At 37.2% G+C, this 72,089-nt stretch overlaps 1 protein-coding gene across 1 annotated transcript; it reads right to left on the reverse strand.

Annotated features, from left to right (window-relative positions):
• Positions 1-12,372: 12,372 nt before the first annotated feature.
• SLC5A7 (solute carrier family 5 member 7) lies at positions 12,373-40,167 on the reverse strand. Its single transcript, XM_059134307.1, has 9 exons — positions 39,661-40,167; positions 38,122-38,350; positions 32,563-32,676; positions 31,624-31,779; positions 26,477-26,625; positions 23,155-23,298; positions 19,228-19,381; positions 15,298-15,515; positions 12,373-14,248 (listed from the first exon to the last, which is right to left on the reverse strand). The coding sequence occupies exons 2-9, from the start codon at positions 38,297-38,299 to the stop codon at positions 13,622-13,624; spliced, it is 1,740 nt and encodes a 579-aa protein (XP_058990290.1). The 5' UTR covers positions 38,300-38,350; positions 39,661-40,167; the 3' UTR covers positions 12,373-13,621.
• Between the last annotated feature and the right edge of the window lie 31,922 nt (positions 40,168-72,089).

The following is a 72,089-nucleotide window of genomic DNA, read 5'->3' on the forward strand; positions in this document are numbered from 1 at the left end:
CTTGTTTCTCTTCCTGTGAGTGCCATAGACTTTCTTTATTCCTTTTCATCCTTTTTTTCTGTTTGCTTCTCAGACAGAATAGCTGAAAATGATTTATTTTCAAGCTCACTGATTCTTTCTTCCCCTTGCTTCAGGTGGTTATTGAAGCTCTATTGTATTTTTCAGTCCCATCATTGTATTCTTTGTATTCTTAAGATCGAAAATTCTATTTGATTCTTCTTTATTTTTTATATTTTTACTGAACTTCTCATTTTGTTATATTGTTTTTCTGATTTTGTCAAATTCTTTATCTGTGTTCCTTTATAGCTCTCTGAGCATCTTCAGAAGTGTTTTAAATTGTTTGTCAGGTAATTCATGTATCTCTATTTCTTTGGTGTCTATAAGTGGAAATTTACATGTCCCTTTGATGATGTCATGTTTTCCTGATTCTTCATGATCCCTATAGCCTTGTGCAAGTGTTACAAGTGTCTGCAGATTTGGAGAAGCCATCACTGCTTCCAGACTTGATCGACTGACTCTAGTAAAGAAAGCTCTTCACCTCCTGGTGGGAGAACCATGAAGTGTACTGTAGCACTAGGTCTAGTCAAGCAGGACCATATGGTAGCTCCAAGTCTGGGGTGGCATGATGTCTCATTGGTCCAGGCCCTGAAGTCCCCTATCAACAACTGCATGGTCCTTGGTGAGTGCTATGGAGCCTGAAGTGGCTGTAAGGCCTATACATCTCCAGTCCAATGGCTAGGAGCAATGGCAGGCAGCATTGTGGCTAATGCCGGTGTTCTGTACATGTTTGGTTAAGAGGGCCAGCTGCAGATGCCTGTGTAATAGTTGGGGTTAATTGGAAACACAAGATCTTGGGTCAGCTGTGGGTGTGCTGGCAGCTGTGGGGACCCTTCCTGTCAGTATGTACTCTCTGGGCTGCAGAGTCTCTTCATGGGTGCATGCATGGCAATTGAGGGTGGTGAAGGGATTTGGCTGCTGGTGTGAAAGTGCATAACTGGAGGGGCTTGCTGGAGGCAAGTCCAGTGGTATGGGCCAGTGATAGGAGCCAGGGCTAGAGTTAGGCCTACAACTGTGTGGGCTAGCTGCAGATGAGCCAATGGTACAGGCCAGGTATGAGACAGGGCCAGATCTGGGCCCACAAGCATCTGTTAGGACCTAGGTTTTTTGAGTGTACTTCTGTGTCTTCAGGACCTTGCCATGGGCACATACATGGTGGCAGAGTCTGGTGAAGTGTAGTGCACAGCTGGAGGGATTGCCCCTAAGCAAATACACGAAGACAGGGGTTACCTAACAAAGTCTAGGCTAGTGTTTTGTGCTCACACAGCTGCAGAGGCTTGGGCTTGTTATTGGTACAGTTCCTGGGCTCTGGTATGGTGGTAGTGGATAGGGGGCAGGAGGGACTCAAATGACTGGCATCTGAGAATGCAAATACTTATGGGGAGAACACCTGGCAAAATCTGCAGTGGGTTCATGACTGCTGGGCTGCTATACATTTCTTCAGAGAGGAAAGCTACTGGGGTCTTCTGCAGAAGTCATGGGGACCTCAGTCATTCAGCATGGCTGGTACCAGTAGCCCTTGATTTTATTCCTTGATCTCTGTTTATCTTAGCTTTACCAGATTCTGAGTGGGGTAAATTTGAAGCAGGCCTTCATGTGGTTCCCCAAAGGCTGGGAAGCTGGTTGTTCCTCCTGCTCTCCAGTGATGAATATTCTTTTTAGCTGGGGAGCTCCCATATGGTGCTCAGCAGTGCTGGCCTGGAGAATGGGATGATGCAAGCAAAATGAAATTGTTCTTCCTTACCTTTTTTGCAGTTATTCTAGGGTTTTCCCACTGTGTTCCTGAAGTTTCTTAAGTGGACTCCTGAGCTCTCCCCAGGATGTTTTTATTCTTAGATAGATGTCTAATTATTGATCTTTGTGGGGAAATGGAGCCTGGGGTCTCCTACTTTGCCACCCTGGTGATGTCCTAGAGTCTTTTTGTAATATGGTTTATTAAATGAAATAGGAATGTGTTTCTCAAAAATACAAACCCTCTGCTTCGTAATAATTATAGTTAGAAGTATTGCTGTAGCTGGTGCAACCACTCTGGAAAACAGCATGGAGATTCCTCAAAATGTTGAAAACAGAGCTACTTTATGATCTAGCAATTGCACTATTGGGTATTTACCCTAAAGATACAAATGTACTGAGCCGAAGAGGCACATGCACCCAAAGGTTTATAGCAAGAATGTCCACAATAGCCAAACTATGGAAAGAACCTAGATGTCCATCAACTGATGAATGGATAAAGAAGAGGTGGTATATATACACAATGGAATGCTATGTAGCCATCAAAAGAAATGAAATCTTGCCATTTGCGATGACATGGATGGAACTAGAGGGGATTATGCTTAGCGAAATAAGTCAATCAGAGAAAGACAACTATCATATGATCTCCCTGATATGAGGAAGTGGAGATGCAACACGGGGGGTTTGGGGGGCAGGAAAAGAATAATGAAACAAGATGGGATCAAGAGGGAGACAAACCATAAAAGACTCTTAATCTCACAAAACAAACTGAGGGTTGCAGCGGGGAGGGGGTTAAGGAGAGGGTGGCTGGGTTATGGACATTGGGGAGGGTATGTGCTATGGTGAGTCCTTGAAATATGTAAACCTGGCGATTCACAGACCTGTACCCCTGGAACTAATAATACATTATATGTTTATAAAAAAATAAAAAATTAAAATTAAAAAAGAAAAAAGAAGTATTATTATAGCCTGATCTTTGATTTCTACTAGTACCCAATAAAATTGTTGCCTGCTCTCTTAAAATTGACTAAATGATTCTATTTCCACCCCAGAAATAGCCTTAAGAGCCTCAGAGCTTTTTTGTTGACTAACCAAGCATACTATTTTTGTACTAAGCAATATCTGGAATGATACTTCTGATCTTTGGTCTTATTAATTTTCTCAGAGAAAAGAAATCTGAGTTCCACAATTCCCTAAGCATCAGTAAGTTTTCTTTGCATAACAACTGGGTTAATATGGACAAAATAATGTTTTTAGGGAATTGGGTTGGCTTCTATTCACATCTGTTCTCCTATAATAAAAACCAGAATGGACTATGTGTACAGTTCTGTTTCTTCTGAACCCTTAATTAGCTCCCTTAATATCTCTAGTAGGGAACTGCAAAGAGCAAAGGCAAGGAATCTCATGGTTTGCTTCCTCTCTATTCAATGCAATTTTTGATGTATCTATAAGGAACATAAATTAGGACACTTCCCCTGAATTATCTGAAGTCCTTTGTAAGATATGTCTGAAATCAATAATATTGTTCTATAGGCAAGAGGCCAGATAAGATGAATAGCTTCCACATAAATGATAGATGAGTTCGTGCTCTCATGGAAGTTATTCCTTCAGTGAAGAGGTAGAAATTAATTCACAGAATATGGTATCTTATAACCATGTGCATTATGACCATGGTTTTGATAAGCAATGGCTTTTGCCTGTAAAATTAAAAGCATTCTTTTATTTTCTGTTGTTTGAGTTTATGTTAGCTCTAGATTTTGTAGACATGCCTAAATATGGTTTTAGAGACCATGAGAATGTTGTGCTCTTAGAATATTAGCAGAGTTGACATGCCCAAATATTGGGAAAATACATTTTTAAAAATGGAAGCTATGTAGATAGCTTCCCCCTTTCTCCTGGCCTAAATAGGGCTTTGTAGTTTTGCCACCTTTATTCCGCTCATCCAAGTATAAAGAGAAGATACAGGCTTCAGGAAGAAAAAAAAAAAAAATCCATGAGGACAAAAGGTGGCAGGAATTTACTATATTAATCAGATCATTTGTTACTTCCCATATGGCATCATCTGTACCTATTTGAGTGGCAAGAGTGTGACATTTCTGTTACATTTTTCCATCAAAGTTGTGACTAGGGAGGCTATACCACTTTGTGGCATAGAAAAATATTTGTTTCAAGTTTAAGGGAAATGCATATTTTGTTCAATAAAGCAAATACATGTTAAATAGTAAGAACTTTGTAATATTTGAGTAGGCTGACTCAGCAGTTGGTGAATATCCTTCACCAGTATGTTCCAAGATGGATTGAAGGAACACCTGGAAGGAAGGAATAGGTAAACATTTAGAGATCCAGAAATTTTAACCCACTTTTTCAAGAATTCAGTGGATCTCTTTTCCTGGGAAAGCTTGGAAAAGGAAAGAAAAGGAAACCAACTATAGCCCTACCAGTGCACGTGCTTTCAGGACCATGACTAACACTCATTGTCTCCCTTCTCTCCTAGACATCTTAAATGCCCTCACTAGCAAGTCTGCTGGTGGTGACACATACTTCATTCCTGAGGGGTCTAAGGATGGGACTCCATGTCCATTTTCAGGTATATTTGTTGAACTTGCTCATTTTTATCCTCTCAAGTGAGCAAGAGAATATCAAAAAGCACAGAGCAGTTGCTTGGGTGCTAAACGTATTCCTCCCTGCTCTCACTGGGTAAAAGCAGTTCTAGCTCCATCTCACAATCAGAACCAATATCCCCATTAAAATGATAACTTTTCTTCTTGCCTGCTAGAGCCTTGGTAAATGAGCTCAAGTGCCCAGGTGACAGCAGTAGCTTTTAATGCAATGAGATTCCTGCTGGTTTCATTGGCAAAAGTGATTTATCATTGGGGTCAGGATTTCCAACTATGCAGAGTTCAGAGCTATAGGGTCATATAGGGTCATATAGGGTTATATAGGTCCATTGGGTCAATAGGAGTATTGGTTAGTAGGATCAGTTCTGCTTCTCCATTCCTTGGTTTCCAGACACATCTATTTTTCCAACTGGGCACACAGCACCAGGTAAAGTTCTCTAATCCAAGGTATACACTGCATTTTAGAAGATGGCACTGTATTTTCATAAAGTCTTTCCTCTGAAGCAGTGTTTCACTTGTACTTTCAGAAGGTTGTTATATTCTGACAGGCAGGCAGCTTCTGGGTTATATGTTGTAGAATGTGACCGAAGAATCGCATGTACTTGCATACCCCCTTTGTTGTAAAGTAGGTCCCTTGGTTTGATGTGGGATTATGAGGGACCCTGTGTCAGAGGAGCAACCACTCTATAATCTCTTAGATGGAGATGATATATATCATATATGATATATATCTATATATATCTATATATCTATATATACATATAGATTTTTCTGGGTATGGGTTGACTTTCTTGACAGCATCTCCATCTAAGATATCCATATATCTATATATCTATATATCATTCTTGTCAGAATTAATTATTTACTCTTCAAGAGTTGAAGAAACCCAATGACATCAACTTGCCATAGTGTGGCCTGTTGGTTGCCTCAAGGAATGATGCCATATCACACCTCTGTTAGTCTCTGTTCCTGGTAGGCTAGATATGTGGGCGGTAGTATCTAGATCAGCTTGGCAAAAAGGAGCCTGTGTCACCAGTCTCATCTATAGCCTCTACTCTTGCCACAATAGCCAGTTAATTCATGTGGTCACCATGTCAGCACTTAAGTGGCCAATGACAAGAAATGTTTTGTATACTCAGTTATTGGTGTCTCTTCCAGACAAGAAGCTAATTGATGGGGGCAGTTGCCTAAGGTACAGGATCTCTGGCAGGGACCGCTAGAGATGGTGTGAACTCATTACTAGGATAGCTCTAGAAACATGAAAATGTTTGGGTCTGGCTCAGTGAAGTTGAAATGCCAGAATTGCCATATTAGATAGTAGAGGAAGGGATTAAAACATTCTAGGAAATGGGCTTACTGAGGTGGAATACACAGTAGTGCTGGAAATTCAGTGGTGCTTTCCTTTGTATGCCAAAGCAGATGGTAGCGGGGGCTCACTGAGAACGGTTAGTGTAAGGGGTAGGACCACAAAACCGTAGAGACCTTGGGGCTGCTGGGTGACTCAGTCAGTTAAGCCTCTGCTTTCAGCTAAGTCATGATCTTAGTGTCCTGAGATCAAGTCCCGCATCTCGCTCCCTGCTGAGCAGTGAGGCTGCTTCTTGTCTCTGCCCTTCTTCTGTGATCTTTCTTATTCTCACTTTCTCTCAAATATATAAATAAATATCTTAAAAACAAAGGAATACAGACAAACAAAAAAGTAGTAGAGTCCAAATTATCAGGAGGCAGGAGACACAATTATTGGAATAGGCAACAAGATTCAGGGGCCATTAAGGGTACCTCATTCATAAAAAGTATAGTAACGGTGTATGGCATACAATGTGAATACTCCACAGGTGAGAGATGAGGAAAATTACTTCTTTTTTACAGAGGTGAAGAACATAGCTGTCTCCTTGGAAGGAATTAACAGGCATTCCAAACCTTTTTTTTTCTTTTTTTTTAAGATTTCATTTATTTATTTGACAGACAGAGATCACAAGTAGGCAGAGAGGCAGGCAGGGGCGGAGGGAAGCAGGCTCTCTGTTGAGCGGAAAGCCCAATGCAGGGCTCAATCCCAGGACTCTGAGACAGTGAGTTCACTGAGCCAAAGGCAGAGGCTTAACCCAATGAGTCACCTAGGCACTCCTAATATTTGATATTTATTTATTTATTTATTTATTTAAAGATTTTGTTTATTTGACAGAGTTTGAGAGAGATCACAAGTAGGCAGAGAGGCAGGGGTTGACGGGGTGGGAAGAAGACTCCCTGCTGAGCAGAGCCCAATGCGTAGTTCGATCCCAGGACCCTGAGATCATGACCTGAGCTGAGGGCAGAGGCTTACCCCACTGAGCCACCTAGGCACCCCACAACACTTTTGACATTTAATGAAAATCTCTCCAAAACTCAGAAAAACTCAAAATTTGGCTTTTATGACTTAGAGACTCTTCCACGTTCTGAACCTCATTTCTTTTGAAATGTAAATATGTAGTAAGAGAACTCTCCAGGGCTCCTGACATCCTTGGAGGTTATCCAGAAACCTAATGTGAGTATTCATTCGATATAGGAGATGTTTTGGTCAATTGGTATAAGAGAAATTTTCTTACACTTTGGGTCAGATCCATTATCTAGAAAAATGGCCTCAGAGCTAATGTTCATGGTATTTAGAGTTTCAGAAGCTTGTACTCTCACAGGAACACTGAAAGAAGGCAAGTCTTGTTTCCGCTGCTGTATGCAGCTGTGTCAGACGTATGCATTTTCCTAACCAGTGCCATAATCAAGTGAGAGGACAGGTCCATCACCACAATTTTCTCTTACCATTCCCTTCATCCTTTGGTTCACAGGAAATGGGGAATTTGAGATCCAGAAAATTTGATAATTTGAATAGTTCCAGGATGAGTAATGAAGTATGTTTGAACTGATTTGGAGGAGAGATGTATACTCATGTAGTTGTTAAATTCCAGGTCAGAGAGATGCTCTAAAATCATCGTTTACAGAAAATTACTCTGCACCAAGAAAGGTCAATTAGCTTATCTAAGATTAAACAATGAATGAAGGGTAATATCTCCTAACTTCTTGTTCAATTAGGGATGAAGTTAAGAAAGTAGAATTCCTAATAGGTCAGCAAAATGAATTTTGAAAACTTGTTTCACTTCAGCCTTTATTGTTTAAAATTCTCTATTTTTTTCTTAAATTAGAAGGTAGAATGAGCTAAAATTAATTTTAAGGTTTTTTTTCTAGCCACCTTTCTAAAAATAGTGATCTTAGAATTCTTTTGTAGGTAATAGGTATAAAAAATAGAAGACTGAATCAAACATGCAGAAGGCTACATAGTCAGAGAGGTGGTTTTATTTTATATTATGTTTCAAAATCTCTAGTAGGAACTGGTTTGCTGGAGCTTTATAGCTTTCTCTGAAAACTGAAATGTGGAAAATACTAAACATAGTGTTACTTAATAGAAATTTTATTCAAAAACTAAAAAGAAGTGAAAAACAAGTTGTTAACAAAATGGAAGCCTATGTGGGTTAGATTTTTTCTTAAGGCTAAATGTCAACTCAACTTTGAGTACCAGAAAATAGTTCATGTGGCATCCATTGTATCTAATCACGCTCTGTGAACACAGACAAATGTGGTTGGGGCTGCAATTGTTTTGCCTGCATTCAACCCAAAGTGCTTCCTACACTTAAATCATAGCTTATATTTTATGCCCATGGCCATCTGTGGTCAGGACATCTTAACCTACATAGAATAATATGTTTTGCAATGCTTTCTTGATCCCAATATTTTTAAATTTCATGTTAATTTCTATTGGTGTCTATCAGCACATTTCCACTCCCACCCCCAACAAACATTTATGAGCTTTGAAGGCCAGCTTCAAGTGGTTTTCAAAAAACAAAATTTCCTTTTTCAATCTCCTACCATTTTTTTCTTCCTTTAAAAAATTTTATTGAGTCATGTGATGCTTTTAAATGGGATGATCATAAATATACACAACAGACAAATTAATGAAACTTTTGATTGACTTTTCCAAACTTCCCACAGACTTTCCATTTATTACTCTGATCACAAAGTACTCTTGGGAGTGGTATTGCCTGAGAATTCCCACACGAATAATGAGATAAATTTTCCCACAGACTTCGTCACTCCTTTTTAAGTTCATATTCATACATTGACCACAACTGTGGTGCATGCTGAGCTGCACTAAAATTCTGCTACATTGGGTTCTTGGAAAGACAAATAAAAGCAAATATAACCTATGTGTCAATGTACTTTAAAACATGACTCTTCTCTCTTCATCGCTAATTTAGAATCCAAACTTAAAAGTAGTTGAATATGACAACTTGACATATTGACAGGCAAAATAACTTCCCAAATAATCAGATGTGTTTTGTCCAATTATCCCAGTTGGAGATCTAGTTTTATAGTTCCATATTTTTACACTTATTAAGTGTGTTTTATATACCATATAGCCTTTAAGGTATCCTATAATTTCATCCTAGTAACAGATAAATGTAATTCTCATTTGGAAAACTGAGGCTTTAGAGGTTAAGTGCTTTGACTAAGACTATGACTGTTGTGATCCTCAGTCGGAGGCAGAGCTGCTGTTTGAAGCCATACGTTCTTCTTCTGCATTTCTACTCTTACCTACTGTCTTCCAAGTGATGCTGCAATCAGGCCAGAGGCTAGTGAGTCCAAGCCATTCACTCACTCCAGCTGCACTTTGCAGCACCACTGGGAGGCTATTTTCAGTTATTCCTTTCATTAATATCCACTATTCTATCATGGTTAGCCTTTCGGTCCTATCTGGTTTGTGTTTTTAACTACTTTTAGTTCAAAAATTCATAAATCAACACTTCAAAATACATAAGGTGTTACTTTTTTAAATAGGTAACCATAGCTTTCTAACCAAAAACCAAAACAAAATTACCATATACTTCTTGATTATAAAGAATTTAAATACTAAAAGTTGGATGTTTTTACTGATTTGGGGTTCTTCTTCGGGTGATTGTATAAAACATGAAGATATAATCATTTATCATGATCTTGTAATTCTTTGGACCTCTCTCAGAATATCTGCCTTAGAGGAGAATGCTACCAATCAAATTAAACTCTCTTAACTCCAGGGTTAAAATGAAGAAAGCATACACAGGCTCCAATACACATTGTCTTTTCTAGCTCCGAATACTTTCCTCCATAGTATAGCTTTGTGATAAAGCAAAATATAGGATCTCTGAAATGTGTCCATAATGACAGACAAACTGGTATATTTCTTCCTGTAACCACTTATTCTTTTCTTCATTCATCCTTAAGCTCATTCTAGGTCCCTCCTCTCTATATATATCCAAAGGCAGAATTGCTTATGATTAAGGTGTAAGGGGCAGTTCTTCTGAGGATACATATAATTATACTTTTCAAGACTCTTAGAGTTAGTAAGATATATAAAGTATATATAGAACATAATGAAGACAGTTCTTTACTTAGTGATTGCCTGTGTATCCTAGATCAATAATTATCAGACAGCTCTTTGGTTTTTAAGATGCAGATATTTTGATATATGGAATAGATATTCTGTCTACTGATATGCTTGACTCAAAGAAAGTCCTGTGTGCAGTGACAGAACTTCTTTTCCAGGAATAGCAATTCATATTTTTTGAGATATAATATCATATATTTCCTTAAGATTTATGCAAGGTGAAACTTTTCTATTTCATATTTTTATATGTTCCAGCAGTGAGATGGTTTATTTTAATTCCATTGCATAGTTGTCTCCAAGCACCACTTATATTTCTTTTAAGAGAGGGCCGCAAAAAGCCACGCCTGGACAATGATCTCCTGAATTGCACCAGCACAATTTAATACAATACCATTACATTGAAAACATTTACATGTATAGCTTCAAATCTACTTATTTTAAGCACAGTTTATGTAATATTTTGACAGACAAAAATATATATTTAGAACCATTATTTGTATCTGTCTGTTCAGTAGCAAATTTACAATAAATTATACAGTATGCAGGAATAAATTTTCTCAGAGACTAAAAAAAAGTCACACTTTATGTTTAAAATACAATGCAAATTCATTATTTCCAAATAAAACAGCTAATAGCCATTAGCGTAGATTCACTTATTTCAAGCTTACATTCATTTGACATTCACATAACATTCATTACTTTTAACAGTAGCAACAAAGTAGAATTTTGACATTGAGTGTTTGAAAGCTTGTTGATTTATCAGTCCAGCTATAAGCTTGATGTTTTGGAAAACATGTGTGTGGAGAAGAACACATTAAAATTACCCAAAAAAACCATGTTACAATTATTGTAGAAGTATGAAAATAAAATATATGTTTTATCCTAATGCTTTATCTAGAGGTATTGCCTCCAGAGGTTAATATAGCCAGTGTCTAAAATGTTTCTGTTGTTTTATTTTCATTGAGAATGGGTTTTTGAAAATTAGACTCACTGAGTGAAGCTGGAAGAATACAAAGCCACCAGCATTACCCGTGAAGTCAAAACAGCAGAAATGAGCATAAGGCATTGTCTTTTGAGAGTCACAACTTTGTTCCTTCCTTGGAAATGGGAAAATGTGCATGTGAATGTGCCTAACAACTCTGTGATCATTGTTTCATTCCTTCTGATCAACATTTTTTGTCCTTTTAAAAAAATCACCTTACTAATATTTATCATATTTATTAGTGGATTTTATACTAAACTAGCTTTTTTTGTAAATTTAGTTTGAGAGTAGGTATGAAATAACACATGAAGTAAAAATAGGGCATTATTTATTAGTTTATATTATTTGTGACAATATATTATTTAAGCGATTTAGTTTTTAATATTTTGGACAAGGTAAACCCTTTTCCCCACTTTATCTTTCTATTGTCACAAAAATGAATGGAATGGAAGAAATTTTCACTGTTAATATTTATTCTATTTCCCCAGATTTAAATATGGTTATTGCACATATCTGAACATATTTGGACAACTGTTGCCCAGTAAAGTTGCAAACTATAACATCTTCAGAGAGACTAAATCCCTGTTGTATTTTCTTATGGGCGATGTTTTCCATGGAAGTTGCCACCTTAATAGGTTGAAACAAAAACTCAGGGTGATGGAGTGCATCGAAACAATTATTCAGGCAGTGTGTTGGAGAGCATGGCACATGTGAAGGATCAGAGGTACCAGGAACAGCAGTCCCCAGCAAGTCGTCACTTCTGTGCCGAATGTTTCCATCAATGTACTTTGTCCTTTGTGAGCTTCCTGTCCTGGGTTCTTCTCTCCATCCATGTCGTAGAATCTTGGGATTCCCACACTTACCATTTCCAAAAATGTGCTCCTTCCAAGTACTCCATTGGGCACTAGGCGTAAAGAAAATTCTGAGCAAACAGAAAATTGAAAGGAATTTTCTTTTCACTTAAACATAGATGATGTTCTATAAAGATTCTGAATGCAACATCATATTCTCCATCAAGCTTTTATAAAGCATTAAAGTATGGGACATTATAACATGTAAAATTATTTAATTCCATTTTAAAAAATTACCCTGTGAATTTAACTCATGTTTAATAACAAAGAGATACATTATTTGATGCTTTTAGACAATTATAATTTTTTAATAGGAATTCTAGCTTCCTGGACACAACTTTTATACTTAATGCTGAACACGGAATTCTAGCTTCCTGGACACAACTTTTATACTCAATGCTGAACACGGAATTAACTTTATTTTGTCTATGAATTGCAAAACAAATGTTTTTGGACAATGTGCTTTAGTTTAAATAAGTCATGTTGCCTTTCCTTATTGGATCAAATGCTAAGATCATATTTTAGCTCATCAATTCACTCTGTTTTTATAGACACAGCTCTGGTTATTTCTATAATGTGGCCTCTGAGAAAGAATTTAAAATTCTAAAATGGATACAAACCATTGCATATATATATATATATATATATATATATATATATATATATATATTTTTTTTTAACTCCAGAAAAGGAGAAAAGTAATATTTAATGACCAACCTCATGAAAGTTATGTGGACACCAAATGTTAAAATTGATGGCTTTTCCCCCTTAGGACTTATTTTTACTTTCTGCTTTCTTCTGCATTTTAAAATTCACTACTCTCCGTAGTGGTGATTTGTCTAGTACCTAAGACCGGCTTTTGCAAGAATTGCCGCAGAGTCACTCTCTTGACACTAAACCATCCTCATGAATGAATGTCCAAAATTAAGTGAGTTTTGTTTTTTTAGTGTTATCAGGAGGTGCTGTTTATCTCTCATTAACTTTAACTGGTGCTATGCTGCTACCTCACTTTCTATATGGCTCAATTTTACTGCCAGTACCAGGTTAGATAGGAAGCCAAGACATTACTTCTTTTGTCATGAAGCAAAACTACAAAAGCTTCAGATGAAGGTAAAAACCCACTCTTCTTCCTGTCACTTTCTGCTTAATGGCCTTCTTGATTTACTGCTTTCAGGTTGCCGAATTATCATGACTTCCATCCTCCAGGTACATGTCTCAATGCATATGGTAGTTGTTAGACACACTCCAAGGAGATAGTGCTCTTCTACAAAGATGGATTCTACTTTTCTATTACCTTGTACCTAAAGAAATGACACAACACAATATTTTTTATGTGTTTGCTTTGTCTGTGCTCAGAATAATACATGCCACTACAAAAAGAGAAACGAATTGCATATTCAGCAAATGTTCTAGTTAAGAACGTGAAAGAAGGAATTAATTATCACATCAGGACAATCAGTGGTTAATTTGTTGCACCATTCATTGGAGTGATGGCAAGTTCCTCTCCTGACTTCACTGTGACAATAAACTAGACCCACTAGTGCATTAGCAGACAGGGTCTTGATCAAGTCCACCTAGATTCCTTGGTTCTTTCTTATATACTTTTTTTTTTTTTCAGAATAAAGATAAATACTCTGTTTGGCCCTGTGTTCTTTGAGGGGGGCTTAATTCAATTTTGAATACTTAAGAAAACTAACTAGAGTCAGAATCAAGTGAGGATGAGAAATATTGATGAGAAAGCAAGCTGTTGCTTTTACAGATGCTTCCTTCTCGCTTGGCTTGCATTTGTGCAATTGCACTTCTATATGGATTTTTGTCCTCTTGAATGCTGTTCACTTTTAAAGTATATTTTTTATATGCTGCAACCCATCCCTCCCGGACTAGCCTTCCGTGGTACTCAGTTTGTGAAAGCAGTATTTAATTTGGATGGGGGTTGTTACGCGTTATCTTCAGTCCCAGACCCCTCTGGGCTGGAGTCGATGTCAACGAAGGCCTCCTTATTGGTAAACGTGGAGCTGAGAGTTAGGCTTTGTCGGGGCTTCACAGGGGCAAGTTCATCCAATTTAATATTTTCATTTTTGACCAGAATTGTCTTATCCATGTTTTCTTCACTGTGCCTTGCGACAACAGCATCAAACACATCTAATTTGGGAGGCAAGCTTCCACTTTCAAATAGGTATTTGGCTAGATAGGAAATGCAAATGTTGGATAAGAACGAGGTAATCATGGCGAGGGTTTTAAATGGGAATCTCTGATTGTATATGCCATTCTTATCAGAGTAGTAGCCAGGGTAAAAGATCAAGGGCTGAAGGTACAGATATGGCTCCCCTCCGGTGATTCTCAAGAAAAGGCCAGACATGTAACCCGCCACAGCCCCGTACGTGTTGGTTCCCTTAACGAAGAGCACACAGAGCAGCTGGGGGAAGATGATGATGTAAACGAGGTCTGAGCTGAGGTACCAGAGCCCGTACACGGTCTTCGTGAGTAAGGCCATGGCTGTGGCGGACGCTCCAAATACAAACACCGTGATTCGCATGACCCAGATGATTTCCTTGTCTGATGCCTGCAAGAAATTGCCACAGTGACAGCTTTTCACACAGTGCATTGGTTCATTTAGGTGAAGAGTGAGATGCCTCTCTGTGCTTTAAAACTGGTCTAAACAGTTGCCCTGGTTCATATAGTTCAATGTGGGCAAAATCAGCCTAAACCACAGCAGAGGAAGTAAGCCATCTAGGTGGCCTCCCTGGTAGGCCTTTGGGAGGGGTTTCTGTGTGCCATGTGCAGAAGCACGGGCAGCTACATGTTTCCCTGAATGTGCGTGGAAGAGGGGTGTGAGCTACTGTGCCATCATAGGGAAATAATAATGCAAGAAAGGTCTTCACATAACGGAGTTTACATATTAAGGAATAATTCCTAGGTGGCTGTGAGGAGGCACAGCTCACTCTTGCTTGCTGTGTCCTGGGAGTCCCACCATCTTTAAGTCTAGCCACCTTAAAAACAAGTGGGACCATTTTGTTCACTATGACCTAGAAAAACTAAAAAACTAGAGAAAGAAAAAGCCTTAGTGAAGGAGGAAGTTGAATAGGTTTATTGGCTCCTCAGTGACACAACAGTGCTGTTCTGTACCGACTTGATTCAGTCAGGCCAATCACAGCGAGGGCAGTTTTCTTATCAATGTAGACTTGGGAGTTCAACTGCACAAATGCCCACCAAATAACTTGCTCACTATGTTCTGCTTCAAGTTCTTTTTTTTTTTTTTTATCATACTTGATTAAACTCAAAGTTTTTTGATACTTTAGGTTTCATGACTCTTTCATTAGAAAGACAAGCAATGTAAATTACAGCAATATGAATGTACCTCTCAAAAAATACTCGTGTTGATATGTTCCTTTCCATATGAACATGAATGATAACATGCATTAAAAATGTTTATGTACAGCTTAAATAAAATTCAGCATTATTTAACCTTGTGTGCTTAATCAAACTAGGGTCTGATTTTAATATAGGATATTACTATATATACAATACTACAGACACAATAAATATAAAGGTGACAACAACAACAACAGCAACAACAACAATAATGTTATGTCTGAAAAAAAACATTCTTACATTTTGTCTGAATGAAAGCTGGTAGATGTTCCGGGCAAACATGGAACTTGCTGACAAGATGGAAGAATCTGCTGAGGACATAACAGCAGCAGAAACTGCACCAAGACCAAAGAAAGAAATGTACACAGGGCAGAGGTACTTCAGAACAATTGGTAAAATCATGTCCGCTTCATTGTTGTCTTTGGGATCTAGAGGCCCATATGAAGTCTGGTTCCAGTCTGTTGAACAGAAAAAAACAAATATAAAAACAACCAAAGAAATGTATATTCTTTATCCATCTGGGGGTCATCCTATCTACTAAGAGCTTTTGAAATTTAGAATGTATTAATAAGTCTAATTAGAGGAGAAGTCTATAATTAGGTCTAGAAATCTAACTAGGTATGTTGGTCTAAGTGGGTGGGAAGTCCATTGTCTTATATATAATCCTGGCTTCTAATGGGTTTGGGTACACTTAGCCTTATTCATAAGACCTGTTATCTATCTATCTGTTTATCTATCTGTCATCTATCTAATCATCTATCAATCATCATCTATCATCTACCTGCCTATCTATCTTTCAATCATCAGTTTTATATCTATTTATCTACCTAGTTATTACCTATTTCTCTTCTGTAATTATGACATAAAATTGTACAGAATCACAGAACACAAATGTTATAAGACAAAAGCATGGAGTATTTCTTCAACCAGTTGGAGATGTGAGAGGACACTCAGTGATCCAGTCCTCGGTCACACATGCATTAATGCTTAGGCAATAGTGGAGATATTCTCACCCATCCTCTTCCTGTCTATAAACTTGGTTTTGGAGCACCCTCAGCATTATTTTTCCCTCAACTAAATTCCTTCTTGCATTGGATTCCACAACAGGGTGCATGGTAGATAAAGGAAAGTCCTTGTTTATTGAGTAGAAAGTGCAAGTATGAGACTGCACTTCAGAAGGATTTTGGAATCTGTGTAAAGGGACACAAAACATAAAAGATAGAAAAAGTCTCAAGGAAACAGGAGGGCATGGGCACCAGAGATGCCCAGACAACAGTTTGCAGCGCATCTCTAAGTCTGTGGGCCCGGCTGTTAAAAACAATGTTAAAAGCAAGTTTGACATTGGGAGGATGAGAGAGAAATGGGCAGAAAATGGAAAGTGCTTTATTTTATTTTATTTTTTATTTTTTTTAAAGATTTTATTTATTTATTCGACAGAGAGAGATCACAAGTAGGCAAAGAGGCAGGCAAAGAGAGGGCAGGAGGGAGGCAGGCTCCCCGCTGAGCAGAGAGCCCGATGCGGAACTCGATCCCAGGACCCTGAGATCATGACCTGAGCCGAAGGCAGCAGCTTAACCTACTGAGCCACCCAGGCGTCCCTAGTGCTTGATTTTAATAAAGAAAGAAGAAGAAAGAAGAATCATCACTGGATTCATTCAGTGGTTCACAAGCCTTAATGAACATTGGGATCTCTCAGGCATGCCTTTACAATGCAGAATATCCTGAAAGATTCTGATAGCATAGGTCTGAATGATTATATGATTTGCCAAGTCTGGGAAGTCACCAATTATAGTTAGTGCAATATATTAACCTTTGGAGTAAAATTTTATTACAGAGTGTTACCAGTTTATTTTATCTCACAAAATAACAATGTGAAGCTGATTTAGAAATTACATACATAAACTGTGCAACCACTACATTTTTATAAAATAAATAATATATATGTGCCTGATAATGTTTTTTAAAACCACAAAGCCAAAGTAAACAACATGTAGTTTCTTCAAATATATGAAAGGTTTTTTGAAAAAAAATAAAATAAGAAAATGTGCTTTCAAGTTTTTAAGCTTGAAACTTAGAAATTATATCTGATATTGATACTACAAGGAAAATAAGACACTGTATTTTTTGTTTAAGAAAGTTTATGTCTTTTTATTGTAATTGAAGGTGTTGCATGATCAATTAAACACTATCAGCATTATTTTCCAAAATTTTTCATTATTCTTTTAAATGCAGCCAAAACCCCGAGTGTTTTGACTTATACAAACCTATCCATTACCAGTCGAAGACTCACCAACATTAATATTATTCTTTTTCAACAGAATCTGAGATGAACCACTAGTAAAATAAGGTATAAGATTATTTAAATTTTATGATGAGTTGGTCTGCTGAACTCTACAATTCATAGAAGAAATTACATCTTCAAACTGACTTTTTAGCTAGTGAAATTCTGCATTGTGCTAATCAATCTGTTTTTTTCTTATTAAGTAGAAAATGGCCATTAAGATTTTATTGTAAAGGGTACAAAAATATCTTGTGCACCATGCATGATAGAGAAAATCATGGTGAAAACAAACAAAAAAAATAAGTTTATCTTTGAATATATAGTTCTTTTTTTATTGTGTTATATTTTTCACCATATAGTACATCATTAGTTTTTGATGTAGTGTTCCATGCTTCATTGTTTGGGTATAACACCCAGTACTGTTTACTCATACTATTGTGTACTGAAAAATACAATGTAATCTTTAAATGTACATTAATATTGCTCCTTTTTTATTTGCTGAACTTTGATGGTATAATTCCAGGAGCAAATAAGAGTAGTTTCCCTTGGATCTTACCACTTTTTTCTTCCTCCATTTTCTACTATGGTTGTTCAAAGCTATACTTTGTTGAAGCCAATTTTATACATTCATTGAGACTATTTTGGTGCCAGAAATAACAACCAAGAATGTGTGCTCAATCCAAGAAAAAAACAGAGTTCACATTCGTTTTTTTCTGTCTGTTGTCCTACAACACACACACACACACGCACACGCACACACACAGAGGCACACCCACACACAGACAGAAGTCAGATCTGTTTTCTGATTGTGACATAAGTGCTATCTTTTGCTCTAAGACACACAATGACCTTTGTCAGTCATCTTTTTAAGTGTTTGCTTATGTCACGAAGGAACAATTGGAATGGAAAATATACACATGACCCATGACTGCTCTTGTAAATGTTACATAATCCAGTAAGTAGCTCTATTAATTGAAAATCAAAATAGCGGTGAGTTTATCACCCTGTAACATCTCTACAAAACACAGTGGAGTGAGGGGTAAACTTCTTTAGTTTGTTTTAATGATATCTACCTACAGGAATTCTTTGAATTTGGGTTACTGTGATGTATTTTCATGAATGCTCATGGAAGTTATATAGCATAGATATGTAAGTGTCAGGAATAATTAACAATTTCAATTAAATTAAGGGTGATATTTTAAAAATGTTTTAGATAGAGGCTAACTAGGAGATAAGCATCTTACGATGCTCTTTTTACCAAATTTGAATAAATTATTCTCTAAGTCTCAGTGCCTTAATTTTACCTTTACCTGCACACTTATTGGTTTATTTCTCCAAGAAAGAAAACTCTTAATTAACAAACAATTACAAATATAAAGCGAAAATCTCAAGTTCAAACTGGTCCTTAGGTGTCATTAAATTTTAAAGCCAGTAGATTTCAAATCAGGTTAAGTTTGACCAACCAAGGGGCTTTAAAAAAAACCCTAGTCTCTGGCTCCACCTTATATTATTAAAATAAAATCCCAGTGGGGTAGGGTAGAAAGAGTTATTTTTTAAAGCATCTTTTCTCCTCCCCAGATGATGTCAATGTGTACTTTTGTTGAGAACCACTGTTGACAGAATTACATATACACAATTGATAAGTATATCAACATGAAGGGGTATGCTCACATATGTTTTACTGGTGGGGAGAGCATTAAAAACTGGAGACACTGAGCTACAATACAATTACTTGAATGCTATAATAAAGGTCTCTATATGAATATGATGAGAAACATTCAACTAAGTGGAGGTAAGAGGATAAGTGGGAGAGGGAGGGGAGCTGGGTGATAATTGGTCATTTCAGTGAAATCTCAGTGGGTCAGTTAGTGGAGTTCCAAGAGAGATACCTGTTGATGCTCCAATGGCCCCAATGAGTATGGCTGGTAGAGCCATCACCAGGCATCCAAAAGCTGCCAGGAAAGACAGCACCTGAGCATAAGTGGCTGAGGATGAAGAGAGGACCCTCTGGAAGTAGGCTTGCCATGGGATTCCACCCAGCATCTGCATGGGAACAAAAGAGACTCAGAATGAATTGGAGCCGAGCAATATGTATTAGGATTTTGAAATAAGATTTTTTAATAGTCACATTCACAATAGTCATATGTATGATTCTTATGTACCATAAATGGTCCTACCTGCCAAACACCTCAATTGCAGTCATGTTGTTGTCCTGTTTTCAACTGTGCAGAATTTCCTGAAGTTTTTTCCTTTATCATTACATAGCCCAATCTTTTCTATTCTTTAATTTACCTACTTCAAACTGCACTACAACTATCCAGAACTCTTCAATTTGTTTTCACCTGGAGGTTTTAACCATCATAATTTTATTTTTAAAAAATTAAGATTCTGAAAGGAGTAACTTTAATTTGAATTAATAAAACCCAATAAATATTTCTGGACCAGGTAGTATGATGGTTTTGAGGGGAATGGTTCTTGCTCTGGAGCTCCCTGTTCACTGGAAGAGTCAATGAAATGCAGCATTTTCCAAATCAGGGTGTGCAGGGTGCTCAAGACAATATAAAGAGCATCAAAGGAAATATTAGAATTTCTATTTATACTCAATTTTACCTCATACTTACATGTTACTTTTTCAATTAAATGATATAACACATTAGTACACTATGTGTAAGTAATTCATAACTACACATACCTACATCAGGAGTATGCTTAAAATTCTTATTGAGGATATACAATCATAAAAGTTTTGTAATGTAATTTGTTGCCTTCTATAAGGATGTATAAATGGGAAGAAAATTGAGAACAATTAATTAATTAGGGTTAACAGAGGCGGGGGACAAGTGGGAGGAAGGACAACTGCATAGTAATCAGGAAAACCTACAGAATTGACCTGGCGTCAGTTCTTAAGCATTGAGAGGGTATCACAAGGTAGAGATGGAGAGAGAAGAAAGCACCTAGCTGAGAATTCAGTGTGAAAAAGGAAGAAAGAAAAAAAGCAATGAAGCAGCGCTGAGACCACTGTTTCTTTAGTTTAATTAAAGGTTAGGGAGTGGTTAAAGAGGAGGCTGGGGAATACCTTCCCTATGATTACAGCCATGTTTCTTTGACTTGATTAGAGTCAGTGTTCCATAAATACTTATCATATGAATAAGTGAACTGGTGAATGAATTTCCATATTCCAATGTACTGAAGCTGTTTCTTTAATTGCCTGTCTTCTCTCACTGGGCTCTAAATTCTGGGATATATTGTTTATCACTTTCACCTCTGTGCTGAGAGTGCTTGTCATGTATTGATTCCAGGATAATCTCCTCATATAAAAGCTATACATGTTCAAAAGTAAAAAAAAAAAGAAAAAAAAAGTAAAAGAAGAAATTCTAAAATTCATAATCCATGCCTCAAGTCTATACTCTTCCAAAACTTTTCCTTTGGTTTGTAACTTGTTAAATCAATATAGATCTTCCTTGACTTATGTTGGTGTTATATCTCAATAAACCCATTGTAAACTGAAAAAATCTGAAGTCAAAATCCAAAATGCATTTAATACACCTAAACTATTGAACGCCATAGCTCAACCTAGCCTACATTAACGTGCTTAGAACACTGACATTAGCCTATAGTTTGGCAAGTCATTTAACATAAATGTTAGATACTTTGTAATGAAGTCTTGATTATTTTATATAATTCATTGAATACTATACCTAAAGTGAATAGCAGCTTGGTGTATGGGTTCAGAATGTTTGTCAGTGTATCTGTTGTTCACCCTCATGGCTGACTGGGAGCTGTGGCTGGCTGCTGGTGCCCAGCACAACGAGAGAGGATCATACCACATACTGCTAGCCCAGGAAAAGACCAAAATTCGAAGTATGGTTTCTACTGAATCCTATCGCCTTCTCACCACTGCAAAGCTGAAAACCTGTTAAGTCAAACCATTACAAGTCAGGACTGTATGAATATCACTAACATTTTCTATGCCAATGAATATTCACCAATAATTTCAATGCCTGTATGAATTGAAACACTCTAATTTTTTTTGCCAAACTCTCTGGACATTTAAGTCATCAGAGCTTTGTAAGTAAGGTAAAATCTGACCTCCAAGGACAAACAGAAGCCCTGATGTGAAAGGTGGAAGATGGATTAGGACAAGTGAGACGCAGGTGGGCTGCTACATGGAGACTGTGAAGGGCTACCACAATAGGCCAGGGGAGGACTGCTATCAGCGAGCAGGTTCAAGGTGGGGCTGGGAGATCCTTCAGAGGTATCCAGAGTAGGACTCCACAAGTCATTTATGACAAGTGGAAGTTCAGGGAGACAGTTGGAAGATCAGAGACCCTTGGTGAAACATTTCGAGGCATACTCCTACAGTTCACTCACTCATTCATTCAACATCGACTTTCACTACCACTTATGCTACATTTTGAAGAATGAACAGGACTTGGCCATATAATTTTCTGGGGATGGAAGAAACTTTAGCAGTCATTGGATATAATACATTATTTTGAAGATTAATAAATCTGAGGACTAAAGTGTAGTGTAGGAGAAATGACTTCAGGGTCTTGATGCTTTATTTCAATCCCTCTCAGACAAGGGTGTGATTATCAACAGACTACCTATCTTCCCTGAGTGCCATAATCTCCTCCATATCATCATAAATATACCCTGCCATGCAGATATAATTTCACATACATGTTATATTTAACTCCTTTCTCCATTCAATTCATAATCACCCCACCACTGGAAACAGCCTATTTACATGTTTTCCTGTCTTCTTACCAGAAATTTTTCTTTTTCTTTCTTTCTTTCTTTCTTTTTTTTTTTTATTTAAGATTTTATTTATTTATTTAACAGATGGAGATCACAAGTAGGCAGAGAGGCAGGCAGAGAGAGAGGAGGAGGAAGCAGGCTCCCTGCCAAGCGGAGAGCCGGATGTGAGGCTCGATCCCAGGACCCTGGGATCATGACCTGAGCCGAAGGCAGAGGCTTAACCCACCGAGCCACCCAGGCGCCCCTTACCAGGAATTTTTCTACTGGGACAGACACATTGACTTTAAGTGCTGAAATTTAGCAAAGTGCAACAAATACAAAGTAAAATCACAAAATATCGTGAGCCCTTTAAAAAGGAAACAAAAATAATTTCCCCTTCACTTTGATATAAACATTAATCTATTTATTTTGAAATTAAATACAATGTTTTATTTTTGTAAGTAACTCCTCCAGTTAGCAAAATCACAAAATATGGCAGGTTCTTTTGGCTTTCCCCTCTTCTGTCAATCTGTGATCTGCCTTTATTGTTTCTGTGCCCCACGTCTCACTACCAACACCTTCACCCCAAAGTTCTGCATGTTCCTAAGCTGTCTCTGACTTCCCAGCGCTTCTTTGTTGGCATCTTTCTTGAATGACACCTCTTTTCCCAACTTCTATGTGCACTAAAGGCCTTTTGACAATAATTTGTTTATCAGTAATTAGGGACTAAATGGGTTACTTACTCCAAAATACAGATTAAAACTTTCAGATGGCGTGGCCCCAGGTTGGGGAAGTCTCTGGGGGTAGGGCATGCTGTTTCTGACTTACAGCACAACAGAAATATGGATGCACCATACATCACACTATAGACATTCTCCCTTTAAGGCTTCACTTTCTCTCCACTTTGACACTAGTCAGCTGCCACAGTAAGTGGCCCCATCTTCCAACAAGAAGCAGTCAGTGCAGAAAGAGATGTGAGCCAGTAGGTGAAATTTACATACAAGACTTAAATCTTAAAAATGTATTTGATTTTAGGAAAAATGAGATTGCAGTCCTCAGGTAAGGGCATTACTTACCAACAGCAGAAAACTATCAAGCCAAGTGTAGACTTCAAATGATTCAATGGTCCCCAGCCAAGGCTTTTGATACTTGGTATGCATAGCAGTGTACCCAATGTCAGTAACTGCAGAATGTGACAGGGCAAAAGGGACGCTGATCCACTGCAACCAAAGAGGGGTATGACAGAGTTAAGCTACGACTTTTGCCACACATTTTATTTTTTCATAGACCACACAGCTCAGTTTTTCCTTTTGTTCAGACAGAGAAGAACCTGGAATCACGTTCTTTGTGGGACGCCATGAAATTCTGATTTAAAAAGTTAGAGTAATATATTACCTATGCCTGCATTTATTTACACCATGTCTTATCAGTTATAGAAGCAGTCAGCCAACCTTTGGGAAGAAAACATTAAATTTAAGAACATGAAGCATATCGATATATAAACTTTTCATGTTTTCTTTGAATTAGAGAAAGATGTCCGTTTATTAAAATGACAAGGAAAGATCTGATTAAGAATTTGGTGGGAAAGACAAAACTCCAAGGATGAGCCCAGTGCTAATAAAAAATAAGGAACAGAATGGGGAGGCCTTCTATGTGGATCAAGGTAAAGAGGACAACCTATGGGGTGAGCCCTCAGATCTTCTGCATGACAAGGTGTGCTGACATGGGAGTGGCCTAGGGAAATGGGATAGATAAACAAACACATGGCAAGAAATTTGATTTGAAAGCAAAGGGGTTTATATTTTGTTCTGTAGCAACTGGAGGCATTTCTCCTGAGTTGTAAAAATATTTTAGTAGATTTCATCTGCATTTTAATATCGTAGATGTAAACAGTGAGCTTAGGAGAAGGAGAAATCAGGAAAAATAGTAGGTGCACTAAAATGACCCACATAAAAGCCTTAAGTAGAGCCATCATATTGGAAATGGAAAGACACTGGTATTGAAAAGGGTTCTGAAGGGAGATTGAGCAGCCCTTGGATTATAGCAGGAAGAGATTCAGAGAGAGAAAATGAACAGATGAACTTCAAGTTTACAGTGGTGGGGCTCCAAGGATGGTGATAAGATCAACAGAATTGGAGAATTTGAGAAAAGGAGATAGTTTAAGGTGTGAATTGATTCATTAATTATGTATGCATGTATAGCCTTTTGCAGCTTGGAAAACAAACTAAGCTTGGCCTTTTACTCAGTCAAGTCAATTGTTTCTTAACTAGTAACTAAGACAACTCGATTCCTCACCAGTTTAGTCACATTTCGTAGAAGAAAACCACTCTAACATCTGTCCGCACAGGTATTTGTCCCATCACCTTTATGCAGGCATGCTTGATTTATAGTCCCATGTATTTTAAGTTCTGGTCTCATGAAAGGCAATGAGAAATTACATATAACATCAGTAAGTAGCTTCATCCCCTGGCATTGTCTGTCTTTCTTTCTTTCTTTTAAAATTTATTTATTTAACAGAGAGAGAGAGATCACAAGGCAGCAGAGCAGCAAGAAGAGAGAGAGGGGAAAGCAGGCTCCCTGCTGAGCAGAGAGCCTGATCCTGGGCCTGATCCCAGGACCCTGAGATCGTGACCTGAGCCGAAGGCGGAGGTTTAACCCACTGACCCACCGAGGTGCCTCAGCTACTTTCTTTCTCTTCTAAAAAAAAAAAAAAAAGATTTTATTGATTTATTTGAAAGAGAGATCACAAGTAGGCTGAGAGGCAGGCAGAGGTGGGGGGGAAGCAGGATCCCTGCTGAGCAGAGAACCCAATGCAGCCCTTAATCCCAGGACCCTGAGATCATGACCTGAGCTGAAGGCAGACGCTTAAGTGACTGAGCCACCCAGGTGCCACAGCATTGCCTTTCTTAAAATACCAAGTACATCAGCTAAGAGATCTGTCATTGCCAAACCAAACTTGCTTCCAGTGTTCCAAACAGAGATCTATTTCTGGAAGTTTATGATGATGCTAAGGAGAATTCTGAATTTCAGCACTGTCCACTTGCTTCTCACAATTTAAAAATAAGAAAATAGGAGTCATTGAGCAAATTAAATTGACTTGAATTCAACAAAGCTACTAGTGAATGAGATTCCATGACATGCACATAGATGCTAAGGGAAAAAGAGGAAATGTGATCATAGCTAGCATATGTCAGTTTATGGCTAAGCTGTAATTTTAGTTGTAGTCCATTCTTTTAAAAATTTCTTCCCATTATTGAAGATGCTAGAAAATAAAAAAAAAATGAATATGAGATTTGACTTCACTTTTCATTTCTGTCTAGTGTAAACATGAAAATAAAGAGCTTTTCATTCTGAGAAAAAGAAGGAAAAAAGAGAAGTCTCAAAAGGTGCTTTAATCATCCATGAGAAGGAAGTCATGATGTGCAGTCTCAGCTTCTCTCCATGGCCTTTCTCCAAGGGCACTGGCCCTACAGGCTGCACAGCTGGGATAACAATCATGTGTATGAACTCACTACAGTGCCCAGCATGGACTGCTCACGCTACTTTTTTGGTTATGTCCTAGATGTTCGATATTGTTATATGTGTAATAATACAGTCTTCACATTTAAGATGTTGAGTTTGCAAAGGCTCATCATTGACTAAAATGTGTTCATAATACACAAAAGCACTTTTAATGTAGTATCAATAATATGTCTCATAATTATGTAGCACTTTTTACTGAATAAAACACACATATATTACATAATCTAGTTTAGGACCTAAAAGCAATACATGATAAATCTTGTTAATGCCTTATATTATTAAACATTTTCTTTGTTTTTAGACCCCCCCAAATAGTAAAGATTAATATTGAAACCCACAGTTTTTTGAATGGGATAATTTCTGTCTTATGAACAGTCTTATGGATCAATTAAAATAATTACAGGGAAAGATTAAGAGACCAATGCAGGGGGCGCCTGGGTGGCTCAGTCAGTTAAGCATCTGCCTTCAGCTCAGGTCATGATCCTTGGGTCCTTGGATTGAGCCCCACATTGGGCTCCTTGCTCAGTGACATTTTAACTCTGAGTAAAATGTGTTGCCTTCAAACTCAAGGAAGGGCACACATAGGTTTCCTTCAAATGTAGGCATGAAGGAAAGGAAGCTCTAGACCTTTCTAAGAATTAAACTGAGAGCATATTTTCTGTCAAAAAAATAAGAAAACGACTACAGTTTTTTGTCCAATTACTTTGCTGATAAATTTGAAATTTCAAATGCTACATGACTTACTATGTGTTAATCATGATGGAAAATAACATTTTTATTAATTTTTGCTGAGTTCATATAAAATGCCACATTACTGTTTAGAAAGAAGAAGGAGAAGAAAGTAAAAGAAGAAAGTCTGTGACTGGCTCCACTTACCAGGCCTATGAAGATGCAAAAAAGCTGAACAACATCGGTGTAGGCCACGGAATAGAGACCACCCACCAGCGTGTACAGAGTGGCGATCAGTGCGGAGACAATGACAGAAGCTTGCACGTTGACGTTAATGATCACGCTGATGGTGGCTCCTGAAGAAAGCAGACAAGAGAATTCTGTAGTCAAGGTACTCAAGTGGATTCCACTTTCTGTTCAAGGATATACTGAATGTTCAGGGACAGCAGGTACTTCCCCATGTCATGTGAAATATATTGGATGATAACAGTTAATGTAAGTTTTCATATAAAAATCTTAAAATCTCTATAACTTGCATATTTGTATATATATATGTATATATATATATATATACACACTTAAGTATATAATACATATTATTTAAAAATATCCTTTCTTTCTGAAATTGATGCTTTGGTAACTTGTTCATGTGGGACACCCAAAATCCATGACATGACTTTAAAATTCCATGATATATACTAGCTATATGCAATGTATTTATTCATATCCTCAAAATAAGCACAATCACCCATTTTCCATTTTGCATTAACTCTGACCCCACTAGCTTTTTATTTTTATTCTTTTAAAGATGTATTTATTTATTTATTTGTTTGTTTGTTTATTTATTTGACACTCAGAGATCACAAGTAGGCAGAGAGGCAGGAAGAGAGAGAGGAGGAAGCAGGCTCCCTGCTGAGCAGAGAGCCCGATGCGGGACTCAATCCCACGACCCTGAGATCATGACCCAAGCCGAAGGCAGAGGCTTTAACCCACTAAGCCACCTAGGTGCCCCAAGATGTATTTATTTAATTTTGAGAGAGAAATAGAGAGAGAGCAAACAGGGGAAGGGGCAGAAGGAAAGAATATCTAAGCAGGCTCCCACCGAGCGCAAAGCCCAACTCGAGGCTTGATCTCATGACCCATGAGATCAGGACCTGAGGTGAAACCAAGATTCAGATACTTAACCAACTGAGCCACCCAGGTGCCTCCTTGTTAGCTTTTTTTAGATAACAGATGGTAAAAGGTACCAAGGTTTAAGACAATTTTGTAAAAGAAAATAATAAAATTGTTAAATTTTATTCCAGTCCCACTGCTAGATTTTAACATCATCTTTTTAAGTAATTTTCATTAGCAGAGCTTTTTTTTCTTAGCAGAGTTTTAAATCTGCCTTATAAATAAAATTTATGTTTTTCCTATATTATGACTTTGCTTATTGTGTTTGTTAGTATCTATATTTCCAGTGAGAATATTAGGGAATGCACAATTGGATCACTATGGTTCCTGGACTTTCAGTTTGGAATTCACTTGCTGGTTTACAAACCCTTTCCCATTGTTCTCAAAGTTATATAGTTTATATGTTATATTACTAACACAGCAATTAAGGAATGTTAACCTACACAGAACAAATATGTGATTTTTAATTGCAATCTTATGTTCTGCTACTGCTACCATCCCTTAATTGCATGCTAACAGTGTATGCAACCTACCAGAGATGAAAATCCATTTTGCGAAGGGGCAAAGAATATATATGATATCAAAGATAACAATATAAATATTTTTCAAGATTTTTTTTCTTAGTACTTTGCATTTGGTTAACAAAATTATTTTCTTGAGTAAAGATAATTAATAAAAGGAAAAGTCTGGTAAGGAATTGGAGGATGAAGACAAGGGAATGCAGTCTATTATTTCAATTATTTAGAAGTGACTTTGGATAATTGAGTTATTCCTGTATAGAAACATAACAAGCTTTTTTCCCCCTGCAATTATTTACTTCATGTTGAAACTTTAGTTGCAATTCTTTGCCATTCTTTTGGTCTGGTTTTCTCCTTTAATAACAACATTTCTAAGCCATATCTCATGAATTTTGAAAAGTACAATTATTATCCTGCCTCTTTGGGCTGCTGTTTAATTTTCTACCCATTAGTAAGTCTTACCTTTACTAATGCTACACCTCCAAAAGGTGGCGTGGGAGGCTACATGCTATAGAAGAAAGAGCACTAGACGAGGATCCTAAAGATTTAGATATTGGTAAATACTATCATTTGGTTGCAACTCAGTGGTTTTAAAGAAGTCACCAGCTTTCCTATCACTATAAAGATTGGGATAAATTTTTTTCTCAAAAATATTTTCTAAAGATTCCATCATTTGTAGTGAATAAAATAAGTTTATACTTCCAGATCTGTTATGAAATATTACTTTATTCATGCAACCATAAAAATAAACATACTATAAATAAAGTTATAAATATTCACTGAATTTGAGTTTTGAGAAGTATAAACATACATTTTTTTAAGGTTTTATTTATTTATTTATTTTGAGTGCATGAGTTGAGAGAAGAGTGGAAGGAGAGGGAAAGAGAAATCCTAAACAGACCCTGTCCTGAGTGTGCAGCTTGATGCAGGGCTCAATCCCATGTCCCCGAGATCATGACCTGGATTGAAATCAAGTGTCGGATGCTTAACTGACTGAGCCATCCAGGCACTCCTAAATATATATTTTCTTTAAAAAAATATGCATATAGGACCACCTGGGTGGCTCAGTGGGTTAAAGCCTCTGCCTTCAGCTCAGGTTGTGATCTCAGGTCAAAGGATCGAGCCCTGCATCAAGCTCTCTGCTCAGTGGGGAGCCTGCTTCCCCACCCCTGTGCCTGCCTCTCTGCCTACTTGTGATCTCTGTCTCTGTCAAATAAATAAATAAATAAAATCTTTAAAAAATTGCATATAAAGGATGTGCATTTATGCCAAAAAGACAGTTTAAAATTCTCTTCTAAGTTTCAGTGGTGAACTAAGCACATTCACAGGAAGGTGGTAATAGATCTTATATTTGTCTATTCTTAAGCATTCCAAGTTATTTCTAATAAACGCTAATTTTGCATTATGTCCAACTATCATTTTTGAAGAAAATGTTAATCTAAAAATGCACATTCTCTTTACCAGAGCATATATTTCAAGGAATAGCAGCAGTGTTTTTATACATGTTGTTTGAGATGTGTATGCATCTATGTAGAGAAGGAGATATATCTATATCTATATCTATATAGATATAGATAGATATAGAGAGATATAGATATATAATATTATATATCTATATATATATATAGATATATAGATATTATATATCTATATCTCTCTCTATATATACATATATATTGTCACACACACAGACATAGACACACACACATATACAAAAATAACTAATTGCAGCAAAGTTTAGAGTTTAGAGTTTAGGTCAAGTTTATATTTCCAAAATACTTTAAAAATATTATTTGGGGTACCTGTGTGGCTCAGTTGGTTGAGTGACTCTTGATTTAGGCTCAGATCATGATCTTAGGGTCCTGAGATTGAGAATTATGGCAGACTCCCTGCTCAGCAGGGAGTCTGCTTCTTTCTCTCTCACCTCTGCCCCTCCCCCTGCTCATGCTCTCTTTCTCTTAAAAAAAACAAAACAAAACAAAAAAACCCAACCTTTTTAAAAAAGAGAAATATTAGTTTATTAATTCAATTCTCTCCTTAGGGCTCTATAATATAAATTGATCTTTATTCCATGAGAGTGAACATTTTGTATTCTGTTAGCTATTCAGCCTACTCCTTTTAAAATACCTCAGCGGGCAGCTTGTCTTAAAATCAGCATTTTTTAGTGTTGAAACTAATGACAAATAAGCTACCCATTGCTTCTTGGCTAATGAGAACAAGGTGGGAAGGGAGGTCTCTTTTTACACATAATTTCATTAGGATATAAGTGCAGTTGTAACTGTGGAGTATTATTATATTGCACCAAGAATGTGCAACATTTTCCACTGAGTTACACAGTATTTTATAGTTATCAAACTCTCTTCTTTTCTACATCAAATCATCCCTTCATTTTACAGTTGAAGACCAAGAAGGTAAGATTATATGGGAATCTGAAAAAGAAAGGAGTGAAAGGTAACATAAACAAATATCTGATATTATAGAGGTCAGATCTGATGATAATACTGAAGCCAGTAGACAAGTTTGTGGTCTGGGATATATACTGTAGAAGGACATTCATCTTACTTTTGGTTTTACCACTTGGGGTCTAACTGTAGGCTGAAGCCCTTTATCTTCCTTTGGAAGAAATGATGGGGAGAAACACACACAGATGCCTGGATGTCAAACATGCACATAGTTCACTGAGGAGAGTGGTGGAACTTCCAACCCTGTTGATCTTCAAGAAGGAAATCAATGCTCAGTGAAATGGCTTATATTTCACCTTGATCAAAAGGCAGGTTATTAAGCCTGGCTGAAGATCTCCCAATATCCCACTGAAATCTCTCATTTTCTAAACCTTACATGTGGGCTGAGAATCAGTGAGCCCAGGATGGGCTGTCCCTTAGCATTAATTGGAGTCTAAGTTCATTTTCTAGATCCCTAAACATGTCTACAACTCAGTACTTTAGGATTACATTGAGAAAAGGAGTATCATTGTTTTCCTTCTCTTTTGAAGAAAGAGATAATTTGCTCACTCATTCATTTATTTGTGATAAAATTACAACTATTAACAAGACACAAATCCTGCCTTCAAGAAATTTATAATCCCTTTTGTGAGGTTGGTTTTGGGTGTGATACAGATAAACAGGCACATAGTCACACGAAGTGACAAGTCCAATGAAAAGAGAATTCCACGTGCCTAGGGAAGCCCACAGGAAAGTCATCCAGCAAGGTCAAGATTATGATTCGAGTAAATGAGGTCTAAGAGAAGACTGAAGGACATTTTCTGGTTGGTTAGGCGGAAGTCAAAAAGGCAGAGGGGGAACAAATCCAAAGTAGAGGGCACCTGGACTTTCACAGTGTTAGAGGCAAGAGAGGAGGTGAAGTCTAGAGTTATGGAAGAAGGAAGGGAGGGATAGTGAGAGGAATCAGAGCCCAAGTCATAAAAAGCTTTATGCACTCACTTAAAAGTTTGGAAAGGATCAGTAAAGAGACTTGAGCAGATTTGCATTTTAGAAGGATGAGTCTGTACTATGTGTAGACTAGAGGAGGAGCCCTGCACAATAAACACAGAGATGGTTGCATTCATCAAGATGAGGGAGGCTTCAGGTGGCCTGGCCTGTGGCTTAAGTGAGTAAAGTTGGGTATGTGATGTTCCGTTAACCAGAGAAAGGCAGAGGTCCTTACCTAAGGCAGAGAAAATGGCAGCAGCCCAAAACATTTCTCCCATTAGCGCAGGAATAAATAGGAGCCCACCCATGCGTTTTCCATAGATTTGCTGAAATGGGTCTAACATGGTCACATATCCCTTGGAACGCATAGGCTTTGCAAAGAACAAACCACCTAAAATAAATTAAACAAGTGTTTATGAAAAAATAAAAAATTCATAATGTAATAGTATTTGCCAACTTTTTACTATGCTATAATTTCTCAAGGGAAATAATTTTTTTAGAACACTGATATGTGTGGAAGAACGAGTCTGAAATATACTGTGAGTACAGAGCCAAGACATATGTAGCAACCAAACATGCATTTCTTAATACGTTTGTCATTGTACAATGTACATGTACATGTCAATGTACAATGTACATGTCATCCAAAGGAACACTGAATGGTATCCAAGGCATGTAGGTTGAAAAACATGGACCGGTGTGGGACTTACGAAAATGCCTTTGTATCACCAAGCATAGCATTCAGACACTGATTAAGCACACGATCAATGAATGTATTTTAAGTGCAAAAAAAAAAAAAAAAAAAAAGGAACTCTGTTATATAATATTTTTGACCTTTCCTTAGTGTGGCTACAAAAAGAAATTCAGATATAATTCAAGTTGATTTATTGTTAATGATATCTCTATACTATTTTTGAAAGGAAAAAAATCATATGCTAAGAAATTCACTCTTGCCATAGATCAAAGGATTTAAAAAAAAATATTCCACAATCAAGGGATCAAATAATCTTAAGCATAGTGTTACTGATTTCTGGTAACATCTACTTGAGAGATCTCTGGTAACATTTTCTTTTTCACAATAGTTATTCACAGTTTGACTTGTTATTTCACTTGTTATTTGTACTCCTGTTCTTTATGCTTTACTGGTGGGTCACTAAGATTTACTTTCACTTACCTAAAATCAGACTAAGAGAATATCCAATTGGTGCCTGAGCCCAAGCCAGACCATAATCTGGTACATAGACTGCTTCAGCTGTCCCGTTGATGTAACCTCCTCCGACCCAGGTGGCTGAAATAGAATGAACAGTGAGGGAAAGACGCCACCATACCTATCATACCCTAGACCTGCTCAGTTTAACACAGTCCCCATTAGCCTCCTGTGACTATTGGCTAGTCTGGTTTGAAATGTTCTGAGTATAAAATACACATTGGATTTCGAAGACTGACTATGCAAAAGTAAATGTAAGCTGCCTCAATATTTTTTTTGTGTTCATTACCTGGTGAAATGAAAACATTTGCAATGTACTGAGTTAAATACATTCTATTATTTACATTTATTCCCCTATTTTTTCATGTTCTTTAAAGTGGTTTGCAGAAAATTTAACATTCTTTTTATGGCTCACATCGTATTTCTCTTGGATAGTGTTGCCCTGGGTGTTTTCTGAGTCCATTTAGTCATCAATACTTTCAAACAATATTGTTATATCCCAAAGTCTGACATTATATTCAAAATATATGAAAATTTCTATTCTCAATAGTAGTACAACTTTTCCCCCCAGCTTCCATAACATGATGTCAAGTTTCTTTATTTTAAGGTCCTTCTATTTTAATCATATTCATCTTCTCACATTGATCACAATTACCTTCCTGGGCGGGGGTAGGGCAGGGTGGAGCAGGGTGGGAATGGAGAAGGGCACGTGTGTGCAGTTATGGATGTATGCGCTTGGTTTTTTTAATTTTATTTTTATTGATAAGACCACTTCTTAAACACCCTGAGTACATAGGATTTTGGCAGATCTGTTCTCCGACATAGCATATTACTTACTTTCTTAAATTGTTAAAGGAGAGAGGACACTTCTACTCCAAGGTGTCCTAAAGTGGGGTTTCCCCTCCCCCTTCCCAAGTACCCAACATACAGTTAGGCATAATTAATAGCATTTAGTATTTAATGTAGACTGCATACCTACTTTCATTCTTTGTTTTAATCTGGGTCTTTTAGTAAGATATTTGATATTTCATGAAGCATAATAAGAAATACTATCTTCTTCAGGTATTATTTAATAGAATATCTGTAGCATAATAGTTGAAGGAGGAGGTCAAGGAACCAAAGAAAACACATGTTGGTTAAACAAGGTTGGTCCAAGAAGGATCTATAAACTACCATTTTCAGTGAGAAAGCAATACCACATTTGATTATTCTATTTGAATTTGAGTATGATAAAGCTAAAGTTAATGGAACACTTAAATCTTTATAGTTTATATCCTTTGAAGAATATTGCCAAAATATTTTAAAGAATTCATTGTAGAATTTGTGTAAGATTATAAGGAACATAGGCTGGCTTACCATATATGAGTCTGAATACTAGGCAGGATCATCCAATTGGGACTAAAACTTGACTCTGAAAAGTTTTCTGACATCTCATAGAATGTAAGTAGAATAAATAATATGTCAAAGACAAGTGTCTCTATTGTGTTCATGCCAAAATTTATCTGACTTTTGATCCAAATACAAAGCAAAGAAGAAAATGTTGTAGGGTTAGTACTATTGTTTAAAAGTTAACATGAAAAAGCTCCCTGCAAAGGAATTTTAAGCACATTTAAGTGGAAAGTTTATATACAAAACCCTAAAGTGGACAAGTGTGCACTTAGCATCATCCACTCTCATCTGCTTGGGAGCTTTTACATGGGTGTTAACAAATAACAAATGTTATTACTTTTTTTCTCATTCTAATCCTTCTTGAAAATTTAAACAGGCTTTCCCTGTGCAGAAGACATGAACAGACACTTCTCCTAAGAAGACAAACAGATGGCTAACAGACATGAAAAAACGCTCAACATCTCCCAGCATCAGGGAAATACAAATCAAAATGGCAATGAGATACCACCTCACACCAGTCAGAATGGCTCAAATTAACAAGTCTGCAAACGATCAATGTTGGTGAGGATGTGGAGAAAGGGGAACCCTTCTACACTGTTGATGGGAATACAAGCAGTTGCAGCCACTCTAGAAAACAGTATGGAAGTTCCTCAAAAAGTGGAAAATAGAGCTACCCTATGACCCAGCAATTGCACTACTGGGTATTTATCCCAAAGTAGTGATCTGAATGGGTATGTGTTCCCCCATGTTTATTGAAGCAATGTCCACAATAGCCAAACTATGGAAAGAGCCCAGATGTCCACTGACAGATGAACATACAAACATGTGGTGTATATGTACAATGGAATATTACACAGCCATTAAAAATTGAAATCTTGCCATTTGCAATGACTTGGATGGAACTTGAGGGTACTATGCTAAGCAAAAAAAGTCAATCAGAGAAAGACAATTATCATATGATCTTACAGATATGTGGAATTTAAGAAGCAAAACAGAAGATCAAGGGAAGAGAACAAAAAAATAAAACAAGATGAAACCAGTGAGGGAGACAAACCATAAGAGACTCTTAATCATAAGAAACAAACTGAGGGTTGCTGGATGGAAGGGGGGTAGAGGGATGGAGTAACTAGGTGAGGGACACTGGGGAGGGTATGTGATGTAGTGAGCACTGGGTATTTATGTAAGACTGATGAATCACAGACTTGTACGTCTGAAACAAATAATACATTATATGTTAATAAAAACATATGATAAGAGTTAGAGAGGAGAAGGGAGTTGGGAGAAATTGGAAGGGGAGGTGAATCATGAGAGACTATGGACTCTGAAAAACAATCTGAGGGGTTTGAAGTGGCGGGGGGGTGGGAGGTCGGGGTAACAGGTGGTGGGTACTATAGAGGGCACGGATTGCACGGAGCACTGGGCGTGGTGCAAAAATAATGAATACTGTTATATTGAAAATAAATTAATTAAAAAAATATGATAAAACTAAAAAATTAAAATAAATAAAAATTAAAAAAAATAAAAATAAATAGGGATGCCCCCTCCACTGGGTGTCTAACTGGGACTTGAATAAATGATTCTCACAGGCGCAGAATCAGAATCCTGCCAGGCACCTGGAACTGCTAACAACATGCCAACAATGTTTCATTGCATAAAGTAAGTGGTCTTATGAGCACAAAGCTTATCAGTGATCACTTTTCATTGTGTAGGTCTCCTCTCCCTTGTCCAAAACAAACTCGGTGACTGAATGATTGATTATCAACTTGGTTACTTATCATGTTAAAGTCCTCACATTTTTACCAGTCTTGTCCCTTCTACACCAGAATTTGCTCTGCATGATTGTATATTTCATGTCAGATTCACCAGTGAGAACAAGAATTCTTTCAAACTATATGCATTTTTTAATTTTTTAAACTTTATTCTTTATCAAATATATACAATCAATGAATCTGACCAGGTTTAGGTAATACGGTTCGTATTTTAAATGAATTATGAGACTGACCACGATTCTTTTCAGTCCTGGAAGACTGAATAAAATCTTTAAAAAATGATCTATACCATGACCCATCATATGAGACATCATGATTCAAATTTTTCTATATATTATGAGACTGACCACGATTCTTTTCAGTCCTGAAAGACTGAAAAAAATCTTTAAAAAATGAGCTAGACCATGACCCATCATGTGAAACGTCATGATTCAAATTTTTCTATATACCTTAATAACTGTTACATCATTCTAGATGATAAGAGAACAAATTCTAAAATATTACCTTTATGAACACAGTAGATACAGCATTAAATCAGAGTAATAGAACATTATAAGAATGAAAAAAAATCAGTCATCAAAGACTTTGATATAGAGCAGCTCATTTATTCTTTATATCAGTTTTTTGAGGGAGATCAACTTTCTTTTTTTTTTATTTTGTTTTTCTTCTCATTTTCTTTGTACAGAAAAAACCTGGAGGGAGTACAATCACAATGTTTTAATTCCCTTCCAATGCCAGTATCACATCTGGATCTTTAGGGCAATGAAGAAATGTTTGCGGTATAATAAACAATGAAAATGAAGATGTAAAGTTGTGTACAGTGTTCATCAATAGGTGGATAATAAGAGAAACAACATCTGGAAATGTATACCAACGTTTCAGGAAATGTATATGCTGGTGGTAGTCTTATGGATGAGTCTCACTCTGTTTTTGTACTTATCTAAATGTGCATATTAAATTTCACAGAAAATATTTTGCATGATACAATTTGCTCTATGTGTTTATGTAGAAAAACCGAGAAACAGAGGGTAAAAAAGGTCTTCTTTACATACGATGTGCCTTTATAAAGAAAGGGAATGCAGTCAGCTGGAGGTCTGCCTGTAGCGCAATGTGCAGGAGACTCAGGGCGTGGCTGCCAGAAGACCTGGGTTTGGTGCTGATTCTAGTCCTTGTTAACCACGTAACTCTGTGTCCTTACTTAACCCCAGAGTCCTTTCATGGTACTCAAATATAAAGAATTTCATGAAGATCGTACGAAACCATATATAGTTGAGAGAGTTAAACAACATAAAATGTTTATATCTGAAAAATAAAACCTATAGTCCATAAACTACTCTAGAATATGATAAGTTTCAGATGGCCAGCAGTGACGTAGTCTTCACGGATTGCTTTGGTGAACTACTCCATTTACAGATGAATCACCTTAATAGCACATCAGGCCTGAAACTGGGCATCATTTGGATATAATTTCTGATGGGATATTTTCCAATGGGCCCTCAGAGTTCCAGTTAGTGTGAATTAATTTGCTAATGTTTAAAAACCTAATAATCAGAAGTGAAATGTGTATTGTTAGTGAATATGTATCAAATAATGTTAAAGATATAATTGTAAATTGTTGTTTTTCAGAAATATTTTCTGCAACCAAGAGGAGTATAAAAAAGAAGCAAGTTACCTCTTAAACAGAACCACGTTGGGGCATCAGACCCTCAGAACCCAGAGGCGGTTTGAGTGCGGCTGCAGATGCTGGCTGGGGCATTTCTGTTAGGACACATCCTAGCTTTTCCCCTTTTATATCGAGGTTCTTGGAATTTTTTTTTTCCCCCAGTGCTGTGGATTCCTAATATGTGATTGTCTTCTCTGAGGGAATTAGTTTACTAAATGGGAGAATTAAGTTTCAAAACAGGGCATCTATTAATTTGGAATTGTGTTGCCCCAACTGATTTATTCAGTTGAAAGCCATCACGAGTTAATGTTCATTGACATCCATCATTTAAGACAACCCAAAGTCACAACTTTGTGCCTGTGTTGGTGAACATGATGAGACGCTGACTTTATCATATAACTTGTAAGACCAAGACACTTTTCTCCACCTCTTTGTTTTTACTCTGTTCCCACCCACCAAACTGTCCAGATAGCCCAGATTCCTTTCATTGATATTCTGGCCAGTGATTTATTATAAAATCATTTTGTTCAAGTACTACTGAGTTGCAAACATTTTACCTTTGTTTTAAATAAATGTGAAATTATTTTTAGAATATATAAGCAGTGAACAAAAGGAATCCCCAAAGGACAAAGGCTAAGGTCTGCTTTGTCATTCTGAGAAGCCAAGCAGGGGTGGACAGCACGGAGCAGAGGCATCAGAACCTACCTGTCATGGTAAATCCACCCACCAGCAGACCAATGTCTCGGCCACCAACTATGATGGCCTCGCTGCGCTCTTCTGAGCTGCCACTGTTTTTGGTTCTCCAGGCTGCCCATATTCCAACCAGCAATATTAGAAGGTAGAACACGATGATAGCTACCAGTCCTTCCACATGGAAAGTCATTTTTAGTTAGGGGTCCAGATTCTTCCACAGCTAGCTACTTCATTAAGATTTCTGAAGAAAACACAGTAATGAATTAAAAACCAGCCAAGCATGCATAGGCAGCTGGGAATAAACCAGCTGGCTCATGAGAGATCCTGTACCACTTACAGGAACAGCACACTGAAATTATATATAACACTAGCAGTTGCCAACACAGCCCACTATTTTATTATAATTACTATTTACAGTTTAATATTGTTTTGAGCTTTCAAGAAAAAGAAAAAAATAGAAAATGCTGCTGAACAAATACAATCACCATCACTTTTTGTGTTTAATAAATTCTTTCAATTTAAAATTAACCTTGTCTTGTAACTTGGTCAAGAAATCATTTCCAAAGATTATGTATTTGGCTTTTGGAACTAACTTACTATTCCATCTAGAATGATTCAGTAATGTAAAGGGTATTGTAAAACTACTCTGAGAATCTAACATAATCTTACATCCATTCATTCACTCATTCATTCATTCCTCTTCCTCTCCTTTCAAACAATTTCAGGGAATGGTTCCAAAAATAATGCGGCATGCAAATACCCCGGGGGGGGGGGGTTTAGGAACATCAGTTTCAAAAACACATCAATTCCGATTTTCAACAAGTGCCTGTGGTCCAAGTTACTGTACCAACTAAAGATGTTACATTGTTTGAAGAGGACACCCTCTTGACCAGCTCTTTCTTCCTCATCCATTGTTCTTTGCTCTGTCATCTCTTCCCCACCCTCTTAATGGTATATACAAGAAAACGATATAAAAATACAGAATTGCCTAAAAATATAAGAGGACGTCAAAGGTATTAAAAACAATTTTAAGAGACAGATGTCAAGTTCTAACGCCTGCACTTTCTGGAATTCTTGTTCTCTGTTATTTTTCAGCCCTTGCGATCATGGCTATTTCATGCACTCGCGTTCACACAAGCCCGTTTCTGGGAGAAACACAAGTATTTGTTTCTGCAGGTGGGTGATGAGACCCTTGGGCGAAAGAACTAGCTAGCCTCCTTGGATTCAGGGGAAGCCAAAGAAGCGGCCGGAATGCGCACCGCTTTTGTGAGCATCGGAACGGGGAAGTTCTTTCTTTCCCCCGCCCAGCCCGGGGATCCTCTGCTCCCCGTTATCCCTCCCGCGCCCCCGCGGTCCCTCTACAGCGCCCGGACTTTCCCGCCGAGGCGCTTCGAGGGCCATGGGTGCCAGACAGTGGACCCCCCCCACCCCGCACATCCCCACCGAGACGCGAAAAAGCCCCGTCCTTGGGACCTAAAAACGCCGGCGAGGCGGCCACGGTGTTCCCGAGGTGCCGACTCCGACGCACCCAGATGCCCGCTCTGTTCCTACCTGGAGTGGCTGCCGCGCCGGGAAGCGCTCCGCCGTCTGGGGCTCGTCTCGGGGCCGCCGCCCAGGCACCGCGGGGTTGGGCGCTCCGCGGTCTGAGGCTTGTCCCGGGGCCGCCGCCCAGGCACCGCGGGGGCGGAGGTCAGGGGTGCGGAGGGGCGAGGAGTAGGGCCAAGCAGCGGGGTTCCAGCCCCTGGTCTCCCAGAACCTGGGCGGGCGCAGAGTTGACAGGTGTGTGAGCTGGGGTGGAGGGCGCTGGACGCGGGCGAGGTGGTGATCGATCCCAGTATTGGCAAAAGTCCCCTTTATAAGGGCGACCGGCGGGGGTGATCGTCAGAGATGGGAAGGCGGACGTCAGAGCAAAGTGATGCTGGGGCGGGTGCTGCGGGACAGTGCCCTCGCGCGCTAGGTGGCTGTGGGGGTGCGGAGGGACGGTGGCCGAGGGACTGGGGCAGAGCCTGGTCTCACGGCTAGCGCCGCCCAGGTATCCCGCGCCCAGGCGGTGCGGCCAGAGTCCCCGCCACTCCCTCTCCCCTCCTCCGGGAAGGAGGGCGTGTTCCTGAGGGTCATTTCCCATTCTGCTTTCCCGCGACTCTAGTTGGAGAATTCTCTAGCCCAGAAGGGAGAGGCTGGGAGGGTCTCAGAGCGTCGTGTTTTCAGATGGAGCAGCTGGAAGTCCCACAGAGAGGAAGGGGCCAGAGTTGTCTTTCAAGACTTTGCCCGAAATGGTTTCTTACATCTCTCACGGAGTAGAGGGGCTCTCTCTCACTGCCTCCCATGCGCCCTGGGTAGAGGCTGGTTCCCACTGTCCTGGTGAGGGGTTCTCTGAAGATAATTCAGGAAGGTTTCCAAAGTCATTTTAAATTCATGTCCCTTCTGCTTAAAAATGGGGTTTAAAGGAAAGACTCTTAAGAGTTGTCCAAAACAACAATGAAGTTATCACCCAAGCCAGACAACATAGTTTCCCTTGTAGAGCTAACTGTATTGCTTGCCTACCAAAATATCCAATTAAGCATCACAAAAAATCTACTGTATAAATTTAAAATGATCTATCATCTATCATATCTATTCCTAGAAATCTATATTTAATGTCTAGGTTATTTATATATCCATGAACATAGTTCACATCCATAACTCTATTTATATATCTAGATAAATAGCTAGATTGATAGACAAAGATATCTGTGTGTATTTATATATATCCATGAGTGTATGGAAAAAGAGAGAAGAGCCACAAGTCACAAAGCCGCAAGTCCCTCTGGTCACTTTCTTCCTTTTTTCCATATTCCTCCATGGCAGTCTATTGAACAATGAAATATGTAAATCTAGTAGCTGACAGAATAAGTAAGAGTATTCTTTAATTACTGGTTACCTCTCTTTAGGTGAAATTTTTAGATTATCCCCCATTTTCTTTTTATTTTTTTAAAGATTGGGGGGTGGGGAGAATGCACAAGCAGGCAGAATGGCAGGCAAAGGCAGAGCTCTCTCTCTCCCTGCTGAGCAAGGAGTGCCATGCGGGACTGGATCCCAAAACACTAGGATCATGACCTGACCCAAAGGCAGCAGCCTAACTGACTGAGCCACCCAGGCGTCCCCCATCCCCCATTTTCTTATGCTGGGTTTGAAAATGAACTTTCAAATTTATATCTTTCAAATTTATAAATACTTTTTTGCTTTGTTCTCTGTATAAACAGTAACTGCATCCAATCACCTTGTTTGAGATAAGAGGCTGATGGAATTTAAACAGAAATTAGGACAAAGGAGAAGGATCTGCACAGACAATTCTTTCATCTGGTTCAAATGATCAGCTCACTGATTTTCTGGAAGATTTAGAAAGTCTTTCAACGTAACTCCCATTTTTACATGGAAGGGTAATGCATTTAAGCAATTTTAAGGAACTGAAATAGAGAAAACAGAGATGGAATTTCTTATCATTACTCAAGTACTTTTCAACAGAAATTCATTCATTCATTCATTCTTGATTTTGTTTTTGACAGTTATATATAAGTCAATTTCTGATTCTGGACTTTGGCCACAGGTTAATTTAATGTCTTCCCTACCAGAATATGCTTAAGGTGATGATGACAAAAAACTTGTGTTGGTAGCAGAACAGATGTAGTCAATGAGAGTGTATGAAGTAGTGCATGAGGCTAAGGTCTAGGGGGCTAGACTCAAATTCAAAGACGTGGCTGTCCTCAGAGAAATATCGCTAGGGCTTTCAGATGAAGGAATCAGGAATGCAGCCAGGACACAAAGCTCTCTGTGGGGCCCACCTAATCCACTTTAAGAGGACAGATTTGCCAGCCTCTAGATTCAGTGCCAGATCTGGCAAGGTACAATGACCTTGAAGGTGGCCCAAACAATTCTGACCTGGCGGAGCAGCTCTCCTTCATGACAGAAGGCACCAGTTGAAAATAACAACTGCTGATGTAGTGAGTCTACTTCTGTGGAGACATTTCCTCATTTGCTTAGCCCTTTGAGCTTCTGCGTCTGATCTAATGATGACATCACTTGTGAATTTCTGTTCCAGGATGTACCTTCCCAGACACCCATTCCTGTTTTGTCCTCAATGCATACTCCTTCATCCACTCTCCTAAGAATATAAAAAGTACATAGCTGTGGAAGCTTAACTGTAGCTTTGGGAGACAAAAAGGCAGATTTTGCTTTTCTAAATCATTTATTCATTTAACAAACATCTCTTAAGTGCATCCGGTGTTCTAAGCACTGTCCTAAGTACTGAGAAACGTGTGGAAAATTATATTGTCCTTGCCTGCAGGCAATTTATCATTAGTGAAAGGAAAGCAGGAACAAAAAACAAAAGCTCTACTTGAGTATACTATTATAAATGCTGGCAAAGATATTTCATATCCGCACACACAGATTTTATGGAAAGCACACAGAAAGGCTTTAACCAGAACAAGGTATTCTTGGAGTGGGGGAAGAGTCATTCATTCAACAGACACAATGTGAAGATCTACTGTGTGCCAGGAATTACGAGAGATGCCAGGTACATAGACAGAAACAAAGAGAGCCCTGTCCTCATTGAGCTTTCAGTCTCTGACTTTACTGCTCAAAGTATGGTCCATGTAACAAGTGTCAAATATCATCTTTCTCTCTCTTTCTTTTTTAAAATAACTTTGGTCATTTGAGAAGGATGTCACTTTTCATACAAACACTGAACATGACTTGGATATGAATAACAATGCATAATGAGATTTTGGGAGAATCCATTCTCCTTAAGTCATTTTCCTTCATAACGTCCTAGTGTCCTCATACAACTTTTATTTGAAAGTTTCAAAATTTCTAATTGATTACCTTCAGCTTCAATTGCAATTTGGACTACTATTTGAAAACCAGGGTGATCATCAGAGTCATAGAATATTTTTAAAATTGTAGATACTAGGACACCATGGCAAAAGCTCTGATTCAGTAAATCTTGGACAAGAGTTCAGAAATACCTTTTTAAATAGACTATTTTTTTTTTAAAAGAGCAACTGAAGTCCTCAGAAAATTTGAGTAGAAGGTATTTCTTAAATACTACCTCCCCAACACATGCATAGTCCCTACCGTTATCAATGACACCCATGTCCTCTCCCTTCCCAGTGGTACATTTGTTACAATGGATGGACCTACATTGACACATCATGATCACCCAGAGTCTGAAGTTTATGTTATATTTCACTCTTGCTGTGCTTTCTGTGGGTTTGGACAAATGTATAATAACATTTATCCACCATTATAATATCACACAGACTAGATTTACTGCCCTAAATATTGTCCGTACTCCACTGATTCATTCCTTCTTTCTCACTAACCTGTGGCAACCACTAATCTCTTTACTGTCTTCATAGCTTTGCCTTTTTCAGAATGTCATATAGTTGGAATCAAATGGAATGTAGCTTTATCAGATTGGTTTCATTTGCTTAGTAACGTGCATTTATGTTTCCTCTATGTCTTTTCATGGCTTGATAGCTCACTACTCTTTAACGGTAAGTAAAATTCCATCATCTGGATATATCAGCTTATTTATCCATTCACCTACTAAAGAACATCTTCTTTACTTCCAATTTTAGGAAAAAAAATATGAGTAAAGCTGCTATATATACCTGTGTGAAGTGTGTGTGTGTGTGTGTGTGTGTGTGTGTGTGTGAGAGAGAGAGAGAGAGAGAGAGAGAGAGAGAGATACATGAGTTTTTAACTCCTTTGGGTAAATACCAAGGAACATGATTGCAGGATCGCATGTTTAGTTTTATAAGAAACTGTTAAACTATATTCCAAGCGTATGGACCGATTTTTATTTCCACCATCAATGAATGGGCGCTCCTATTCCTCCACACCCTCAGCAACATTTGGAGTTCTCAGTGTTCTGAAGTTTAGCCCTTCTTATACATGTGTAATAGTATTATATTTTTATTTTAATTTGTATTTCCCTGATGTCATATGATGTACAGCACATATGCATATTTTCCATCTGTGTATCTTCCTTTATGAAGTGCTTTAAGGCCTTTAGCCCATTTTTAAATCAGGTTATTTTCTTGTTGTTGAATTTCAAGTGTTCTCTGTATCATTTGGGTAAAAGTTCTTTCTCACATATGTGTTTTACAAACATTTTCTTCCAGTCTCTGTCTTTTCTTCTTATTCTCTTGACAGTGTCATTTGCAGAGCAGCAATTTTTAATTTAATGAAGTCGTTTATCGATTACCTCTTTCATGGATTGTGACTTTGATGTATAATTAAAAAAATTCATCTTCATGTGGTATATATACACAATGGAATACTATGCAGCCATCAAAAGAAATGAAATCTTGCCATTTGCAACAACATGGATGGAACTAGAGCGTATCAGGCTTAGCGAAATAAGTCAAGCAGAAAAAGACAACTATCATATGATCTCCCTGATGTGAGGAAGTGGTGATGCAACATGGGGGCTTAAGTGGGTAGAAGAAGAATCAATGAAACAAGATGGAATTAGGAGGGAGACAAACCATAAGTGACTCTTAATCTCACAAAACAAACTGAGGGTTGCTGGGGGGAGGGAGGTTGGGAGAAGGGGGTAGGATTATGGACATTGGGAAGGGTATGTGCTTTGGTGAGTGCTGTGAAGTGTGTAAAGTGTAAGTGATTCACAGACCTGTACCCCTGGGGATAAAAATATATGTTTATAAAAAATAAAAAATTAAAAAAAAATTCATCTTCATAGCCAAGACTACCTGTATTTTCCCCTGTTATCTTCTAGGAGTTCTGTGTTTTGTATTTAGGCCTGAAATCCAATTTGTGTTAATTTTTGTGTGGGGTGTAAGGTCTGTATCTACGTTCATTTTTGTTTTTGCATGAGGATCTTCAGGTCTTCTAGGACCATTTGTGAAAAGGCTTTCATATATATATATATATATATATATATATATATATATATTTAATTTTTTAAGATTTTATGTATTTATTTGACAGAGAGAAAGAGATCACAAGTAGCCAGAGAGGTGGGCAGAGAGAAAAGGGGAAGCAGACTCCATGCTGAGCCAAAAGCCCAATGAGGGGCTTGATCCAGGACCCTGGGATCATGACCTGAGCGGAAGGCAGAGGCTTAATCCACTGAGCCACCCAGGTGCCCTGAAAAGACTTCCTTTGCTCAATTATAAGGCTCTTTGTCAAAGATCAGTTGACTACATTTATGTGGGTCTATTTCTGGGTTCTCTATTCTTTCTCCTTAGTGTAGTTATTTGTTCTTTCATCAATACCACTTTGTCTCATTGTTCTAGCTTTATATGTCTTAAAGTTGAATAATGTGAGTCCTCCAAATTTCAATATTGTGTTGACTATTCTGGGTCCTTTGCCTCTCCATGTAAACCTGAGAATCAGTTTCTCAAATACCCAAAATAACTTTCTGGGATTTTTATTGAAATTTTAGTTCAATCAATTTGGGAAGAACTGACATCTTTACAATATTTTGTTTTTATTACGTTCAGTTAGCCACCATATAGTACACCTTTAAAATATTGAGTCTCGGGGCACCTGGGTGGCTCAGTGGGTTGGGCCTCTGCCTTCGGCTCAGGTCATGATCCCGAGGTCCTGGGATCGAGCCCCGCATGGGGCTCTCTGCTCAGTGGGGAGCCTGCTTCCCTTCCTCTCTCTCTGACTGCCTCTCTGCCTACTTGTGATCTCTGTCTGTCAAATAAATAAATAAAATCTTTAAAATAAAATAAAATAAAATAAATATTGAGTCTCCCTATCTTATCCATGAACATGGACTATTTCTCCATTTATTTAATTCTTCATTCATCAGTTAAGTAGTTTTTCTCACACAGATTCTGTGTTTTGTTATATTAATATGTATATTATTTTGGGGGGTGCTAACATGTTACTGAGCTTCTAATTTCATATTCTACTTGTTCATTGTGTATATTGGTGAACGTGATAATCAGCTAAGTTTGGGGATACTGTTGTATTTCAGGGTGGAAAAAGTTTTGAATTTGAAACACACAACTTTAGTTGATATTTTCTAGTTCTGAGAACTTCAGCAAATTATTTTGCCTTCTTTGAGTTTTAATTCTCTTTTCTCTAAAGTGGAAATAAAAACCGTGCAAGGTTAGTATTGTTCTCATAGGAATGTGAGGATTAATTGAGACAGTATTTTTTAAAACATTATGTGCAACACATGTTTTCCCGCTGGTGCTCAGTATACAGTAGGTAATTGCTACCTCAGCAGTAACTTCTGTTATGTTGCTTGATTCACTGTTGAAGCCTGCTGATGTTCCAGCCTCTGGTGGCTGTTGATTACACAGCTAATGTGGTGGATAAATGTTTCTGCCCATTTTCTTACCCAATGACAAAGAAATGTTTTGCTAATAACTTCAGGGCTGCTTCAGAAGTTGATATATTCCATGAGCCACATTACAGACTAAGGCCTAGAGTCTACTTCTTGATCAATTTTTAACTAAATTCAATTTATGCTTTTGTAGGTAGGGCTGGGAGGACTGGCATAACTCACTTTCATAGAGACACACGTGAAGAGACATCCAGCTTCTTCCTCTGCCTGACACTCAGTCCTCACTAACAGTGCTCAGAAGCTTTTCAGTGACACCCTCCTTACCTTGTATAAGGCTAACACCTTTTCATTTAGATCCCAGCTCAGACATGCATCCAAGAGAAAATTCCATGATTCCTGTCTACACCCAGCCAAGGTGATGTGTCCCTCTTCTCATCTGTTGTCCTGTGGCCCTTACTACTACTACCTATTAATTACCTACAGATCATAAGCTGATTTCTCTTTTACCCTCTGAACTCTGGGAAGGGAAAGATCACATTCCATACATTTTATATAGTCAGCACTCAGCACTGTGCCTAGAATATCACTAGTCAAAAACTTAGTTGAGCTAAACTGCCTTATTATTTTACAGAAAGAAAAATTGAGATTCAAACTGAAGACCTGAGCACATTAGAATAGACCTCTATGTACTACAATAACACTAAAATTAATCACTTGGAAACAAATCAATTAGAATCAAATGCAATTGCCCAGCAAATGCCAAGTTTTTTCTTCTGTCCTTATGATAAATGGCATATGATGACTAAATCTTCATACTTTTAAAACAAGAAGTCATATGGGAACTTTTTAATTGTATATCCTCATCACAGTTCTTTTAGAAAGTTTAACAGTAATAAATAATGCGTTTTTGGGTCACCCTCCATTGGCGGTATCAAAGTCATTCTGTACAACCATTGCTATTATTCTTGTAGTTGCAGAAGATCTCTTTCCTTCTTTTTTCCCCTAACATTTTATTATGAACATATTCAAATAAACATTAAAGTTGAAACATGTATCAGAGTTAACACTTGTATAGCCACCATTTAAATCCTACCAAAACTTTTCTATTTTTGTATCTATCTTCTATCTATTCATCCATTCATCTTATTTATTTAATGCATTTTGAAATAAATGCATAAGTAGAATACCCCCCAAGTAAGCATATTATTAACTAGAGTTCAATAATCATTTACAGTTTTTTTCTTCCTTATAAAGGTAAAATTCACGTGCAATAAAATGCATGAATCTTGAGAGTATAGTAGCTGAGTTTTGGTAAATGCAAGAACCAGTGTAACCCAAATCCTGATCAAGATAAAAAACATTACTTGTGCCCTCAGAAGGTCTCTTTCAACCCTTCTGAGTTAATCCTTGACATTGTCCCTAAAAGGCAAATGATGTTCTGATACAGATTAATGTTCTGATACAGATTAATCAGTATATCAGTTCTATATATGTATATATATATATATACATATATAGAACTTCATGTAAATGGAATCAGTATGTACTTGTACCCAGAATAGTCTTTTGATGAGATTCATCCATGTTGCTGGCTGGCTAGGTAATGGGCTCCTTTTTTGCTGTCATTTTCCATTGTATGAATATACCACAGTTGGTGATCTATCCTTTTATTTATAGGCAAATGGCTGTGTCCAATTTTTGACTATTATGTATGCTATGAACAACTATTTTTGTGGATACAAGTTTTTATTCCTCTTGTGTAGATGCCTAAAGTGATATTTCTGGGTCACAGAAAATGTATGTCTGTATTTTTTTAAATGCCAGATCTTTTCCCAAAGTAGTCACACCATTTTATACTCCCACCAATGACATATAAAATTTTGCTGTATATCTTTGCCAGCATTTGGTGTTATCTGTCCTGTCTGAAAATAATTTATTAAGGAGGGCACATGATGTGATGAGCACTGGGTATTCTACACAGCTAATGAATCATTGAACATTACATCAAAATCTTATGATATAATATGTTGGTTAATTGAACAAAATAAAAGAAATAAAGAAATTATAAATTTTTGTGAAATCTATCTATCTATCTATGTTTTTTCCTTTGAATTGGCCAGTCTGGTATTTATGTAGAGATATGTCATTGTGGGTTTAATTTGCATTTTCCTGATGTGCTTAATGATTAATGCTATGTCTTCTTTTGGGGCACCTCACTGGCTCAGTGGGTAGAGCATGTGACTCTTGATCTTGGGGTTGTGAGTTTGAACCCATGTTTGGTGCAGAGATTACTTTAAAAAATAAAATCTTAAAAAATAGAATGCCTTCTTTTGTGAAGTGTGTATTCAATTTCTTCTCCATTTGTGATGAGTTACTTGTTTTTTTAAAAATTATTATTAGTTGTAGACATTTTTTATATATCTACTTATTGAGGGTCAGAAGTTTTTAATTCTGATCAAATCTAATTATTTTCTTTAGTTTTATTAAAGTAATTGAGTAGTTTCTTTAGTTCCTAGTTTCTTAAGCTAAGTTTCTTTCATTTCTCTAAGACATTTTAGCTCAAGTCAAAGAATATTCTCCAATATTTTCTTAAAAAAAAACTTTATAACTTTATCTTTTACATTTAGTTTTGTAGTCTATCTCAAATTAATTTTTGTGTGTGGTATCAGGAAATTTTGTGTCATTAAAAAATTCCATTTCTGCCCCATTCTCTCTTTTCTCCACATCTGTGTCTTCAAAACTTTTTAAATTTGTCCCATGGATTCTTAAGATTCCAGTTATATTTTCAGTTTTTTTTGCCTTCGTTTTTCTTATTGGATCATTCTTATTGAGATATTTAAGCTCACTGACTTTTGAAATTTGGGGGGATCAATCATCTCCATTGTGCTTTTACCCTATCCAATGTTCTTTAAAATTCACACATTGTATTTTGTAGTTCTGGAAATTCTGTTTGTTTTCTTTAAATTGTATCTTTGCTGAATTTCATATCTTTCCGGTCAGCATGACATATTTTCTTTATGTAGTCAAACATAGTTCGAAATAGGTGTGCTACGAAGACATGAACAGACATTTCTGCAAAGAAGATATCCAAATGGCCAACAGACGCATGAAAAAGTTCTAAACATCACTCAGCATCAGGAAATACAAATCAAAACATCAATGAGATACCACCTCACACCAGTCAGATTGGCTAAAATTAACAAGTCAGGAAATGACAGGTGTTGGTGAGGATGCAGGGAAAGGGGAACCCTCCTACTCTGTTGGTGGGAATGCAAGCTGGTGCAGCCACTCTGGAAAACAGTATGACGGTTCCTCAAAAAGTTGAAAATAAAGTTATCCTACAACTCAGCAATTACACTACTAGTTATTTACCCCAAAGATACAAATGTAGTGATCTGAAGGGGCACGTGCACCCCAAAGTTTATAGCAGCAATGTCCACAATAGCCAAACTCTGGAACGAGCCTAGATGTCCATCAACAGATGAATGGATAAAGAAGATGTGAGATATAATAAATATATATATATATATATATATATATATATATGAATATTATGCCACCATCAAAAAATGAAATTTGCCACTTGCAATGATGTGAATGGAACTAGAAGGCATTATGCTAAGTGAAATAAGTCAATCAGAGATAGACAATTAACATATGATTTCAGTAATATGAGGAATTTGAGAAACAAGACAAAGGATCATAGGGGAAGGGAGGAAGAAATGAAACAAGACAAGACCAGAAAGGGAGACAAACCATAAGAGACTCTTAATCTCAGGAAACAAACTGAGGGTTGCTGGAGGAGAGGGTGGTGAGAGGGACAGGGTGGCTGGATGATGGACATTGGGGAGGGTACATGCTATGGTGGGTGCTATGAATTGTGTAAGACAAAGAAATAACAGACCTGTACCCCTGAAACAAATAATACATTATATGTTAATTAAAAATAATAAATCAAAGACAAAAGTTTAAATAAATTTACCTTTTTTTGTGGGAAAGTAAAGATAGTACTATCTATCTTAAGAGGTACTAAAAAAATTTGTAAATCATTTATCTGATTATAGACTTGTGTCCAGAATATAAAGAACCATCACATATTAGTCAGAGCTCCCCAGAGAGAAACAGAACCAAAAGGATATATCTATATACTCTATATATACACATACAGTTATATAATATATGCACATATAATTAATATATATGCTAATTATATTAATATATATTTATATATAATTTACATTAATATTTATATTTATAATTCATATATATTTTATTTATAATTCATTTATATATTATTTATAATTATGCTTATAATTTATATGTTATATATAATTATATGAAAATATATTAATTATAATTAACATACGTGTTAATATATAATTAACATATTATATGCAGATATAATATGTATTTATGCATATACACATATATAATTATATATAATATATGAAATTATGTATAATGAGCCAAAAGGAAGATTACATATTTTATATACATTTTCTATATCTCTCTCTCTATATATATAAAATACATAAAATAATAGATTGCTATCCCAGCTTATGCAGTCAGGCAGAAAGCAAAGTCAATCCTCCTCTGACTTTTTGCTCTATTCAGGACCTCTGTGAATTGGATGTTGCCCACCCATTTGGAGAGGACTATCTGCTACACTCAACTCAGTTCACCAATTCAAAAGCTAATTTCTTTGGAAACACCCTCACAGACACACCCCACATTGTAAGGGCATTCTGTGGCCAGTCAAACTGACACATATAATTAACCATCGCACTTAAACAACTCAATAATAAAAAGACAAATAACTGAATTTTTTAAATGGGCAAAATATCCAAAGAGGCATTCCACCAAAGAATGACTTACAAGCATATGAAAAGATGCTCTACATAATTAGTCACTAGAGAAATACATGTTAAATACAAATGAAAACCTCAATGAGATACACACTATAATGACAGTAATAAAGATAATAGCGAGTGTTGAGAAGGATGCGTAGTAACTGGAGTTTCCGATGTTACTGGGGGGAGCATAAAATGATGTAGCCACCTTGGAAAATAGTTTGGCAGTTTCTGAAAGCTTTAAGTAATAATCATAACATATAACCCAGCAACTTCAGACAACTGAACTCAAGAATCCACACAAAAATTTACATGTAAATTTCATAGTCACATCATTCATAATAGTCTGAAAGTAGATACTTGAAATATCCATAAATGGTGAAGGAATAAACAGGACGGGGTATGACCATACAGAGGAATACTACTTAATAATAAAAGGAATGAACTACTGATACATCCTACTACATGTATGAACTTCAAAAACATAGTAAGTGAAAGGAAGCCAGACTGAAAAGATTACATGTTTGTGATTCCAAGCAATAATCAGTTAATAGTGGCAGAAAAGAAATCATTATTTGCCTATGGCTGGTGCCTGTGAGTGGGAATAAATCGCATACTGGCATGAGGGAACTTCTGGACTAAAGGTAATATTCTAAAATTCAAATGTAGTATTGTTGCCCAACTCTATATATTTACTAAAAATTACTTGAATTTTACACTTAAAATAGGTATTTTTCTTTTTTCTTTTTTTAAAGAAAGATTTATTTATTTATTTGACAGAGAGAGAGAGAGACAGCAAAAGAGGGAGTACAAACTGGGGGAGTTGGAGAGGGAGAAGCAGGCTTCTAGCTGAACAGGGAGCCCGATGCAGGGCTGGATTCCAGGAGCCTGGGATCATGACCTATGCTGAAGGCAGACACTTAACGACTGAGCCACCCAGGCACCCCCAAATAAGTATTTTTCTTAAATACAGAGAACAAACTGATGGCTGCCTGAAGCGAGGGGGGGGATGGGTGAAATAGATAACACTTATCTTGATGAACACTGAGAAATGCATAGAATTGTTGAGTCACTATATTTTATGCCTTACACTAATATAACACACATGTGGATTATACTTGAATAAAAAAGAATTTCATCATACGTAAATTATACTTCAATGAAGCTGTTCTAAAATTTCTGATCTATGAAACAGCATGATGAATCCCAACATCAGTTTGAGTGTAACATGCCTTCGGAAAAGAGTACAGACTGTATGAGAGCAGTTACATGAAGTTCTAGAACTGGCTGAACTGATTTGTGGTTAGTAGAGCACTAGTTCCCTTTGTTGGGGTGGGATGAGCACTGACTGGAAAGGAACATGAAGGAAACATCCTGTGCAATGGTAATATTTGATATTTTGACAGCAGTTTGCTAGTAGTCTGTGTATCTAGAGTTGCTAAAATTCTTTAAGTGTATACCTGAGACCCGAGACTTAAATATTTCATTTTGTAAATTCTGTCTCAAAGAACATGATCAAATATTGATATTCATAATGAAATGCTTATATGTGAAATATGTCTATAACTTATTATGAGATCCAGAAAAAAAACTAAAGTAGAATGATTGATAGAGGGAAGGATGAGTAGATGTATGAATTTGCAAATATCGCAAGATGTTGATTACAGAATCTGGGTGATGAGATGGTGCATGTTTACTATACAGTTCTTCCAATTTATTTATACATTTGAACATTCTCATAATATAATGGAAAGTGACCCAATAGATACTGTTCTTGCTAATATTATTTGGTAAAAGTCATAAGCCAATTATATTTAAGGCCAACATATTCCTTAATATATTTGGTCAGTACAGGAATCTTCCCATTTTTATTGAGAAAGAAACACTCGTAATTTCTACAGAATTCTTGATACCACTAGAGGTTTGTTCACTGCTGTTACTTAAAGCTTTGAGAAGAGTTAGGATTGCCACTACTTGTCTTTGTTTCAATTCCAGATTCTAAATAAACCATAGAAATAAGATGACTATTGGAGCAGAAAATAGCTTGGTGGTCTACAGGGTAAAATTTCAGAATCCTCTAACTGGTCCTAGTTTTCTGCTTTAGGGCCTGCTTGGTTTACAGAATTGAAGTGTTATCTGGATGTGATACCTAGAATAAACATTCTTGGGACAATTATTTAATTTTTTTCCTTTAAAAATTGTAGCCTAGTGGCATCTGGTTGAACAGGGAGCCTGATGGTCCATTACGCATAGGACTCTTGGTTTCAGCTCAGGTCATATCTCAGGGTCATGATACTGAACCCCAGGTTAGGCTCCACACTCAGCCCAGGGTCTGCTTGAGATTGTCTCTCTCACCCTCTGCCCCTCCCCCTGTATTCTCTTTCTCTCAGACAAATGAATAAATAAAATCTTTAAAAAAAAATGTAACCTACTACTAAAAAAATTATTAAGGTAGTTGGCTGTAATTCAAAGAAAAACATGTGAGTTAACCAAAACTGTATGCTTACATTACATAAAATACTTGACACTTTTCCTTTTATAAACCTTTTCTAGTCTTCTTGCCAAAAAAGTAATTTTAATGAGTTTCAGTGCTACCTACCCTTAGAAGGATATAATTATATTTCATTCCACCCCTTTATATTTGCTTAGTTCTTTGACATAAAAAATTTGCAGTGAAACTATGAAACAAAATAAAGGCTTCTGTTATACTTAATAACAATATTAATTTCTTTTTCTCTGTCTACACATGAAACTGTATGTATATTTTATTATACATAGAGTTACTTAAAAGGTAGAAGGCTTTTATTTTTCAAAACTAGAGTAACATTTTTCTTGTATTCTTTTGAGAAGTTTTTCCATTAAATTTAAATTATGCTGTTTTGAAAGAATAGCTTGATGTGTACTTTTCATTGATTGCAAAACCTTCCATTTTCAAAGAACATAGGAACATGATATATGATGGATGGGCTGTCAAATGAATTTAATAAACTGTTGCTAAAGCAACTTCAAAATGAGTCAGTGAGCTGCCCGAGTACATTTGACCTTGACCGGTTTGTGACGGCAGTAACACCACCAGACTTTTGGCCGTAACCACCAAAATGTTTATTATTGCAAATATAATTTCAAACATATTATGGGATTCACTTTCAGGTATCATCAGTAAGGATTTGGGGAAAAGTAGGCAGTGCAAGCCAGTTTATAGCACTGAAGTCAATAAGGGATTGTAAGTGCCAAGAATATGGAGAGAAAACAATCTTTAATGTAAAAGAAAATCAAATACAAATTCTACTATTATCATTATTCCAATAGGAGAGAGACCAATGTCATTTTTTTCAGTGAACTTTTATTTTAGAATACTTTTAAATTCTAGAAAAATAGTGAATAGTAGAGAATATATACCACACAATTTCCCTTATTGTTAATACCTTATGATATCATGGTACATTTGTCATCATTAACTAATATTGAAACATTATTATTAACAAAAACCCATCACTTATTTAGATGTCTTTAGTGTTTACCTAATGTCTTTTTCTGTCCCAGGACCCGATCCAAGATGCTATATTACAGTAAGTCATCATATCCCCTCAGGTTCTACTAGACTGTGACAGTGTCTCAGATTTTCCTTGTTTAACAGTCCCAACAGTTTTACAGAGTACTAGTCGGGTATTTTATAGAGTGTACCTCAACTGGGTTTGTTCAAAGCTTTCTTCATAATTAGACTGTGATTATGGATTTGGGAGAGGAAGGGCACAGAGGCATAATACCATTCTTATATCATGCCAAGTGTACATGTTATGAACATGGTTTCTCACTTGGCTGAGATAGTGTTTTTCATGTATCTCTGCTGAAAAGTTACTCTCCCTTCCGCTCCCTCTTTCCATACTATACTTTCCGGAAGGAAGTTACTAAGTTACAATTGAAGGAGTGGAGACTTACATTCCAATTCTTTGAGGGGGGATTTATTTACATAACCATATACATAATTATTCACATAAATTTATTTATATATTTTTAATTATTCACATAATTTTAATAATTTATATAAATTATATGCATAATTATTTACATAAATTTCTGGGAAGTCTTCTGCATGAAATTATATAGACTAGTCTATTCTTTCCAATTTATTCATTTATTTGTTTAATCATTAATTTAGATTGGTGTTATCTCATGGATATATATTTTATGCTCTGTGATTATGAACCAAAACCAAATCATTTATTTTGTTGCTTAAATTGTTCCAGCTTTGGGACTGGATCATTTACAATTGGCTGTGTCCTTTTGACATACTGCCATTATTTTGTGTGTAACTGCCATTATTTTATATATCTCATGGATACATAAAATATATATCCATGAGATAACACCAATCTAAATTAATGATTAAAGAAATAAATGAATAAATGTGTATACACACTAACACACAATAATGTAAAATAATAAAAATGTTTTAACATTTCTTTACCTTCTACCATGGCAAGATGGTCCAAGCTCATTTTTTTTTAAATTTTTTATTTTTTATAAACATATATTTTTATCCCCAGGGGTACAGGTCTGTGAATCACCAGGTTTACACACTTCACAGCACTCACCAAAGCACATACCCTCCCCAATGTCCATAATCCCACCCCCTTCTCCCAAACCCCCTCCCCCCAGCAACCCTCAGTTTGTTTTGTGAGATTAAGAGTCACTTATGGTTTGTCTCTCTCCCAGTCCCATCTTGTTTGATTGATTCTTCTCCTACCCACTTAAGCCCCCATGTTGCATCACCACTTCCTCATATCAGGGAGATCATATGATAGTTGTCTTTCACTGCTTGACTTATTTCGCTAAGCATGATACGCTCTAGTTCCATCCATGTTGTTGCAAATGGCAAGATTTCATTTCTTTTGATGGCTGCATAGTATTCCATTGTGTATATATACCACTTCTTCTTGATCCATTCATCTGTAGATGGACATCTAGGTTCTTTCCATAGTTTGGCTATTGTGGACATTGCTGCTATAAACATTTGGGTGCACGTGCCCCTTTGGATCACTACGTTTGTATCTTTAGGGTAAATACCCAATAGTGAAATTTCTGGGTCATAGGGCAGTTCTATTTTCAACATTTTGAGGAACCTCCATGCTGTTTTCCAGAGTGGCTGCACCAGCTTGCATTCCCACCAATAGTGTAGGAGGGTTTCCCTTTCTCCGCATACTCGCCAACATCTGTCATTTCCTGACTTGTTGATTTTAGCCATTCTGACTGGTGTGAGGTGATATCTCATTGTGGTTTTGATTTGTATTTCCCTGATGCCGAGTGATATGGAGCACTTTTTCATGTGTCTGTTGGCCATCTGGATGTCTTCTTTGCAGAAATGTCTGTTCATGTCCTCTGCCCATTTCTTGATTGGATTATTTGTTCTTTGGTGTTGAGTTTGCTAAGTTCTTTATAGATTCTGGACACTAGTCCTTTATCTGATATGTCGTTTGCAAATATCTTCCCCATTCTGTCAGTTGTCTTTTGATTTTGTTAACTGTTTCCTTTGCTGTGCAAAAGCTTTTGATCTTGATGAAATCCCAATAGTTCATTTTTGCCCTTGCTTCCCTTGCCTTTGGCGTTGTTCCTAGGAAGATGTTGCTGCGGCTGAGGTCGAAGAAGTTGCTGCCTGTGTTCTCCTCAAGGATTTTGATGGATTCCTTTTGTACATTGAGGTCCTTCATCCATTTTGAGTCTATTTTTGTGTGTGGTGTAAGGAGATGGTCCAAATTTTTTTTTCTGCATCTGGCTGTCCAATTTTCCCAGCACCATTTATTGAAGAGGCTGTCTTTTTTCCATTGGACATTCTTTCCTGCTTTGTCGAAGATTAGTTGACCATAGAGTTGAGGGTCTATTTCTGAGCTCTCTATTCTGTTCCATTGATCTATGTGTCTGTTTTTGTGCCAGTACCATGCTGTCCTGATGATGACAGCTTTGTAATAGAGCTTGAAGTCCGGAATTGTGATGCCACCAACGTTGGCTTTCTTTTTCAATATCCCTTTGGCTATTCGAGGTCTTTTCTGGTTCCATATAAATTTTAGAATTATTTGTTCCATTTCTTTGAAAAAGATGGAGGGTACTTTGATAGGAATTGCATTAAATGTGTAGATTGCTTTAGGTAGCATAGACATTTTCACAATATTTATTCTTCCAATCCAGGAGCATGGAACATTTTTCCATTTCTTTGTGTCTTCCTCAATTTCTTTCATGAGTACTTTATAGTTTTCTGAGTATTGATTCTGTGCCTCTTTGGTTAGGTTTATTCCTAGGTATCTTATGGTTTGGGTGCAATTGTAAATGGGATTGACTCCTTAATTTCTCTTTCTTCTGTCTTGCTGTTGGTGTAGAGAAGTGCAACTGATTTCTGTGCATTGATTTTATATCCTGACACTTTACTGAATTCCTGTACAAGTTCTAGCAGTTTTGGAGTGGAGTCTTTTGGGATTTCCACATATAGTATCATATCATCTGCGAAGAGTGATAATTTGACTTCTTCTTTGCCGATTTGGATGCCTTTAATTTCCTTTTGTTGTCTGATTGCTGAGGCTAGGACCTCTAGTACGATGTTGAATAGCAGTGGTGATAATGGACATCCCTGCCGTGTTCCTGACCTTAGCGGAGAAGCTTTCAGTTTTTCTCCATTGAGAATGATATTTGCGGTGGGTTTTTCATAGATGGCTTTGATGATATTGAGGTATGTGCCCTCTATGCCTACACTTTGAAGAGTTTTGATCAGGAAGGGATGCTGTACTTTGTCAAATGCTTTTTCAACATCATTTGAGAGTATCATATGGTTCTTGTTCTTTCTTTTATTGATGTGTTTTATCACATTGACTGATTTGCGGATGTTGAACCAGCCTTGCAGCCCTGAAATAAATCCCACTTGGTCGTGGTGAATAATCCTTTTAATGTACTGTTGAATCCTATTGGCTAGTATTTTGTTGAGTATTTTCGCATCTGTGTTCATCAAGGATATTGGTCTATAGCTCTCTTTTTTGATGGGATCCTTGTCTGGTTTTGGGATCAAGGCGATGCTGGCCTCATTAAATGAGTTTGGAAGTTTTCCTTCCATTTGTACTTTTTGGAACAGTTTCAGGAGAATAGGAATTAGTTCTTCTTTAAATGTTTGGTAAAATTCCCCCGGGAAGCCGTCTGGCCCTGGGCTTTTGTTTGTTTGGAGATTTTTAATGACTGTTTCAATCTCCTTACTGGTTATGGGTCTGTTCAGGCTTTCTATTTCTTCCTGGTTCAGTTGTGGTAGTTTATATGTTTCTAGGAATGCATCCATTTCTTCCAGATTGTCAAATTTGTTGGCGTAGAGTTGCTCATAGTATGTTCTTATAATAGTTTGTATTTCTTTGGTGTTAGTTGTGATCTCTCCTCTTTCATTCATGATTTTATTTATTTGGGTCCTTTCTCTTTTCTTTTTGATAAGTCGGGCCAAGGGTTTATCAATTTTATTAATTCTTTCAAAGAACAAGCTCCTAGTTTCGTTGATTTGCTCTATTGTCTTTTTGGTTTCTATTTCATTGATTTCTGCTCTGATCTTTATGATTTCTCTTCTCCTGCTTGGCTTAGGGTTTCTTTCTTGTTCTTTCTCCAGGTCCTTTAGGTGTAGGGTTAGGTTGTGCACCTGAGACCTTTCTTGTTTCTTGAGAAAGGCTTGTAACGCTATATATTTTCCTCTCAGGACTGCCTTTGTTGTGTCCCACAGATTTTGAACCGTTGTATTTTCATTATCATTTGTTTCCATGATTTTTTTCAATTCTTCTTTAATTTCCCGGTTGACCCATTCATTCTTTAGAAGGATGCTGTTTAGTCTCCATGTATTTGGGTTCTTTCCAAACTTCCTTTTGTGGTTGAGTTCTAGATTTAGAGCATGTGGTCTGAAAATATGCAGGGAATGATCCCAATCTTTTGATACCTATTGAGTCCTGCTTTAGGACCGAGGATGTGATCTATTCTGGAGAATGTTCCATGTGCACTAGAGAAGAATGTGTATTCTGTTGCTTTGGGATGAAATGTTCTGAATATACCTGTGATGTCCATCTGGTCCAGTGTGTCGTTTAAGGCCTTTATTTCCTTGCTGATCTTTTGCTTGGACGATCTGTCCATTTCAGTGAGGGGAGTGTTAAAGTACCCTACTATTATTGTATTATTGTTGATGTGTTTCTTTGATTTTGTTATTAATTGGTTTATATAGTTGGCTGCTCCCACGTTGGGGGCATAGATATTTAAAATTGTTAAATCTTCTTGTTGGACAGACCCTTTGAGTACGATATAGTGTCCTTCCTCATCTCTTATTATAGTCTTTGGCTTAAAATCTAATTGATATGATATAAGGATTGCCACTCCTGCTTTCTTTTGATGTCCATTAGCATGGTAAATTCTTTTCCACCCCCTCACTTTAAATCTGGAGGTGTCTTCGGGCTTAAAATGAGTTTCTTGGAGGCAACTTATAGATGGGTGTCCAAGCTCATTTTATATATTCCCTGCCCCAGCTGTAGAATAAGCCAGTTTACCAGGGAATTCTAGATCCTTTTTTTTTTTCCATTTCATTATATTTTATTTCTTTTCAGTGTTCCAGCATTCATGGAGAATGGTCAAAACAAGTTATAAAGCAAGTTATGATCTCTGGGTGTGTTCCTTGTTTCTGAAACATCATTGTTTCCACTTCTCTTAGATAAGAGTTTGGAAATATGTATGAATACTAACCATGTTTACACACATATTTATAAATATTCTTAATATATTCATCTCTATCTATCTATCTATCTATCTATCATCTGTTCACTTACATCCATCTATATGTAAGCATGCATGTATGTATCTATCAATCATCTATGTATATCCATCTGTATCTATTTTAAAACATGAGTTCATACTGTTGTCTCCAACTCGAATCCAGACCCAGCTGGATCTTTCTACCTGTGTTACCTCTTTTCTGTAACTTCTCGCTTGAACAGTGATAAACCAGGTTTCCGTCATCTTCCATGTACTTACTTGCTTAATTCCAGCGTATTTGTGTAGGAGTTTCAGAATTTCAACATCATATTTTAAGATTTTATTTACTTATTTATTTGTCAAAGAGAGAGAGAGAGAGCACAAGCAGGCAGAGTGGCAGGCAAAGGCAGAGAAAGAAGCATGTTCTCGCAGACTCCCTCACAGGATCCTGGGATCATGACCTGAGCCGAGGCAGAGGCTTAACCAAGTGAGCTACCCAGGCGTCCCTCAGCATCACCTTTTAATGATAAAACAAAATCATTTTAGCCAAGGCCATTCTTGAACACTGTATATTTTTCTATGGTAAAATAAAATACTCTGTACTGAGGACTCACAAGAAATATTTTATGAATTAAGGAAGTTAAAATCCAGTTTAGGTGACTAATTGAGAGTGAACTTTAGTTTTTGCCTCTAATTTGTGGGAAATATTATTAGTATTTGCTACTTAAAAGTGGAGAAGTAATTAGAGGAAAAGAGATAAGCCAATTCTTCATCCATCATTCTGGGGCCACAAAGAAGTAATGTTCCTAGTTTACTGTTGAGAGAAATGTAATATTACGATGAAGAAACCCAGTTTTGATCCATCAGACATAACGACTTACCCCTTAACCATGAAAGAGTTTCTTTTGTTCCCAGAACCTTGATTTCATCTAGGATATATATATATATATATATATATATATATATATATATACTATCTATTGGGGATACTTATGTTTTGAATTACAGAATCCTAGATTTTTAGAGGACAAATATTTTAAAACCTGAGAACTATAGGTATACCTCAGATCTCTTTGCTTATTTTTTTCCCTGATGATTGGTATTGATTTAATTTAGGTATTTTAAAGATTAAAAACTCTATAAGCATTAACACCTCACTTAATTCAATTTTATAGGAAGTCTGTGAATGTGAATCTAATGGGCCATTTGGCGAGTCTTCTTTAGCTCCTAACAGTAAGAGACATTAATCATCTGTATTGTGTATTGTGTTCTTCATATCATACTTGATGATTGGAATCTGTTTCCTCTGTTCATGTTGAATGTAAATACCTTCTGTTAGTAAGTGTTTTTGACATTAAGCACTGATGCTCAGTGAGGAAGAAAATGAAAATGAACATTATCTTTGCCACTAGTCAACCAATGATTCAAAAACCCAGTAAGTGTGGCAGTTCAGAAGATATTTGGCATAAAAATTAATAGGAATTACTGCTGAAATCACTTATGTTACTGACTTCTTTAAGATAACAAATAGAAGATTTTCATATTTTATTAAGTATAGGTGTTCTACACGTATTTCCAAAGTTTTAGAGACAACCTGAGTTATTAAAAGGAAATTTATTTTGCATGCAAAGACTTTAACCCAAACAATAATAAAGCTATTTGACCTACAATTTCCATTTTGGATACTTTCATATTTCTATACAGATTAAATTTTAGTAGCTGCAATAAGTCTGTAATTAATTGTTTTCAGATGGTCACATAAGCAGATCCAATTATATGTTTCTGTTAATTTTAATTATAGATGATTGAGACACATGTGTGTGCTCTTGCTGAACATGGTAAAATAATCCATTTATTCTTTCAGCAAATATATATTAATCACATGCCATGTGCCAGGCTTATTTGCATAATAGCTTTTTAATTATTTTTTGTATTTGCCATAAAAGTTGAATACTAAAAGTAAAATTTTAAAGATGCCTGTAATGATGCAATTGTGGCTCTCTGGTAATAAGCATTTCTTCAAATTGTGCTGATATTGTGAATAAGCAAAACAAAACTCATTTTACCATTTGTCTTTTTTCTTTGCTGAACTAAAGCAGCACAGACTACAGAATCTCACATTAGCAGCGTAATCCTGCTGATTGGCCTAATATTTGTAACTGCACTCTTATTTTTTATTTGCGTGGAGGGTGCTCTGGGAGCAGTAGCACGGCAGAGATGGCAGTGCACAATGGCTTGTGGCAATTAGCTTCGCACGTGGCTGAGAGGGAGGGTGGAGGAGAGGGTGGGCCCCCAGGTCCTGGAGCAGAGCCTGCCTTGTTGGTGGCATCCCTGAATATAGCTGCCACTGCTTTCACCTGGCCTGCTTATAACCCTCTACCCTGCTGCCCTAGGCGCTCAATAACAGCTTCATCTGCTCCTTCCCTGACTGCAGGACCAATCACAGTAAGCCCCGCCCGCGCAAGAGGAGGGGGAGACTTCCTTTGTGTAAGACCACGGAGGGTGTGGCAAAGGGACTTCATCAGGGACTGTCATTTGAGCCGTCCTGTCCTGATTCACACGGAGGGAAAGCCATTTGTACAGCTAGTGGCTCTTTTGGCAGTGAGGTAGTGTTCCATGAGCTGGATTCAATGTGCAGATCTGTTTTTGGTCTATCCCAACATCTTCAAATCAGATTTCATATAAAAATTCGGATTTTCCATGAAAGTTGAAAAGCCCGCCTGGCTGATTGTCAGTTCCCACCGGAAAATGCCTGGCCTGGCTGAGTGATCACTGCTCCCTTTACATGTGGAGCCATAGATCTTTGTGACTGCTCTGGCTTTCCTGAGACCAAGGGCTCGAGTCACCTTGCCTTCACTTCTGAATACTTACTATGCCTTTCTCAGAGTGAGAGCTAGGAGAAAAATAAAGTAGTTGTTGAATTAATATCTCTGTCAAAAATGGGAAAATAAAAGAGAGGGTCAATTGTTTCACCATTTCTCTCTCCCTTATTGGATTATCTGCCTGGAGCCCATACACAGTTAAGTTTGTGATGTCTAGTATGCTTGAATGTTATTTTGAATAAATGTGCACTCGTGTATATAGGTGTGTTGGGGTTTTCACTAGCCATATTCTGTACAGCGGTCATTGAATTAATGAGATACCAGGCACTTTGTTAGGAACTGAATTTATTTTAATGAGGGAGATGTTATTATAAAGGAGTGCATAGTTCAGGCAACTGCAGTGGAAGTCCATTATAACTGTTTCCTCTTTCATTTAACATTCTTTAAAATGTACTTCTTTTTATTGTGTGTTGCATGGTAATCCCTTGAGCCAGAGATGCATTCCTCATGTCATTAGGTAGTACAGATATATACTAGTCTTTAGATAGCAGCTAAAATCAAAACTCACGTATTTCAAAGATACTCTCCATTTAAGTCTGCAAGATTTCCCAAAACTTATTGATAGTGTACAGTGAGAAAATTTTGATAACTGATTTATTGAGGAGGATATGATTATTTTTATTGAGGAAAAAGTAATTCCTGTAAAGAATTATAGAGTGTGCCTAGATGAAAGGAAAATATCCCTTAAAGAAAAATAAAACAATTCATCTGCCAGTGCTTGAACACTAGTCAAATCTCTGAATGGATTTATATATTGTCTGGGAGAGAAAGTAAAAACAAAAAACAAAACAAAACAAAAAAAACAGTATAAACATCTATAACTCCAGGCAGGTGTCACCATCACTAACTTTCAGCAATTCTATTGTACACACTGGCGGTTCAAGAAAAGATGGTGTCTGTTTCCTAATCCATCCACCAGGAAAGGCCCACGGAGAGAAGTCAATTTATAAGTCACAATGAAAGTGGATTTAGCTGTTACCGTTACAATTTAAGTCATAAGTGATTGCCCTGTTGAGAGTTTGATAATCCTCGAGATTACTATAGGAAGGTTGATGCAGTATTAAGGGTGAGGCTAAAGACTCCCCAACATAGAGAAACAAAATGAAGCTAAAGAAAAATCCTATGGCTTGATTTGTAAACTAGCTGTAAGGTAACAAGGGTAGACATTTGATAAATTCTTAGGACATCAGAACTAAGCCTTCCCACAGCACATTTGTATCCCTGTTTCCTTTTTTTTTCTCTTAAAACTTTTCCTCTTTGAAAATGGTTAAAGCAAAACAGTTGTCATAATTGAGGACCATATGAGAAAAGCACACATTTAATCTGATGTCCTTAATGCCTCTGGAAGGAAAAGAATGCTGTGATTTGATTACCTTTTACTGCCGACAGTCTTTTTGTCTTTAGAACACAGATCACGTTAATAATTTTTAAAATAATATGACTAAATGTCATTTCTGATGTCTGAAAGTGGCAAATATTAAAAATCTTGTAAAGATTTCCTAATTTATTGTGTAAAATCTTTTCCCCACACTGCCTCTAACCACACTGGGAAATGATTTCTTTGTACTTCTCTTCAAGCAAATGATATTGCAGGTAATTTTCTTTTATACTGTCTCATGTGTGAGTTATCTGCATTTTGTAGCAACATTAATTAAGTTATTATTAGATTTCTGGGTGATGATCTAAAAGTACCACCTGAATAAAATGTCATATTAAAGGCCGAGTGATTAACCACTACTCAAAGACAGGTCTCCTTAATACACTTATTCTTTCTTCCCTGAGGATTATTACAAAACTCCTTTAAGGCTCAATGTCTTCCTGAATACCCATGGTTTCCTTTTTATCATCATTACTACTAGATTGGACCATGACCTAATTATCCAGGTGATATGAACCAGCACAATATTGAGCCTGCTGACTATTATTCTATGTTTTGCATGCCCAGGAAAAAAGTGGAGAAAGAATGAGAAGAAAGAATTGACTACTTATCAGCCTTACATTACTTTTAGTCTTCCTAGCAATATGAGGTGGTATCATTATTCTGATTTTGTAGATGAGTCCACCAGGTCTCTCTTGAGAGTAAACCATTTGCCTGAAGTCACACAGCTGGTAATAGAGTGTTGGAACCAAGATTCAGTTGTGATTCTCCCTGACTCCAAAGACCATGCTCTGTCCCTCTGTCCCTATGCTGAATACACAGAATGGAGCATTTCCTCTTTCTTCCTTGGGTTCCTCCTCACTCAATAGGATAAGTTCTAAGATACATGGTACCCAAGCTACCACTCTAACTATCTGATCAAACAGTGGATATCATATTCAGGCCTTTGCCCCCCACCACAGGGATGGAAGCTTCTAGATAGCTTCACAGGAAATGTCACATAAAAATTCTCCTGAGATAAGCATATCTTATAGAATATACTCCTATTGGGGACACTGTAGGTCAATATATAATAAATAATAAATGTAAGTACAATAAAAAGGATTAGTTCATGGGCGCCTGGGTGGCTCAGTGGGTTAAGCCGCTGCCTTCAGCTCAGGTCATGATCTCAGGGTCCTGGGATCGAGCCCGCATCGGGCTCTCTGCTCAGCAGGGAGCCTGCTTCCTCCTCTCTCTCTCTGCCTGCCTCTCTGCCTACTTGTAATCTCTCTCTGTCAAATAGATAAATAAATCTTTAAAAAAAAAAAAGACTTAAACAACAATAAAAAGTATTAGTTCAAAGTCCATTTGTTGAAGCTTGAGAATGAGAAGGGAAGTTAAAGTTTATGCCAGTTTTTCTCAAATTGATTTGTAATACGAGATAAATAAAACAGTACTGTGGTCATGTAAGTTTAGGAATTCTGGTCTCAAAAAGTCTGAAGAGGTGCTCCCTAACCACTCTTTAGGAAACACTGGTTTATGCTAACAAAAAGAGAAACCATAAGTTTCAGTCTGTCTTTGCCTTTTGTACAACATAATGCAGTTGCTGAAAATTATAGTTTCTCCCTACAATCTCTCATTTGATTCCCATACAATCTGTGACCCATTCTGAAACTTCTTGCCAGTTTTTAGAGGAAAGAACCTTGTGGGCATCAATGGAAAAATTACTTAATGAATTGCCTTTGATTACTTGGAGAAGTCTTCATTTTATTGGAAAGACACCAGATTAAGCCAATCTGATCCCCTTCATTAGATTCTAAATGTTGACATCTTCTAATGACTACTCTGGGTTATGTGGATTAACTGAAAGTCAGACTTACCATTACTGGTGATAAAATATTTTCATTAGTTGAATAAGAATTATCGGTTGCTTGATGGCATTGAAATCAAGCAATTGAGGAAACCGCAAATCCTTTTTTCAACATCAACTTACTATCTTCCCAATAGGCCTCTGTGACAATGTATGGTAGCAGTTTTCCTACAGATAAGACTAGAATCCATAGAAAAAGAACTGGCTCAAAGTTAGAGACTGTCAATAGTAAACTCCAATACAATCTCTTAATCTTTACCCTTTACCTAAAGCTATATTCATGAGACTGCAGGATTCATCAACATGTTTTGAGATATTGAATATTGTTTAGGAAAGAGAAATTTTCTTTGTTTTTGTAAATGAAAGAAAATGCTATGGTACTGCTGTATCACTACTCTGGTATCTGAACTTATGTAGTTGTCCACAATTTCTTGCCCATATAAATTGGTTCACATAACCATCCTACTCAAAACACTCCATTCCTCCTCCTCCTCCTCCCTCTCCTTCCTCCTCTCCTCCTTCTTTTCCTTGTCCTTCTTCCTCTTCCCCCCTTCTCCTTCTCCTTCCTCGTTCCCTCCTTCTCCTCCCCCTTCCCCTTCTCCCCCTCCTCCTTACCCCCTTCCTCCTCCTCCTCTTCCCCCTTCTCCTCCTCCTCCTCCTTCTTCTCCTTCCCCTTCTCCTCCTCCCTCTCCTTCTCCTCCTCCTCTTTCTTCCTCCTCTTATTCTTCTTTTCCATATCCATATCCCACTATTTTTAAGGGAGTAACTAAAATGCCAATTTATCCATGGAGTCTTTCCTAACCCCTTTAACCAAAAATAGCTCTCTTCTGAGTTCTCAAACTACTTCATCTGGCTTCTTTGGTGTCAGTTAGGATGTTTTGGGTTTGGGGAACAGAATCTGCCTTTAATTTAGGCCCAAAGAAAAGATTTGAGGTATCTCATTTAATCAATGAAAACAAGAGTTGTGTTGATCTGGAAAGCTAGGTAGTAAGAACAGAGGTTGAACATCTGCAAGATGCTCATTGGAAATACTCAAGCAGATTATTGTCCATTCTCATGTATGTTTATGAAAATCCTGAAGCCTCTGGAGAGAGTATCAGATTGAACTCACTGGGTCAAGAACCTTTAGCTTGGGTAGCAGGAGGGAGGGTACCATGGTGGATGTGTCTACCAGGAGTAGGAGTCCCACCAGAACAGTGGAAATGAGCTGCTTCTTCTGTGGAAAATAAGGTATTCAGTTAACACAGGAAAAAGAAGGGAAACCTGAATTATAGAAACCAGTGGATGATCACTACACTTTTGTTCTCCATTACTTTTGACCTCTAATGACAGATATGTTGATAAGTCTAACCTTCTGCATTTTATAATTTTTGGATACTTACCACACAAGCACATAACACACACACAGACACATTTTTTCAGCAATTATAAAAAAAAATGTGACTTCTTTTCATAGGACAGAGAAAAACACAAAGACAGAATGTCCTAAACAAAGTTTTGAGCAACATACATGGTAAATGTTAGATGAGTTCTTCCCCTTCCTGTACATTCATATTACTCTGTATTTAGGGTATTAAAAAAAATAAATCTGTACCTTTATTACATTCATATTTTTTTAGTTTCTAGGGTACTTTATTTTCTGTTCTAAAAATATTTGCTTTTTTAGAATTTACTCAAAGGGGGGCGCCTGGGTGGCTCAGTGGGTTAAAGCCTCTGCCTTCGGCTCAGGTCATGGTCCCAGTGTCCTGGGATCGAGCCCCATATCGGGCTCTCTGCTCAGCAGGGAGCCTGCTTCCCCCTCTCTCTCTGCCTGCCTCTCTGCCTGCTTGTGATCTCTGTCTGTCAAATACATAAATAAAATCTTTAAAAAAAAAAAAAAAAAAAAAAAAAAAGAATTTACTCAAAGGTATAAGAGGAGTAAAGTTCTTTCCTAGTGGGTGTGTCTCCTGATGTCCATGATGAAAGTGAATAAAGTTTTAAGTTTGGGACTTGGGAGAAGGGTTTACAACTTGATGATGAAAGTGAATAAAGTTATAAGTTTGGGACTTGGGAGAAAGGTTTACAACTTTTTGTTTAGATTATGATTTTAGTCACTGAGGCTTTATGGACAAAACTTTTAGTTTATTCATTTAAAAATTTTCCTTGTTCAGTGATTAAAAAAAGATTTGCAAGCTTTTCCAATTAGGAATTGAGGACTTTAAGTGGAAGGGCAAGGTCCTTCCTGTGAATGAGCTTGCAGTCTGGTGGGGGAACTAGGTGCTGAGTGGTGGGGGGTCTGTTTAGGGCAGGCACCAGGTATTGTGCAAGTAAACTGGCAAGCATGTCAATCAAAGAGTATAGCAAAGAAAGTGTCCTGGAGATGGAGGTCAACAGCAAATCTGGTCTTGAAGGTCACAAAAGTTAGCCAGGTACAGAAGGTGGTAGAAAATTTCAGGGAAGAATTAGCATGGGTAAAAACATGGGGACATGGAGGACATAATGTATTTAGGGAATTACCTATATTTCAGTTTTTATTTTATTTTATTAACATATAGATCCCAGTGTGTGTCAGGCTCTGTCCTAAGAGTTTTAGAAGTTTTTAATTCATTTAAGGTCCCTTAATGTATGTTTAGAATTGGGGCTGGCAAATTAACAACCTAAAGGCCCAATCCATCTCATCATTCAATTTTGCAAATACAGTTTTATTGGAAATAGTCATGCTCACTTATTTATATGCTATCTGTAGCTGCTTTCGTCTTACCATGGCACAGGTGAGAAATTGCCACAGAGGTCATATAGCCCACAAAGTCTAAGGTATTTACTCTCTGACCCTTGACATAGAAAGGTGCCAACTTCTAGTGAAACTGGAGAGGGACCACAAGGCTAGGGAGACAGAGCAAGATTATGGAGGTTTTTAGCTTAAGGTGATTCATTTACAATATAGGAGACCTGCCTTGTGAGTGTACTTGCAGCCCAAAACAGACATGATTTACAGCGATTTATTACAGACTGCTCAAGAAGAAAAGTTAATGTTCTACTGAAACTACAGCAGTTTCTCTTGGTCTACACAGTTCTGCATGAAGTGGGAAGCTTCATGAGCTAAGTGTTCACATCTACAGCTGAAGTTTTGGTTGACTTCTGAGCAGCAACAAAGCGTTTCTGGATTGACAATCTAATTTTACATAGATAAAATAATGCTTGGATTATAGATGTTGTCTTAGCCAAAAGACAAATTTTAAAAATGTTTTTCATCATCAGTGTTAATTAATATTTCATACAAAGATTCTGTTCATACATAGAACCGCATGCATAGGACCTCATTCATAGGTTCTTACTAATCTCTTGACACAGGGCAAATTACATAATCTTTTTGAACCCCACTTTCCTTGTCTTACTGCAAGATAATGTTTTGAAGATTCAATGAGATAATAAAGGTAGAGCCCTTAGTACAGAGTTTAGTACATAGTAGGAACTCAATAAATAAAGTTTATTATTGTGGAAACCACAAAGCTTGAGAGCTCTCTTTATGTATCTCCTTAAAAGTGTTTTCTTATAACCTAGTTTTTTATTGAAGGAAAGTTTACAGTTGGAAGTCAACAAACTTCATGTCAGCTAAAAGCTCAGTAACAGCTCAAAGATTGAAAACACAATAGAAGTGCAAACGTAATATTTATTGGATTTCTTTTTTCAAAATTAACCTGAGTGGAAGGCCGAAATAATCTTTCTAAGAAGTCTGATTTTGATGAAGTCTGGAAATATTATCAGAAGAAATTGTTTTTGTTTTCAATTTTCCAGATTCAATAAAAATAGTGAAGAATGGGAGTGATTAGCCCTGGAAACCAAAGCATCAGAATTAAGTGAAGATATGTTAAAGTTTTCACCTTTGATAATTAATGCTAATTACTTATCATAATTAATGTAATTAATTATGTTCTATAACATATAAATATGTTAATATAATTAACATCATTGAGGAAGAGAGTGAGAGAAAGTGGGGGTGTGCGGTTACAGGCTCCTGATACTCAAGGCCTTGATTCAATGTTTGGGCAGAAGACTTTCTTACTTAACAGTCTGGGAAAATCTTGGGAAAATTTTCTCTTTCAGGTTATTATCTGCTTCTTGAGAATCCCAAGAGATTCTCAGTTTACAGGTCCCACAGACACAGAGTCTAGGAAATGGCTGTGTCATGACTTCTTACCTGAGAAATGTGAGCTCAAAAGCTGATTCCTCAGAGTTTTACCATAATACATGCCCCCTCCCCCAACAGTACCTGTGATCTCTTCCCATGAGGTTCAAGGGCAGTCATACACCAGTGACGCTTCTAAGTCTCGGAGCTGAAGTTCTTGCAGGGTTCTTGTACTTTACCTGCAGGAAAACCTGCCTGCCCCTGATGACCAAGGATGATAAGAGAACAGAGTTCCTACATGATGAGCCAGGTCTTACTTTTATATTACTTTCTCTGTGACATTTGTAAAGTCTCTCACTACACAAACAGGAAAATAATCCCAATGTGAGAAATTTGAAGTCTAGAGAAGACAGCTGACTTCTGTCAGGGAAATCACTTAGCCATCCAGAAAATAGAGGTAAGAACATACTCACATCCATTTGAATGGAGCAACTGTATAAAATTCACTGCAAATGTTCAAATAGATTTAGGGCTTTTGTTCTTTGCTACATGCCACCTTTACAGTTTTGCCAGGTTTATGGGTTTGGCATGTGGAACGTATGTCAGAAACATCCTCAGCCATTCTGAATGAAATTGCCCTGTCAGTGTTGGCTTCAGATCACAGCCATGTTTTTTCTTTGCTCTCGTGATAAAATTGAACAGTTCTGGCTAATGAATTATGTTAGCCAGCATTATCAGAATGAAGAGAATGGAATCCTTTCTTTAGGAAAAACAAACAATTAATTTGGAAAGATGCAATCAATAATTATCCCTTGTATAAGAACAACTTATAAACAGTGAGACCATCAAAAATTTTCTAGGGCCTTTTGGTTTATATCCTGAATCTTATGACTTTGTCTTTGATTGACAAGCTTTATCAAAGTTTATAAACAAATATCAATTTGTACCAGTCTTTCTGTTTAAATAAGGATGTTTCCTTAAGTGTGAGAAGTATGAAATCTTTGAAATTATTTTAATACTTCTTATGCCACCAGTGATGTGGAATGAATTTCTCTTTAACCTGTTAGGATTTTTTTCCTTTTTATCTTAATTTTGGTAGAGAGTCAACCAAATCATCAGTATCTTGTATAAATGTGTAACAAATAAAATTTTTTTCTGTTGAGCTTTATTTTTCAAGCCCCCACTCATACAGTGACAATAATCTCATCAACGGAGTCCCTCTCTCTTCACCAGGTCTGTGTTAATCAGGTTCTATCATCACTCATCCCCACAGGGATTCTGAGATGTTCTTTGTCCATTCTGGTGTTTGGTTTTCATGGTCTTGGTACTGATAGGCTTGGCCCCTCCAATCATGGTGACTGTCTGGCTTGAGGGCTGGGAAATGTCTGTGACTTCTTTGCCCTTTCATGTGGCAGAAATCTCTGTGAGGTGGCCCTTCTGCCTAGACATATTTGCAACATTACCTCAGAACTTGTTCGAAGTGCGAATTCTAATGCTCCCTCTCCCCAAGAATAACCTCCTAAGTCAACAACAGATAAAAGCAATCAGCAGACCCAAAATTCTCTGAGGTCCCATTCTCCAAGGCTCTGCCCAGGATCTAGTGGAAACAAGCATTACCATACAGTCTCTTCTTCCCTTGAGCAGGCGGATTTACAATTTTATTATATTTCTTCCTCTCTCCTTAAAAAACAAAACAAAACAAAACAAAAAAACAGACCTTTTATCTTGGAGCAGATTTAGGTTTCTAGAAAAATTAAGCAGATAGTACAAAGAGTTCCCATATGTCCTCTCTTTCTATCACTCAGTTTCCCCTATTATAATCTTGTCTCAGTGTGGTATACTTGTTAGAATTGCTAA

Source organism: Mustela lutreola, chromosome 9 (assembly GCF_030435805.1).
Source record: "Mustela lutreola isolate mMusLut2 chromosome 9, mMusLut2.pri, whole genome shotgun sequence".
Lineage (NCBI taxonomy): Eukaryota > Metazoa > Chordata > Mammalia > Carnivora > Mustelidae > Mustela > Mustela lutreola.

Excerpts from the sequence above, each read along its gene's own strand:
- SLC5A7 (XM_059134307.1), bottom strand. The coding sequence starts at position 38,299 with ATGACTTTCCATGTGGAAGGACTGGTAGCTATCATCGTGTTCTACCTT. Across the intron at positions 23,299-26,476 it reads TTTGCATCTTCATAGGCCTG|TGGATCAGCGTCCCTTTTGC; the intron begins GTAAGTGGAGCC and ends CTTTGGTTGCAG. Across the intron at positions 15,516-19,227 it reads GGCCATTGGAGCATCAACAG|ACTGGAACCAGACTTCATAT; the intron begins GTATCTCTCTTG and ends TCTGTTCAACAG.